The sequence below is a fragment of the Pituophis catenifer genome, unplaced genomic scaffold (genome assembly GCF_029215685.1).
Source record: "Pituophis catenifer annectens isolate HBS135680 unplaced genomic scaffold, rPitCat1.0.hap2 SCAF_2, whole genome shotgun sequence".
Lineage (NCBI taxonomy): Eukaryota > Metazoa > Chordata > Lepidosauria > Squamata > Colubridae > Pituophis > Pituophis catenifer.
In genome coordinates, this window is record NW_027256882.1 from 68,228,246 (window position 1) to 68,296,962 (window position 68,717).

At 39.5% G+C, this 68,717-nt stretch overlaps 1 protein-coding gene across 4 annotated transcripts; it reads left to right on the top strand.

The window, feature by feature from the left end:
• Window positions 1–17,178: 17,178 nt before the first annotated feature.
• SLC41A3 (solute carrier family 41 member 3) lies at window positions 17,179–53,831 on the top strand. 4 transcript variants are annotated; one of them, XM_070936897.1, is made up of 11 exons: window positions 17,179–17,252; window positions 23,612–23,926; window positions 34,173–34,280; window positions 36,296–36,367; window positions 37,807–37,951; window positions 40,308–40,454; window positions 46,036–46,180; window positions 47,034–47,113; window positions 49,692–49,826; window positions 51,663–51,811; window positions 53,051–53,831. In XM_070936897.1, exons 2-11 carry the CDS (start codon window positions 23,636–23,638, stop codon window positions 53,234–53,236), a joined length of 1,458 nt encoding a protein of 485 aa, XP_070792998.1. In that variant the 5' UTR covers window positions 17,179–17,252; window positions 23,612–23,635; the 3' UTR covers window positions 53,237–53,831. The 4 variants fall into 4 exon arrangements, with proteins under 4 accessions (XP_070792998.1, XP_070792997.1, XP_070792999.1 ...); XM_070936896.1 differs by lacking the exon at window positions 17,179–17,252 and adding an exon at window positions 21,035–21,082; XM_070936898.1 differs by lacking the exons at window positions 17,179–17,252; window positions 23,612–23,926 and adding an exon at window positions 31,140–31,712.
• The last annotated feature ends 14,886 nt before the right edge of the window (window positions 53,832–68,717 follow it).

Sequence of the window (68,717 nt, forward strand, 5' to 3'; positions counted from 1 at the left end):
TTCATGTTTCTTATAGTTTTTCTAAAATCAGATTTTTCCCACCTTAAAAATCACTTCTCTTAATACCAGTAATGAAAAGTAAAAAAGGAAAGAGAAAGGGAAAAAGGAATAATAATAATAATAATAATAATAATAATAATAATAATAATAATAATAATAATAATAATAATAATAATAATAATAAAAAAAAGATAAAGGTATGGCAAAAAGGATAAAAAAAAAAGAATTCCACAAAGGAACAGAAAAAAGGAAGAGAAGAATAAAATGAAAGAATGATAAAATAAATAAAATAAAGAAAATTTTATTTTCTAAAATTCATCTTGGTACTCACATCTATTATACATACCGTGTTTCCCCGAAAATAAGACCCTGTCCTTTTTTTTTTTTTTTTGGCACCCTGAAATAAGTGCTTAGCCTTATTTTCGGGGAGGTTTTATTATTTTGGGGCACATGGCGCATGGCACATGGTGTAAGATGGGGCACATGGCACATGGTGCAAGATGGGGCTCCTCTTGCCCTCTTACCTGATTTCCAGTTCTGTCTCCCTAACCCTAACCAGAGGAAATGGCGGGGACCTGCTGCGCATGCGTTTAAATATTTTTGGGAGGGCTTATTTTCAGGGGGGCTTATTTTAGCACATGCGTTCAAAAGTCCAATTGTGCTTATTATCAGGGGATGTCTTATTTTCAGGGGGAAAGGGTAGTAATCATATTTTGTTGCCAGGGGTTGATGGGTTATTGGTTGGGTTTTTTTTTTTTGTTTGTTTATTATTGCTATTTTAATTATTTTTTCTATATTGTGTGGCTACTCGCTCACAACAGCTTTAGGCAGTTTACAAACAATAAAAGTATAGTATAGAAAATAAATTTAAAAACAAAACAAAAAAACAGCAATAACCCCCACCTGCTCTGGCGACAACACACAGTTAATATGTACAGTAGATGTGAGCACCAAAATGAATGGACTTTACTCTTTCATTTATTCTTGGTCAGACAAAGGGGCAGAATGATATTTCCGTTTCTATATTCTAATCCAGCAAGCCAAACATGTAGGAAAGGGCTGAAACTAGAGAGGGCTAACTATGTATGCATGACATCCTAATCCTTAGATGGGGAAAACAAAATTGTATTATACCCACTGGATTTCGATGGTTCACCTTGGTCTTGCACGTGTGCAGAAATTCATCTTTTTTTCCAAACAAATATTAACCATTATACCAATCTGGGTCTAAGTACAATTAGAGCAGTGGTGGCTAATTAATTTTCCCAAGAAGCCACATAAGAAACTGTTGTAGAGGGCCTCTGCTGCCCCCCCCCACACACACACACACTGCTGTCCTACCTCCTGCCACTGCTGTCTCAACCTCATCATCAATTTTCCACTCTCTGTGCCATGTCAAGGCCATTGGACAAGGACGGTTGAAGGACTCGATGTGAGTCCAGATATCCATATGTCCAGTAATTCAGATATCTGAATTAAAGCTAAGCACCCCGCGGGGTGCTTAGATCTGGTCTGTGGGGCTGCCCTGGAAACAGCGATGATCCTCCTGAACTCCATTTTTGCTGGCAGAGGGTTGCAGGAAGCCATAGCAGCCGAAAATGGGGCTTGGAGTCGGGAGCCTGTTTTTGCTGGCAGAGTGCTTGGGCCACCACAGGTGCCCCCGACATGAGTGACGTTGAACTGGCCATGCCCACCCTGGCCACACCCACCCTGGCCACACCCACCCTGGCCACACCCACCCTGGCCACACTCACCCTGGCCCCCCAAGGTCAAACACAACCCTAATGCGGCTCTCAATGAAATTGAGTTTGACACCCCTGGGTTAGAGACGGGAAATTGTGAAGTTTAGTCCTGCTTAGACACAAAGCCAACTGGTGACCTTGGAAGAAGGCAAAGCAAGCCCCTTATAAAAAACATTGCCAAGAAAACTGCATGGATGTGTGCTTGAAGCAGTGGTGAAATTCAAATTTTTTTACTACCGGTTCTGTGGGCATGGCTTGGTGGGCGTGGCCTGGTGGGCATGGCAGGGGAGGGATCCCCATTCCCTCCCCACTCCTCGGGGAAGGATATTGCAAAATCTCCATTCTCACCCCACTCTGGGGCCAGTTATTGGGTATTTGCCGGTTCTCCGAACTACTCAAAATTTCCACTATCGGTTCTCCAGAACCTTTTTTTTTTTTGTCTATTTTATTTTTATTTTTTATTTATTTATTTTATTTTGTCGAGTACATATTAGATAATATATATAAGTATAAGCATGAATTGAATACATAAAAAAGATACAAATAGAGGAAACATTAGGATAGGGACAGTAGGCACCCTGGTGCTCTTATGCATGCCCCTTACAGACCTCTTAGGAATGGGGTGAGGTCAACAGTAATAAAGTTAAAATTTGGGGGGTTTTGGGATGAAACCACAGAGTCAGGTAGTGCATTCCAAGCATTGACCACTCTGTTGCTGAAGTCGTATTTTCTTCAATAGAGTTTGGAGTGGTTCCCTTTAAGTTTGTATCTATTGTGTGCTTGTGTATTGTTGTGGTTGAAGCTGAATTAGTCATTGACAGGTAGGATATTGTAGTAGATGATTTTATGAGCTATGCTTAGGTCATACCGAAGGCAGCATAGTTCTAAATTTTCTAAACCCAGAATTTCAAGTCTGGTGGCATAAGGTATTTTGTTACAAGCAGAGGAATGGAGGACTCTTCTTGTGAAATATTTCTGGACATGCTCAATTGTATTAATGTCCGATATCTAGTGCGGGTTCCAGACAGATGAGCTGTCAGAACCTGCTGGATTTCACCCCTGGCTTGAAGGCCCCCCACCCCCAAATGCTATGTTCTGCTCTGCTATGCGGTGCTATTACACTATATTCTAATATTCATTGAAGGCAATAAAGAGATTTTTTTTTTTATTAGCTATTTGTAGGCTTGCATTTTGTCACCAGCTGGTGTGGGCCACCATGCTATTGGAGCAGAACTCAGTATCCCAGGTCCCCACTTAGCAGAAGCATCAGACCCTCCAAATTTCAGCACAGTATTTCCCACCAGACCATTAAATCCTTGCGCAACTGTAGTAATGAGAATTCCAGACAAAAACTTCATTGTTTTACTAACTAAGTTCTCCTATCAATCTAGACCGGGGCGGGGGGGGGGAAGCAAGTACATTTGTACGTGTTAGTTAAAATGTTGGCGCCATCAAATGTCAGCTCAGTCTCAAAATGAAAATGTTCTCATGTTCTTTGGGTCAGTTTCCTGGAAGTTTCTTGCAAAGGCAGGCTTCCTTGCGCACATGTGCCTCCCTTGGTAAATATGAGTGAAAGCAAAGGGAGACCATCTAAAACAGGGATCATTGTTATGCATGGAAAGCACCCTGTTCCTTAAAGCACTTAGTTTCCAAGTAAACAAGCTGGGGAGGCAATTTTTGCAAAAGGGGCTGATTCATGAGCAGCAAGGCTGACCCGTAGGCTGGAGGACTGCCCAGCCACTTGGAGGGGGGCATGCAGAGCTCTTTTAACACCATGTTTCCCCACTTCCTTAACAGAGAAAGCTATGTGACAAACACACTCTTGACCACACCACAATCACATGCTTTCCGGGCACACTGCTTATCTTACGAGTCTATCGCTGAACGGGCTTGATGCTCATTTTTCTTCTTGCTGTTATCATTGGCCGACAACCTTAAATTTTCAGTGTTACAAGATCCTTCCCAGGAAAAGCAAATGTCAATAGACCCATTTGTAAGAGCATTTTCTTTGCTGCAATGTGGAATTGTTGTTCTTAGAATATTTTAAAGTACACATACTTGTAGACATACAGAAGAAAGGGGAAAATAGATCTGACACAGACCGCATGATCTCAAAGCAATGTTCCTTATTTATTTATTTTTTGTACCATTTGCATGGCTATTACCAGATCAGATTACATGGAGCTGTCGTTAAAGTCCACGGGCTAGAAAACCCAAAATACTAACAAGGAGGCTAATTTTAAAATCACATGGATGAACAAACTTCTTCCATGAGGTTATATGCAGGGTGGTTGGGTCTGCTATGGGACACTCTGCTGGTGTTGTTGGAAGTGGACAAAGCAGCATCTTCTCTCATAGTAAAATAGTAAATTCTCTCAGCACTAAAGGAAGGACCTTCTCAATTCAGTTGCAAAGAAGGCTTCCTCAACCCATTTTTTTTCTTCTATACATTTACTTAATCAATTAAGAAGCTGCCTCATTTAAATGACTCTAGGTAACAAATAGTACATTAAAAGATTGAAACAATTAAAAAAGAATTGAAACAAGATGATAATAATAATATACCCAAAACAAAAATTATTTCACCTCTAAATCAGGGGGAAGAAATGATGCCAGACAGAGAGTGTGGATCGCAGTTCCCATTACCTGATTATTATAGTCATAGAGCCTTGGTGGCGCAGCAGACTAAAGCACTGTTAAATAACATCAGCTACCTGCAATTACTGCAAGTTCAAATCTCACCAGGCTCAAGGTTGACTCAGCCTTCCATCCTTTCGAAGTAGGTAAAATGAGGACCCTGATTGTGGGGGCAATAAGATAACTTTGTATAAAAAAGAACACCACTTAGGGGGGAGCCGAAAGCCCTACTAAGCAGGTATATACAAAAGTATGAAGGCTATTGCTTAATGCATTATAAGCCGCCCTGAGTCTCCGGAAAAGGGCGGCATATAAATTGAACCAATAAATAAATAAATAAATAAATAAATAAATAAATAAATAAATAAATAAATAAATAAATAAATAAATAAATAAATAGTTGTAGTACTATCATAGTTGTAGCCCAATACCAACTGAGGAATGCAATATATTTGAATTCCTCAGTTGGTAATTATATTTCAACACCTTCATAGGCATTCTGCACAGATGTATAAAAGCTATATATCTGTTTATTTTTTCTAGTGCCATCTATTTTTTTTTTTATTAAAGATCATATCATATATTCATTCTTACAATGACATTTGCTTCATGTTTTCTTCATTAATTTTTCACATTCCCCTTGCTTGGTCTGTCGGTCTATCTGTCCATCCACCAATCCCTTCCTCCCTCCACCCTGCTCAAATCAATCAACCACAGGATTTTAACTCATTCAGTCATTTTAAAACAAAAGGTACAATTAGTCCTCGACTTACGACTACATTTGAGCCCAAAATTTATGTTGCTAAGTGAGACATTTGTTAAGTGAGTTTGCCCCATTTAAAATCTTTCTTGCCACAGTGAGCAAGTGAATCACTGCAGTTCTTAAATTAGTGATTGGATTGTTAAGGGAATCAGGTTTTTCCATTGACTTTGCTTGCCAGAAGGTCACACAAGGTGATCATAGGATCTCAGGACAGTGCAACCGTCATAAATACGAGCCTTGATGGTACAGTGGTTAATGAACCCTGTTATTAACACAGCTGCCTGCAATTTCTGCTGGTTCGAATCTCTCCAAGGCTCAAGGTTGACTCAGCCTTCCATCCTTTCTAAGGTAGGTGAAATGAGGACCCAGTTTGTGGGGGCAATAAGCTGACTTTGTATAAATATACAAAAGGATGAAGGCTATTGCTGAGCACATTGTAAGCCGCCCTGAGTCTCCGGAGAAGGGCGGCATATAAATCAAATTAAAAAAAAAAAAAAAAAAAAAAAAAAAAAAAAAAAGCGTCTGAATTTTGATCACGTGACCATGGGATGCTGCAATGGTCATAAGTGTGAAAAATGTTCATAAGTCACTTTTTTTCAGTGCCGTAACTTCAAAAGGACACCAAATGAACTGTTGTACTATCTGTACTTCTCTGTTCCAAGATGGGTTTCAATATATAACTAGCATTCGGGGAATGTTGAACATTTCAGTGCTATCAGTCTGCGAGACTGAACTCACATAGCTATTACCAACTATTACTTGCTGCACTACGCATTGGAGATGCTCTAGTCAGCCTAGCCTTTGATTCCAGAGAGCTTAGCGATATTTGGAGGAACACTGATCTAGGAGGATAGAAACACAATTGAAATTGATTGAAAATAAACAGACACAGGGGGAAATAGTGCAATGCTGCAATGTAACACAGCATCATGTAAGTCTCTGATCATTCCAGTAACCAAGGGTGTGGCAGCTTTTTGAAACCATGGGACCCAGATATACTGAGCCAGTGAGCAATAAAACAGAAAATCTGTCTGTCATATGAATGTCAGGTGCCTGAATCCTATTCTACCAGGCTGTGGAAACAAGTCACATCACAATCTATGCAGGCACTATGGGACAACTGTAGTGTAGTTAAGTAGATACTGTAGTAAACCCGAAAGCTCCGAATTCCCCTTAGTTCTCTGTATTTTCTTTCTGTTGGAGGATTAGCACTGGGTTTCATATTCTAATGCTGCCACCTACAGGCAACTGAAGATTCATGCAACTCTTGAAAAGTTGATGTTTGAATATACATAGAGTCATACAGTACATGACCTGGTAAGCAACGTTATGCAAAGTACAGAAAAAGAGTGACAGCAGCTGGAAAATGGCAGGAGGTAAGAGAAAAAGAAGTGAAATCTAGATAACTCTAGTTTGCTTAAATGTTATTTATTATACCTATGTATCCTTGCAAATCAGCCTTGTTCCCATCATGTCTATATTGCCTTTTGTTCTTTAAAATTCTCATCTTTCTCTTTTTCAGGATCTCGTCAACTTAATCAAACCACAAAGAGTTTCTCCAGCTCTCCATGTCTCTTGGCTCATTTCACATTTACCTCATCCTTATTCATTTTCTTCAAATGACCTCTATGTTCTTCTTTCCTACTGATTATTCACTTTTGAACCTGGCCGACATGCATCAATCACCTATTCCTTCTTAATGCTATCTCTTCTTATCTCACCACAAGTATTTTATAAAAGTTTGTCTCCCATCATATTTAATATACTTTATTGATTTTCCTGGTATATCCAACTCAAATTTCCATATAAGAAACTGGGCAACGAAACTGGGTAGAAGCTGGAAGGGACCACCAAGGAGCCTCAGTGGTGCAGCAGATTAAAGTGCTGTTAAGTGCTAGCACTTAGCTGCCAGCTGTCTGCAATTAGTGCAAGTTCGAATCTCACCAGGCTCACCAGGTTGAGTCAGCCTTCCATCCTTTCGAGGTAGGTAAATTGAGGACCCGGATTGTGGGGGCAATAAGCCAACTTTGTATAGAACAACACCGCTTGGGGTAGGGCAAAAGCCCTAATAAGCAGGTATATACAAAAAAGTATGCAGGCTATTGCTATAATGCATTGTAAGCCGCCCTGAGTCTACGGAGAAGGGCAGCATATAAATTGGATTAATAAATAAATAATAAATAAATAAATTTGTATTTCTTCATATTCGTTCCTTGCAACAGACTACATACAATGTGCTATTTTGCTATCATCACTGGCACACTTTAAAATTTCTCCATACAATTTCTCTTCTATGATGGTATCTGAATTACTCTAGTTTTCCAATTTGCTTTTATTGTTCACTCCATTTCCATATAGTTTCAAATAGAACTATATTGGCCATCAGTAAATTAATGCTCAAATCTATATATTTTTTGTTTCATCATTAAGTTAATTGAGATTCACTGTATTCCATTTTGGCTCTTCACCAACAATACACCATTATCTCTATGTAAAAGTACAGGTAGTCCACAACTTACAACAGTTCATTTAGTGACCATTCAAATTTATATATAAATCACAGGAAAAAAGTGAGTTATGACCATTTTTTACACTTAACAATCATTGTGGCCTCTCTATTGCCTATTCCATGATCAAAATTCAGATGCTTTGCAACTGGCATGTACTTATGATGGTTGCAATGTCCCAGGGTCATGATATTACCTTTTTCAACCTTCTGAAAAGCAAAGTCAATGGGGAAGCAAAGTTCACTTAACAACAGTATTACTAATGCAATGATTCACTTAACAAATGTCTTATTTAGCAACAGAAATTTTGGGCTGAATTGTGGTAGTAAGGACTACCTGTACACAAACATCCATATACCCAATCAACATTCATCTAATGTCCCCCAGAAGTATTCCTGAAACATTTGTCCATAAATACATTAAATAACCATGGAGACTTTACATATCCCTGAATTATTCCCTGACCAACATTGACATACAATAGCACTCTTTTCCATACAAATGTTCACAATGTACCTTCCACTGTTCCCCTTCCTCTGGTTTCAAGGGAAAAAAATTACCAAGTTTAAACGCAGTATAATGCAAACAAAATATGAGCCATAAGGATGTATTTGCTTTATTATAGCATTTAAACTGTTTATTAACTTGTTCTTTATTAAAGAAGTATTCTTCCTCTAAATTTCATGCGCTCCTCTCAGAGATTCATAATTTTAGGAGGTGCTCATGCTATATGGAAATTGTCCTGTTTTTGTTCTATGTATGCACCAGCTTTTGACATCTTTAAGCCTATGGCCCATTAGGGGCAAAATATGTGTAAGCGGTGTTGCATTGTTACCTCCTTTTTCTAGGAGAATGAAGGAAATACCATGAGGTTTAAATAGTACAAATCAGGGGTTGTTTCTATCATAATGTTGCTTTCTAAATTAATTTGGCCTTTCTCATGCAGCACTGGCCTGCATAGCTTGTTATTCTTTGAAATTTAGGCTTTCTTTTTACTTACAGTTTAATCATCTTTCTTCTCCCTACTTTCCTTAGCTTGAATGCATTGAAATTAATAAAATGAAAAATCTCAGAGGTTCACTTACTTTTGAAATGAAAAAAACATTAATTCCCTAGCCAATTTCCTCTATTCTATGGGAGCTTTGAGAGGAGATGATAAAAGATAAACTTGAGTTCAAACAAACTTTATAGATAAATTATAGCCATTTAAAATCTAGTTTCCTCAAACTGATATAGCTATAGTTCTCATCTAGGAAAGCTGTATTGGCTGGGAGTTATAGGACATGTAAGCAATGCATCTCGGTGAAGCAGATAGGGAAACGTTACTCTAGTGTACAGTGCAAATAACAAATGCTAAAGAAAGTTATACATATGTTACTGTCCATGTGTGAAATTAGGCATTTTATACAATGTCTAGGAAATGTATAGAATGCCAAAAATGGGATCTCAAAGTATGAAATGCTTAATTTTTCACACATTTCCTAGGCATTATATGCAATGTCAAAAGGGAATGTCAAAAGCAAAATATAAAATATTCCCACTAAAATGCCATTCTAGCCTTCTGTTAGTTTGGCTAATGGACAGTGGTCTATTGTTAAAGGGGAAGATAAAGTCTATGTACCTGATATAGGAGAAACATTAGACAATGTCTTATATGTACCTGGCCTAGATCATAATCTGTTGAGTATTTCCAGGTTAGATAGTCAAGGTTATGAAATGGTGTTTGCAGGAGGACAATACTCCATAAGAAAAGGTGGAAGAATTTGTGCACAAGGTGTTAAGCAGGATAATCTATACATATTAGGAAAGCAAGAGAATGGTTGTGCATGAACACTTATGAACACTCATACACATGACAACTGTGTACATTTATGGCACAGGAGGTTGGGGCACGTGAGCTGCAGAGTACTGCAGAAGATACCAGACCTAGCTGAGAGGCATAAACCAAAGCCAAAACCAAAGCAGTGCAAGATGTACGTAGATTGCTGTTTGTAAGGATGCATAATCCAGGGTGTATCCTGTAAGCAAGAAAAGCTCAAAGCAAATAAACAGAGTTATACCTAGGAAACCTGAAAGGTATAATACCTCCTGAACAGTTCATTGCAAATGAGGTTAGAATATGTGGTGTTCGGTATGAACCCAGTAAGTACCAAGAGATATGGTCATGGTCATTGCCTAAGGAAAAACAAGATAAATGGAGGAAGCCAAAGTTAAAGAGAATGTCAGGCAGACAGAGAAACCAAACTGAGAAAACTGAGCTGGTGAAAAGAAAAAGTGAAGAAATTCAGCCAAGACATGGTGAGCATGATGTAATAGAGTCATTAAAAAATGAAATTAGAAGCAGTTCCACCAGTAGTAGTAGTAATGGTACTAGTAATGTTTGTAGAAGTGAGAGTAGAACCCGAAGCAGGAGGTGTGTACATAATAGTGATAGAAAGCATTCAGCTGTTCAGCTTTAAATGGGAGGCATATCAGGGTAATGATGATTTAATAGCTGAACAGCTGCTGTAATGTTGTAATGCTGTAATACTGAAATGATGATGCAATGAGAATGAGTCAGCAGGGTTATTTAACTGTTATCACTTTAAGAGGCTGTTTTACAAGAGAGGCCTTGTGCGGGCGTCTCTCTCTCCGTGTGTGGTTCCATGCTATAGTTGATGATTGATTGCCTGACTTTGTCTAGTATGTGTATGTATATAGTCTTTGTAGATAAACCACTATTTGAAAGACAAACCTCTGTTACTGTATTTTGCTCCTGGTTGTCTCAAAATAGTCACACTGTGCGCACTCTGATACCTTCCTTGTTGCAACCAATACATCAATACTGGTCTTTTTCTCTTGTTTATTTCAATAAGAAAGTCCTGTACTTTATTTTGCATTTCTTCTTTCATTTTTATATAGGTCTTTTCAACAGAAGGTTAGAGTTATGGTTACGGTTAACCCTAACTCTAATCCTTTTCATGATTCTCTTTTCATACTTCGCCTAAATAGTTTTTATCATTCTACATAATACCTAGGTATCACAAACAATGCCTGGGGAAAGTACTATATAGCCTATTAAAATAACACAGACATTTCAATCTTTGCCTTAAAATGTCGCACATTCTATAGCTTTCCTAGGCATTCTACACAATGGCAGCTTTTCACACATTGCCAGTAACATATGCTCTTTTTTTAGATCCTGTTTCTTTTCAAGATCTCACAATCTTTGAAATACCCCAATCCTGGAGGTCTTATTTAAGTTTTTACAGATGACAACTGAAGAGATGAGCACTCCAAACAAAACAATCTGAATTTCCTGCTACTAATTTTGTGGAAATGTTTTATTTATACTTTTTTCCAAGAATTAAGTCTGGGTGATCTCAAATCGTTTCCATATGTGGCAGCTTTCTTGTGTTGTAATGGATACATATTTGAACAGTAAGAACAAAAACAACAAATGGAATCTGATTTGATTGATGTAGCCAATAAAATATAACTCTGTTGAACACAATCCATTTACAAAGTTTGCTTCCATAGTTCTTTTTTTATTAAATCCTTGATAATTTACTTTGTGAGAAGGCATGGGAAATCACATTATATAATTATTGTTCTGAACTTGATCCAGGTAAAATAGCCATCTCTGGCTCTAAACAACTGATGGGAAAATGTTATCTGAAATAGGTATATTTTATAGGACATCACCTCCTTGTGAAACAAACAGGATTTTGATAAAATCAAAACTGCAAAAAAACAAGTGCTGAGCCTAACAAGTCACACTGAAGCAGGATTCCAATGAAGCCTTAAAATCACAGTAATTTTTGTGGACCTGACCATGGCCTAAGATACAGTCTGGGAGGAAGGTTTACTATACAAATTTCAACTGAGAATTCCATGCTGTGCTGCCCCACTCGCTCACATACACAAATAAGTGTGTTTTAGAGAGTTTATTAATGTTCCCCAGCAGTTTCCTTCAGCCAGCCTCAGAACTGTCCCAAATAAAGCCAGCCAGAAGCAGGCCAAGATTAGTCCACAAGGCAATGACCAATAGTCCATAAAACAATAGAGAGTTGCTCCAACAAGTAAGTCCACCAAACAAACTTAAATCCACCAGGCAAAACCGAAAATACATCCATGAGAGCTCACTTGACAAGAGACATTCAGAGTCTCCAAGGCACCAAGTCAAGCAGGAAGCATGAACAAACACACAGCCATAAATCAAACACGTTGTTCCCAACACCTCCTCCCTCTGCCGCCAAATAGCTTTCCAGTGCAGCCCATCAAGATGGGCAGGGCATTCTCCCGAGTAATCTGGCAGATCTCCTTTGCTCTCGCCTTTTCTCTGCCCTGAGTGCTCTCGGATCCAACACAGAAGGCTTCTCTTCCTCCTCTTCACTGACCTGCAAACTGTCCCCACATGAAGCCTCCCGTAAATCTCTTTCAGCCAGCAGTTCAGAGTCATTAATTAGCCCAGTTCCTGATGTACCAGGAATAAACTCATCCTCTCTGGAGCCAACCTCCGAGGAAAAATCAGAGGGGTTGTCCAAGGGAGACATCACACATTCCCAGAGACATAAAGACAAAATATCTCATGGTGTAGAGGACAGAACTAAAATTCAAAGAAGTTTTGATAAATCAAATAAATGAGCTGAAAATAACAAAATGAAATATAACAGACAACTGCAAATTTCTTCATCTAGGAAGCAAAGATAGATAGATAGATAGATAGATAGATAGATAAAAACAAACAAAGGAATGAAATCCCCTAAATCAGCAAAAATGAGAAACAACAGAATATACATTATATAGAGGAAATTACTCAGCCCAATTTTTAATAGAATTCTTTATTGGCCAAGTGTGATTGGACACACAAGGAATTTGTCTTGGTGCATATACTCTTGGCATACATAAAAGAAAAGATACATTCGTCAAGAATCATAAGGTACAACACTTAATGATAGTCATAGGGAAACAGTCAATATAAATCTTAAGGATTTAAGGACTTAAACCCGTTATTAAACCTTAACCACACAAGACAATAATGATCAGTCTTTTCTTTATATAAACAGAGAGTCACTACATAGATATAATATACTCCCATATTGTTGTGGTAGTATATCATGCATTGCTTAGAAAGTCAGAGGAGGTGGATAAGGTCTTTCAGTTCACTTGACTAAAAATTCCAGAAAGGCCTGCAACAATGACAATGGGAGATTACAATTCACTCTTTTTTCTGAGTGCCTCTGCATAACATTACTTTACTCTGAAAGGAACAGAGTGATGCATCTGTTTTAAGCAGCTGAAAGTTCATCCCAGCATAGAAACTGTAGACTGTTTGTATTGCTTAGTGACAAGCATCACTGACTTCATAATTTGGGGAAAATAAAAACAGTTCTTCCCTCTACCATCAAAGAGAAAGCCATTTGTCTCTTTAACTTCTCTTGTTCATGGGAAGTTACTCTTGGTCTGGCAGAAAGCAGAAATAAAGAAGCATTACAATCTTCATATTAGCAAAGCTGGAAAGTCATTTTGATCATTTTGCTAGGTAGAAAGAAAATTAAGCCTAATTATGTGAAAATGCATCCAAGGGATCTGCAGTTTAAGCTTACGTGGTTTAAAAAGCTAAACAATTTTCAAAACAAATAAGGACATTCCAGAGAGGACAGACTACAGATTGAATTGACTACAAAGATGACAATTTATTACATATCCTGCTGTTTTTTAATGTATTCATTTATGTTTATTTATTTGTATCCCACGTTTATAATTTTTACAAATAACTCAAGGTGGTAAACATATCCAACACACTTTCCTCCTCCTATTTTCCCACTGTGATATGAGTTAGGTTGACTTCCATATGTAAGGCAGGACTAGAACTCATGATTTCCAAATTTCTAGCCTGGTGCCTTAACCACTGGACCAAATTGGCTCAGTATTTCAACAGAATTAATAGAATTGGAAAGGGCCTTGGAGGTCTTTTAGCTCAACCCCTTGCTTAGGCAGGAAACCCTATACCATTTCAGACAAATGGTTGTCTGATCTTTTTTTAAACCTCCAATGTTGCAACACTCACTTTTTTAAAAAACAAAAGTTTTTTATTTTTTAAGACAAACAAACATTTAATACATCAATCATCCCTCCCGTGACATCTCAGTGTTAATTTCTTCAGTTCTTTTTATTCTTCTTGTTCCAACAGTTTCTTCTATCTTAATCGTCTTCCAAACCACTATAATAACTTCTGAAGGCAAGTTATTCCATTGATTAATTGTTCTGTCACGAAATTTCTTAGTTCTAGGTTGCTTCTCTCGATTAATTTCCATCCATTGCTTCTTGTTCTGCCTTCAAGTACTTTGGAGAAGAGCTTGACTCCCTCTTCTTTGTGGCAGCCTCCGAGATATTGGAACACTGCTATCATGTCACCCCTAGTCCTTCTTTTCACTAGACTAGACATACCCTATTCCTGCAACCATTCATGTTTTAGTCTCCAGTCCCCTGATCATCTTTATTGCTCCTCTGCACTTTTTCTAAAATTTCAACATCTTTTTTATATCAACCAAAATTGGATGCAATATTCTAAGTGTGATCTTACCAAGGTATTATAAAGTGCTACCAACCTCACACCATCTTGATTCTATCCCTCTGTTAATGCAATCTAACCTTGGCTTTTTTTTTGGCAGCTGCAGCACACTGCTGTCTCTTATTTAAGTGATTGTCCACTAGGACTCCAAAATCCCTCTTGCAGTTATTACTATTGAGCCAGGTACCACCTATACTGTACCTGTGCATTTGGTTTTTCTTGCCAAAATGTAAAGCCTTACTTTTTTCACCATTAAATTTCATTTGGTTAGATAGGGCCCAGTGTTCAAGTCTGTCAAGATCCTTCTGTATATTAAGCCTATCTTCTGGAGTGGTTGGCTATTCCTGCCAGTTTGATGTTGTCTGCAAATTTGATGAGTTCCCCTTCTGTCCCCTCATCTAAATCATTGAAGAGTATTGGGTCTAAGACAGGGGTGAAATGCTCCTGGTTCGGACCGGATCGCCTGATCCGGTAGCGATGGAGGCGGGTGGTTTGGAGAACCGGTGGCAAAAATCCCTGCCCCCTCCCCCATGCCCAGCTGAGCCGCGCAATCATCAGAGGCTTTTTTTTAATTTTTAAAAGCATTTTTTCTACAACCTTTTTGGCTGAAAAAATGCTTTTAAAAGTAAAAAAAAACCCTGATGATTGCGCGGCTCAGCTGGGATCATCAGAGGCTTTTAAAAGCATTTTTTCTACAACCTCTTCGGCCGAAGAGGTTATAGAAAAAATGTTTTTGAAAGGAAAAAAGCCTCTGCCGATCAGGCAAGTCAGCTGGAATCGTCAGAGGCTTAAAAAAAAAAAGCTTCTGCCCATCAGGCAAGTCGGTGCCTGGAAGCTGTACGCATGTAGATGGGGAGGAACAAGCTTAGACTTAACCCCTCCAAGTCCGAGTGGCTGTGGTTTCCGGCGTCCCGTCATAGTCAGTTGACTCCATCACTGACTATTGGGGGTGAGATCTTGTCCCCCTCAGAGAGGGCTTGCAACTTGGGCGTCCTCCTGGACTCGCAGCTGTCTTTAGAAGACCATCTGATGGCTGTAGCCAGGGGGGCTTTTTATCAGGTTCACTTGATTTACGAGTTGCGTCCCTTTCTGGACCGGGACTCCTTACGCAGTCACTCACGCCCTCGTCACTTCCCGTCTGGACTATGGTAACACTCTCTACATGGGGCTCCCCTTGAAGAGCACCCGGAGGCTCCAACTGGTCCAGAATGCGGCCGCGTGGGTAATTATGTGAGCGACTCGATGCTCCCATGTAACACCGCTTCTGCGCGAGCTGCACTGGCTCCCGGTGGTCTTCCGGGTGCAATTCAAGGTGTTGGTTGCCACCTTTAAAGCGCTCCATGGCTTGGGACCTGGGTATCTACGAGACCGCCTTCTGCCACCGATAGCCTCCCATCGACCGGTACACTCCCACAGTGAGGAGCTCCTCCGGGTGCCGTCGGCTAGGCAATGTCGGCTGACGACCCCCAGGGGGAGAGCATTCTCTGTGGGGGCCCCTACCCTCTGGAATGAGCTGCCCCTGGAGATTCGTAGGCTTCCCGACCTGCATACCTTTCGTCGTGCCCTAAAAACATTATTATTCCAACAAGCAGGGCTGGCCTAAATAATAACAATATTTTACTATTTTAATGGGCTATTTTATTAGAGTTTTCGGCCAATTTATTTAATTGTTTTAAATTGCTTTTAATTTTTATATTGTCATGGTTTTATTTCTGGCTGTATACCGCCCTGAGTCCTTTGGGAGAAGGGCGGTATAGAAATTTAATAAAATAAAATAAAATAAAAAAATAAGTCAGCTGGGATCATCAGAGGCTTAAAAAAAAAAAAAGAAAGAAAGCCTCTACCGATCAGGCAAGTCAGCTGGGATCATCAGAGGCTTTTAAAAGCATTTTTTTACAACCTCTTCAGCCGAAGAGGTTGTAGAAAAAATGGTTTTAAAAGTTTTTTTTTTAAAGTTGGCCACGCCCACTCAATATTACCCCACCACCAAGCCACGCCCACAGAACCGGTAGTAACAAATTTTACATTTCACCACTGGTCTAAGACAAAGCCTTGAGTACTTGGGTCCAAGACAAAGCCCCACTCCATGTAGATGCCATTCCATTAAGGACTATGCATTGAATGTGATTAGTCAGCCAGTTGAGAATCCATCTAATGGTGATTCCCTGTTTTGGTTTTATAGTTTTAAAATATGGTCAGATGAGTAATCCATAAAGCTTCTTCGTGTTCTTCAAAATGATTGATATCAAAAGTATTACAAGTGCCGAAGTATTTGTGCACAGAACAAAGCAGGTCTCTCACTTTCTGCCTCTTCTGCATTGCTAAATTTTAGGGAATGTCAAATTTTTCAACTTTCAATTTCCAAACGTCAGGGGTGCTCAAAGGTTGTGACATGCCTTGGGGATGGTAAAGATATTTTGGTTACTTTAATATAATGTAGATGTGCTTGGTAAGCAACTACATAAATATCGAAACTTTTTAACATTTTGTTTCATTTGCTCATGGCATTTCCCATTTGATTTCTTGGAGCTCAGCTAGATGAAAACTGATAGCAGAAGAGCTTTAAAAACTGCCTTGGTGAGGCAACCCTATTTTTAACAAGGATAGCTCCCCACACCGTCTCAATCCTACCTCATCCAAGCTCGCTTTCCTTACAGCCCATATGAGTGAGTGTGCAACTTTGGGTGCCTTCGTTTCTTCTTATGGGGAGGGAGAGACCTGTCCTGCCCCAGATCATACAAAGAGACATTTTCCCCTTGAAAAGATGTAGAAGTACGTCAAGTGGATTGAAACTGAAGCCTGCCTGATTTACAAGTGACATCATGAAAAAACAGTCCAGAGCTAGAACACAGCAGCTGCAGTTTTCAGTTACCATCACCTCCAAAATGCTGTGTCTTGGAGAGAGGGTGGGTGGGAGAAATTGGCTTTCAAGCGATAATCTGACGGGATCTCATGAAACATCATTTAAAAATCTTTTCATCTATTCACTTCACTTTCTGAACTGGCTGTCTTTTAGCACAGGCTGTCATTGTAGCTGAGGATTGGAGGTAAAATTTCTTCAGTCTGAAATGTGATAGCATGATTCCTATTCATGTTGCATGAGTATGGCTGATCTAGTGTATCTTGTGCTTTAGCGTTGCAATTATATTACATGCAAAAACACAAATATGTTTGCGCTGGCTTGTACAACAGATACTGACACACCCAACCCACGACCAATAGGTAATAATAGAGCAAGCATGTCCTGTTAATATATAAAGATGGTGTAACTAGTTTAGGTTGTCATTTTGTGGTAGAAATTATGTTCCTCTTTACTGGTAATTTGCATTATACTCCAATTCACTCATTGGTGAAGAATTTCTTTCTCTGTAAATTGTGGCAGAATTTTGAATGTTGAGTTTTTATCCATTCATTCTCTTTCAATATAATTTTATTAGAAGATGCAATATCCCAACATCCTTCAAACACAGTGTGCCCTGGAAGCAGTGGTGGGTTGCTCCCGGTTCGGCCCGGTTCGGCCGAGCCAGTAGTGGTGACGCTATTACGTCACAGAATTGGTTCTCTTTCTTTGGGAGCTGGGTCCTCCCACCCGCCCCCGCGTTATTCCGACCTTATACTTCTTCTTTTTTCACCCAGCTGAGAAGTGCGGCAGAGCGGATTGCTGTACCTCAGCTGGGCAGATTCGCAATGCACTTGCGCAAAGCGCAAGTTTGGCAAAGCGCGCGACCGAAGAGGTGATCGCGCGCGAAGCCCACGCACAAAGAGAACTGGTAGTAAAGCCGGTTAGAACCCACCCCTGCCTGGAAGGGAAGGAAAAATATTAGTATAGGTATTAAACAATATATCTTCATCAGAAGGGTTTTTCGCCAGACAGATCAGTTCCCTCTAAATGACTCCCTTTGAGGTTACAAGCATTGTTTGTTTGATTGGAGCATATTTATAACAACAAACAAAGCTATATTGTGAGACATTGGCTTAGCGGCAGCTGTTGTGTGAAGTAACACAATTCATCAGAATTTCAAATTCATATCCATCAAAATTTTCCTTCCTTCCTTCCTTCCTTCCTTCCTTCCTTCCTTCCTTTCCTTCCTTCCTTCTTCTTTCTTTCTTTCTTTCTTTCTCTTTTCTTTCTCTTTTCTTTCTTTCTTTCTTTTCTTTCTTTCTTTCTCTCTCTCTCTCTCCCTCCCTTTTTTAAAAAAGTGGGGGGTTGGGTTTAAGAAATTACCATTTCTGTTTCAAGGTTTCAAACTATATTCAAATTATATTACTACAATCTTTGTGGATATTTTAGACAAGGTAAAGCCATCCTTACAAATTATGGTTATTTAGCCAAGGTAGATTCTGAATTAGAGAGCCAGTGAGGTATAGTGATTAAGGCACCAGACTAGAAACCAGGAGACTGTGAGTTATAGTCCCATCTTGGGCAAATAGTTGATTTGAGATTCTGTGTTGTTCAGTGGATACATATGGCCTGGCCTAAAATAATAGACATGAACTTTCTAAATAGGATGTCAGTCTCTGCTCAGCACTAGCTCTGGAAAAAGACTTCAGGGATTGCGTGTCAACTGCAGATGGTGCCTTTTCCCTTGACCCAAAAAAAATCATCCTGCACCATTTTTCTTCTAGTGCTCTCTCACACTTTCCATTCACACATTAAGCCAGTTCTCAACTTGCAACCATTCATTTAGCGACCATTTTGAAGTTACAACGGCACTGAAAAAAGTGACTTTCAACCAGTCCTTGCCCTTATGACCATTGCAGCATCCCCGTGATCAAAATTCAGGTGTTTGGTAACCAGCATGTATTGACCTTCCCAGCTAGCTTCCAACAAGCAAAATCAATGGGGGAAAGACAGATTTGCTCAATTTACATAATTACTTAGCGATTGCAGTGATTCGTTTAACAATTGTGGTAAAAAAAAATTGGTTGTAAAATCATGTGAGGCAACCACCTTTTTTAGCAATGGAAATTCTGGTCCCATTGTGGATGTAAATCAAGGACTACTTGCAACAGGTGCGCTTAATCTCAGTGCAGCCACTTCCATGCACTCATTCTCTTCCCCAAGGGCAAGTATGCTAAGCCTTTGAAGGAATCTCCAAGCAGCTCCCAAAGGAATCCTAACCTTTGGGGTAACTGTACAGTAGAGATAAAATAATTACAGGGCCATCTATAAAATTGTTTTATTTTTCTAGAAACAATTTCCGATTACTACTAACTGTGGTTGCTTGATACTTGAGACAAAAAAAAAAACCCCAGTAACTCAGCAATGAGTTATTTTAGCTTTCATTCATTACAGCTTCCTTCTTTGGCATGAACTGCATGCTTTTTCTACATAATAATGTACAACTGAAAGAATGCAATTCTGTTTGTGAGAATGGTCTCCAATAGATATGCATGGGGCGAAGAAGGAACATGGCTACAGTTTTTAGCATTGTCTGTGTCATGAGTGATAAATCATAAAGAAGTTGCCCATTCTGTTAGCGTCCTACAGGTAGTCCTCAACTTATGACAACTGAGCCCAAAATTTATTTTGCTAAGTGAGACATTTATTAAGTGAGTTTTGCCCCATTTTACCACCTTTCTTGCCACAGTTGTTAAGTGAATCACTGCATTTCTTAAATTAGTCACACGGCTGTTAAGTGAATCTGGCTTCCCCATTGACTTTGCTTGTGATAAGGTCGCAAAAGGGGATCACATGACCCCAGGATACTGCAACCATCATAAATATGAGTCAATTGTCAAGCATCTCAATGTAAATCACATGACCATGGGGGCTGCTGCAATGGTCATAAGTGTGAAGTCACTTTTTTCAGTGCCGTTGTAACTTCAAACGGTCACTAAATGAACTGTTGTAAGCCAAGGACTACCTGTATCTCCATCTCATCTCACTTGAAAAGAAAAATCCAAATGACATTTTGAATCATTCTATCTTTCATCAATATACCATGCAGGAAACTTTCTTTTCTTTTATCTAATATTTGTTCCCTGCTTTGGAGACAGAAAGTTCTCAGAGCAAGGTTATTTAAAAAAAAAAAAAAGTTTTTAAAAAACGTAATTCATATTTGTACTGGAAAGGCTTCATCCTCAGAAATTCTGCCTCTAAACCAAGTCTCTTATAGCGCTTTAAAGACCAATGATTTTCACATCAATTCTTAGTGGGATTTCCTGCAAAACACCAATACTGTATTCTATAAATAGCTTCCATGGGGGGAGGAGAGGACTTGGGGGCAACCTTCCCAACTCCACCACATCCTGAAAGGTTTAAGTCAAAAGACGGAGTAGCAAACCTTCGAGCGGCCAGCCAAGAATTTCCAGCCCAGATGTGGCACCCTGCTCAAATGCAGCTGGAGAGCACCAGATTGGGGAAGCCTAATGTGAACCTATCGGCGTGGGCGGAGTCTTCTCCTCCCCTGTAACCACCGATTATCTCCGCTTCCCGGATAGGCCAGCAAATCAAACCGATTGCATTGCAAGCGGAGCGGTAATGGTAGCGTTGCCGGAAGGAGGCCGCGGCGGCTGTGCAAATCTCGGCCGCCTCCCTAGCAGGCCTCGGACCGGCTGCTGGCTGTGAGGGTCGCCTCAAAGCGGTTCCCTTTCCACCCCGCCGCCCCTGCCCACCAGCTTTCATCTCTTGCGTGCGTCCTCCCTCCTTCCCCTTCTGGCGCGGCGCTTTCCTTTTCCACTCGCCTCGGCCGCAGGGTTGACAGCGCGAGATCCAGGGAGGCACCGGAGAACATGCCGTTCCAGATGTGGGCAAAGCCACACCTGGCCATTTGTGCGCTGTCTGCCCTCATTTGGTTGAGCTCCAGATGTGTGCCATCCCACCTTTGGGCCGCAGGGGGCGGTAGACTCTGGCGAAAAAAGACAAATGCGCCGGGTAAGTGGGCCAGGGATCGCGAGAGGTGCTTCCTTACTCCCGGGCTTTGTGGAAAGGTCCCTTGAAGAGCAGTAGATACTTCCCTAAACTTGATGGCTACGTTTGGAGTCCTCCTCTTGGCCTTTGCATTCATCTCTGGCCCCATTGCGTTTTTCTAGTATGACGAAATTGCAAGATGAGAATGAACTCTTTTTCTTGCGGTCGTTATTCATATAGTGCTTTTTATGTTTTTTTAGTATCATGAGGAACCAGACTCTGACTCTGTGGTTTCTTCCCCAAATCCCCAAAACTTTAACCTTAGACCGTCTACTGTAGACCTCACCCCATTCCTAAGAGGTCTGTAAGGGGCGTGCATAAGCGCACCAGCTGTCCCTGTCCTAATGTTTTCTTTCATTCGTATCCTTTTCATGTTTTTATAATTATGTTTACACTTGGATCTGTCATAAAATACATGCTTGACTAAATAAATAAAATAAAATAATTAAATTAAATTAAATTTAAATAAATAAACAAACAACTAAACTAAACTAAACTAAACTAAACTAAACCCTAAAAGTAGGAGATAATGGAAAGGGAACAGGTAGTCCTATCGCCTCTACATCATCCTGTTCAATTCCTTGCACTGGTTGCTGTCATTCACTGTAATGGATGATCTGGAGTTGGAGAAACAATCTCATCCTTTCTGACACCCAAGAGATGAATCAGTCTTACAACTCTGATGTTCTTATACTAAATCAGAAGTCTAGTGAAGCATTCCTCTTAAGCTATGCGATTTGATTACTAATGTTACTTAGTTTGATGTATTTTCTGATTTAATCGGCAATCTGGAAGATTTGAAGCAAAATTCTTTCATCAAATATTTCACTGCTTGGGGATGTCTCGCATTAAGTTAGTATCAGTTCACACTGGCAAACTTGCTGGTTTTCCACAACTTTAAAGCGGCTCGGAAAAGAAAGTATTTCCTGCATTCAGAAGGTCTCAGCTGTGTTTGCACATACAAATATATTATTCAGAAAACCGCAATGAAAAATGTGGCAATGGAATGCTATTGGCTATCAGCAACTAGAATGAGAAACCTAAGAAATGGTGCAGTAGGACCTATGTAAATTTCATTTCATTTCATTTCATTTTATTAGATTTATATACAGCCCTACTCCCGAAGGACTCAGGGCGGTGAACAGCCAGAAAGATAAAACACACAAATTACAAAATTTAAAAGACAATATAAAAACCCATTAAATAATTTGGCTCAAAACAATTTAAAACACCCCTAATGTTTTAAAACCAATTTTAAAAGTTACAATTAAAAGGGAAGTTAGGCCAGGCCAGCCTGTTGAAATAAATAGGTCTTGAGGGCATGGCGGAAGGTGCGTAAATCCGGGATTCTCCGTATCTCCGGGGGGAGCTCATTCCAGATAGCAGGTGCCCCCACAGAGAAGGCTCTCTCCCTGGGGGCCACCAGTCGACACTGTTTGGCCGACGGCACCTTGAGGAGTCCCTCTATGTGAGCGTACTGGCCGGTGAGAGGCTACTGGTGGCAGAAGGCGGTCCCGTAAGTACCCTGGTCCTAAGCCATGGAGCGCTCTAAAGGTGGTAACCAAAACCTTGAAGCCCACCTGGAAGACCACCGGGAGCACGTCGCTCCCATAACCACTCGTGCGGCCGCACTCTGAACCAGCTGGAGCCTCCGGGTGCTCCTCAAGGAGAGCCCCATGTGGAGAGCATTACAGTAGTAAATGAGCATCCAGTTATTGAGAAAGATAGTTTTAAGCTGAAGCTGCATTTTATTGGGGGGAAGAGTGGGGGACAGGCTCTTAGAGGTGAATAGATGCAGATTTTCCAGTATATTGCCCTCTAAGTGGGTTAACATAAAGAGAAATTTCCTAACAGTGAGAACAATTCAGCGGAATGGCTTACCTCTAGAATTTGTGGGTGTTTCTTCATTGGAGGTTTTCAAAAAGAGATTGGACAACTGTTTTGTGGAATGTTATAGGTTGGATTAGAAAGCCTCCAAGGTCCTTTCCAACTCTGTTATTCTGTATTCTGAATACAAATTTTAATTATCTCCAGAGAGTATGGGAATTCTGATCCAACAAGCTTTGATTTTCACAGATGCATTCATTTCATTGAAATCCATCTGCCCCACATAAATAGCTTTAGAAATTCAGATTTCTGAATTTGGGTAGGCTGCGTATTTTATGCAATACATGCATTGCTTTTATTAAATAGCAGAGGAATAGGCCAAAGTTTCTTTGAGAAGCTCAGAGGCTCTTGGAAGGAAGCATTCAGTTGCCATTGCATCAATAAGTGGGCAGATGGTGTAGGCCTTTGTTGAAACGTGTATCCATGGGAAATGCTTCAGGAGCTGGCATAGTTTGGAAAAGAAATGGTGGTTTTCAAAAGAAAAAATACCAGGAATTTTAAATATTATGGTAGGATGTTTGTCTTATCCTTTTCTTCCTCTTGTTTATTGTCTGATTGATTGATTGATTGATTGTCCTGGGCTTTATTATATCCATTCCTCAAAAGACTCCTGAATTGGGAAAAACCAATATGAAAGGCGAAGAAACTCGGCAGCGTAGAAAGGAAGGCCGAACCAGGAATGGAGAACGATCCAGGCATAAAGCAAAGAGCAAAAGTAAACACAAAGAAAGCAAACTTGGCAGCCAGGGCACAGAGGATGGCCCTTTGCTCCTGCCTCAGAAGCAGCCTCCCGAGGCAAAAGTGGCCATGGTAAAACTACAGGAGGAATCAACCTTGGCAATTGGTCTCCAGGTGCTCCTGCCTTACCTGCTGGCAGGCATGGGCATGGTCCTGGCGGGAATGGTTTTGGATTATATTCAGGTAAGATGATCAGGAATTTTGGGCATCTGTTTTGCTGCATTTGGTTGCCTAGGAAGAAGTTTGACCATGTGCAGGGTTGGGTTTTTTTTTTCTTTTTTGCATACACATAGCCCAGTGGCAAGTAAACAATAACATCTTATTTGATTTTGAGGCAGCGGTGAAATGCACTTACCTTCGCTGCCGGTTTGGGAATGTGAGCGCATGCACAGAGGGTCAAAAACGGGATGTAATGATGTCCCAGCGGGTGGGCGGAGCCTCCCGCCGCCAGCCCTACCAGTTTGCGCAAGCCAGATAGATCTGGCCGGATTTTACCGCTGTTTTGAGGTCTCCTTGCTTAGAGTTGCATTTGGTTGGATGCTGTGGGTTTGCACCAGGGAGTAAGCCTCCATAGTCAATTCATATTTAAATCTAAGTGATTATACAAGTGCTCAGTTTTTAAGAGTATGTTCTATCTGCATTTGGATATAGGGTTGGTAGACTTTAGTACAGTAACACTGCATGCATTTGGGTGGTGCAAAAACGTTTCCAGTTGCTGCCTTTTATATCCTCCAGATGGGTTGCACTAAATTTTCCATAACAGTTCAGCCAATATATCAATGAGCATTATGAAAGTAGCAGTCCAATGCATTTGAAAGGCTCCAGGTGTGTGTGTAGGGGGGGGGGGGGGTGTTCTGGAACCACTTCCAGCTAAGAAGGTTTATAACATTCAGTCTAATGTCATGTTCAATTACATATGATCCAAATCAAACTTCTATCATTTCTTAGATTTTTTTTTAATGCTGATCCTATGTTTTTCCATATTTTTCTTTGCTAATTCCCATTGATTTCTTTGTTTTTATATGTATTTTTTAAAACCTTATATTGCAAACTGTCTTCTGTGCAATAACTTTAAGATGAAACCGCAAGCTCCTGAAGCAAGCATATTTTTAAAACAAATCATCAGAGAGGTTAATCTTGCTGCAACAAATACCGCTTTAAATATTTAATTGAAGGAACTCGGCATGAATTGAGAGACAAGTAAACTTTATTTAAATATTGTTATTTTATTAACCATACACTGTTATGCTTATTTTTTACTGTTGTACACCACATGGAGCCTCACTGGAATGAAATGTAGATAAACTGTATGAAATAAATAAAAGCAGGCTCTTGTTTTTAAATTCAAACAAGCAATTTGATTAAGTTCGTTCTAATAGGTTACTTTTTCACCACTGAAATCCTTGCTTGCGCTATCTAATTTATTTAACTAGTGAAGTAAGAGGTCATGTTGCCCCTTGTCTTTCTGATAGGATGACATTAAAATGCCTTCTGCCTGTTTTCTCTGGTCCAGAGTTCATATTTCTTGCTTGCATTAATTTCATGTTACTATTTAGCATGAAGGAAAATCAATTGGGTTTCATAAGATTTTTACCTATTTCAGAATGTTTTATATGGAGCTGAGCTAATGTGAGTTTAGTTCCCTCCTGAATACGTGGAGGCTGGTGTGGGATTCTGTGTGCATTTTGTTCTCTTCACACTTGGAGGTACCTGCAATAGATTTTAGTAGTATCCCAAGTTAAAATGATTTAGCCAATTACTGTACCTAGAGGAGGGTTATGTTTGATGTTCCAGAAGTGTATTGATTTTGTTGGCAAAACCAGTTTATTTCCCAATTGGTTTTTCCACTTTATCAAGCTGGTGATATTACCATTTATTTACATAGTACCATCATGGTGCATGGCATTCTATAGAGTATAGGAAGAGAAGACTTAGCCTTAAAGAATGTTCTGCCTAAAGAGCATAGGCATCTAAATAAGTAATCAGATTTCACTTAGAGCAGAGATCAGTAACCTTTATGGGCCTGAATTCACCCTTCTCGTTTTGCTTGAGGGCTGGAGAAGATATGGCAAGTAATGTTATAAAGGTACCGTATAAAAAGTCACCTCATGAGTTGGCCTAAATGTGAAAGTAGAGGAAAGACTGTTCTCAAGATGCTGAGCTATTAATGAAACAAAAAAAGAAAAAAGAAAAACACTGAAAATGCATCATTAAATAATCAATAGGGCTGTGGTCGGTTTCCAAACAAAAGTTTAAGACAGGAGTATGTGGGTTACCCAACAGTTTTAAATTGGAAAATATTCCTTTGTCTTGAATGGATAAATGTCTGAAGCAGCAATTTTCTATGTCATATATTTCTAGTTCAGTCCTAGGTAGAGGCGGTTGTTTCTCTCTCAGAGCGCAAAGAGAAAATATCTGCTATGAAATCTATGTAGGTATCAGGCAGGGCATCTGGCCAGTAAACATTCACCCAGTGGTCCTGACTATACCCTGAATTAAGGGTTTAAGTTAAAAGAAAAAAAACAGGATGAAAATTATCCAATAGGGTGGAATCTAATGATGGCTCCTTAAGAAGAGGGCAGACCACAAACACTTCAAATGCCTGCGGCATCAACCCCTCCCACAGGGCATTAACACCAGAACCCACCCACATGTCACCTCACATGCCAGGAGGGGCGCGAAAAATTGCTTAAAAGAGAATATTGTGATAGACATGTGTATACAGTATGTATGTATGTATGCATGTATGTATTTGATTTTTATCCCACTTTTATTATTCTATAAGTAACTCAAGGGGGTGAAAATACATAATACTCCCTTTTCCTATTCTCCCCACAAAACAACCCTGTGAAATGGGCTGGGCTGAGAGTGACTGGCCCAAAGTCACCTAGCTGGCTTTCATGCCTATGGCTGGATTAGAACTCATAGTCTCCTATTTCTAAGCCAGCACCTTAACCACTATACGAAATTGCTAGTTCCCTCTCTATCGGTATTGGGCACTGTTCAGCGTTGTTAGAGTGAAAATAAAGCTCCTATTCTAGTGTATTAATAAATAATGTTACTATTTCTTTGGTAACAGAGAGCTTTTTATTCAGGATACCTTATTTCATGATAGTGATGATCAGACAGTTGGAAGAAACACAGAGATCATTTAGTCTAAACCCTTCTAAAAGCATTTCAGATGGATGGCTCTCTTGGGATGGTAGTGATGATGGTGATGACACAAAATGAATAGTCATTAACTGCTGCTATCTGAATGCTGATTGCTAAAACATAAAGGCTTTACAGGTAATCCTCATTTACCAACCATTCATTCAGCAACCATTTGAAATTACAATGGTACTGAAAAAGTAATTTTATGACTCATTTATAACCTTTGCAATGTCCCTCAGTCAGGAGATCATCACTGCAGGCAGTATGTGTTGTCCTATGCCAGATCTATGGATTTCCCCCCCCCCTTGCAGAACAGAAAGATTGGAGAGAAAGGGATTGTAAAATAAGTCCAAGCTATTTGCTCTTCTACACATCAAAAGCAATGCAATTAAACCAGCAGCCTGGGGTTGGGAGCCAAACATTTTACGGTACTCTCTTGAAATGTCTTCCTTCCTAGTCTCTCCACTCTGTGGGGCAGGGGGTGGGGAGGCCTAGCCCTTTCCTTTTCCCCCCAGCAGAGAGATTGGAGAGAGATTTCAAGAGAATAAGCTGTTTGATCTTCTACACATTAAAAGCAATGTGATCATTCCACTAGCAGAAAGGATCAGGCATAGCAGAGATTGCCTACAGCAATAGCTTGTTTTGTTTCTCCTCCTCCTCCTCCTTGCAGAGTGGAGAGATTGGAGGAGAAGGGATTTCAAAATAATAAGCCATTAGAGCACACATCCAGATCTTCTAATCCTAGGCTTGCCCGTACAATTGCATTGCTTTTGATGCAATTGAGAAAAATCAGACATATAAAAGCAGGCACTCAAGCATTCCAAAGAGCAGGTGATGGTGGTTAGGAGGCAAACAAAAGCCTAAGATGTGAAACTAAGAACAATAGTCTTGTCTCTTTCCAGCTGAAAAGCACAGATACGGCTGCATGATTTCCCACTTAGTGACCACTTCACTTAGAAGCAGATATGCCAGTTCGAGTCAAGATCGCTAAGCGAGGACTGTCTCGCTGTAGTGATGCTTACATAGTGTTTGGAATATAGTATAGTAAGGAACAATAAATCCATTCACCCAAGATCTGGATGTTCATAAAAGCTGATGCTGCTTCCTTTTTTAACATCCAGCTTTAACAACTGCATATGGCTCAGTCTCTCTGATGAAGAAAAATAGCAGAGAGCAAAGCAACCAGACTGCTTCATGCTTGAACACTACGAAGTTCATTGGCACAGCTACAGTGATCAGGATGTAAATGGTTTAGGTGGTTAATAATAATGAGCCACGGTGGCGCAGTGGTTAGAGTGCAGTACTGCAGGCTATTTCTGCTTACTGCCGGCTGCCTGCAATTTGGCAGATCGAATCTCACGAGGCTCAAGGTTGACTCAGCCTTCCATCCTTCCGAGGTGGGTAAAATGAGGACCCAGATTGTTGGGGGCAATATGCTGACTCTGTAAATCGCTTAGAGAGGGCTGTAAAGCACTGTAAAGCAGTATATAAGTCTAAGTGCTATTGCTAATAAGAGGCATGAGGGATAGAAATTGGGAATTCTAGCTATAATCATGGTATTTTGGGACAATTCCTACAAAATGTCTTCCATTTAAATGTGCAGCTGAAGGCAAGCACTCTATGAGTTCAACCACTAATCAAAAGTAGAAGAGTACCGTCTCTTGTCCCCAAGGAAAGTGATGCAGCCTGGGAAGAGCAGCCCTGCTCCATCCATTGTGTCAGCCCTTCAAGGTAAACTAGACTCAAACACCAAATACTAAAATTGCAGTAACAAAACCTTGCAACTCTGAATATGTCTCCTCTATGTTTAGATTAGAGAACTAGGGAGGGTCGAGTCTAAGATGGTTTCTCCAATTACATTCCTGCTTTGGGCTCTTTTATCTGACCATTGCCTTGATTGCAGCTCTTTCTCTTCTTCAAAGGGTTATTCTAACCCCTCCTTCAAGAAAAGCAATGCAGCATGGGAAACAACGTAACAAGTTTCCATCCATTGTGTCAGCCATTCAATGTGGACCAGACTAAGAAACCAATGGCAGATAGCTCAGGATGTCCCAGGTGCAACAACCAGATACACTTATGAAAAGTCCAAGCCAGCAACTTTATTGTGTTCACAATAAATCACAATAACAACCAAATAAGATTTCATGGAACTTAAGGGAGTGTCTGGGTCAGACTCCTTGTGACTGCACAAGGACTCAAGGCTAATTCCCTTCTTAACCCCCCCTCCTGCCTGGCTGGGAGTTTCCCAACAGGAGCCCTTTTAATTAAAAGAGCTATAGTAACAAAATATTGCAAGTCTCAATGTACTCTCCCCCACCACTTTATCTTCATGTGAACTCGACAAGGGCTTTCTCTGAAACATTTTCTCAAATTAGTTTCTTGGCCTCAACTCAAGACCCTCTTAGCTGACCATTACCTTGGTAGAATAGAATAACAGAGTGGAAGGGACCTTGGAGGTCTTCTAGTCCAACCTTCTGCTTAGGCAGGAAGTCCTACACCACTTCAGACAAATGGTTATCCAACATCTTCTTTAAAACAGGGGCACTTCCTCCTGTCCTTCAAGTCCATTCTTCCTCCTTATACTCTCTGGCTCATAAAGGAATGAAGCTCATTGTCCTCTCCCCCCTCCCTTCCCCGAAAGAATCCTGAGCTCCAACTGCCAGTTCTCCTCCTGAGCTGACCGTCCACTGTGCCCCTATTTATGTGTTGGCTTTTCTGGCTATCTAAAGGAACAAAAAGATGATGATTGTTTTATTTTCTGTACCTGTGTAGAAAGCTAATGTCTGAAGGTGACTTTCCAAGCTTCTTCCTCAATTAATGCTGGTTACAGGACTTACAAAATATAAGCCCAGCTTTCTTCAACCTCCTCTGTACCTCCTTAGTGTGGGAAAGAAAGCAGCTAAGCAAACAGAGTTCTTGGATTAACCTCAATATATTATCAGAGAAAGCTTTTTTTAGACCTACCAGCATGCCTCAGGAAGATTGCTGGTTTTATTTGTAGTAACCAGACTACTATCGAATTGATTGATTGGTGTGGTGCAGACAATGTTGGGTTGGGGTTAAAGACTGACTCCAAAGACTGGGTTTAAATCCTTTTCAGTTCTGCAGCACCCAGAATGACTCTACATTCATCATGGACTTCCAGTTTAAATTGCCTCACCAAGTTATGAGGATGTATGTTATTCAATCTAAGGCATTTGGAAAAAGTTCACATGGGAAAAGATAGACAAAGAGACAGAGAGTAAGTTTTATCCTTTGAAACTTCTGCTTATCCGGATTCCACCAGATGTGAAACATCATTTAAAGGAAAAAAATGATTCTCTAATTCTGGAAATTCCTGGTTTATTTTAATTAACCAAGCATTTGGATTTTGTCATTTATTGCTGTATCCTTTTCATGAAAATATAGGGCTGCGAAGAAGATTTACTTACTGGCCCCGAGCAAGCAAAGAGCATCCAAAGAATTATTATATGATCTATGATAGCCTTCTTCCTTCTTTTTAGAGAATTGATCAAAGGAGGAAAATCCCAAATGTAAATTTTTACACAACTGAGTAAATGACAAGTTTTGTGAAGAGACAAAGCTGAAAGAGTTGCACTAGCCTTTTTTTTTTTAATGCTTGTGTGCTGAATGGTTAGTATTAATCTACCGTGGATTGTACTGTTTTCTCTTTTTAAAAAATAAAGTGCAGAATAGCCCATGGCAGATTTTTTAGGACAGGAAATAAAATGCAACAGGAAAAATACTGGAAGAGAATAGAATGACCGTAAATAAGTTCTGCAGAGACTGTTATCGGGGCTTTTGTATCTGAATTTGAAGTGATGACAGCAGAAAAGGGTGCTGGCTTTTGAACCTCATTGGTGTTCATTCAGGAGTTCTGAAAGTCAGTCATTGAGAGAGGCTACCTATTTTCTAAACTTGTGTACCCAAAGCAGAGCTAGGAAATCAGAAGAAGAAAAGAAGAAGGATGATGATAGTGCGTTTTAGCTAGTACAGCCTCATAGATTTTCTTCCTTTTCCCTCTGAGCTCTTCTGTAATCTTTGTATTTGTAGTTAGGAGTAAGCTCCTGTTCCTCATGACCTTTCTTCACCTTGAGGAAGCAAAAAAAAAAAAAAAGGGAAAAGGTAAACTGAAGTAAACTTTCTTCTTTGCCTTAGAACAGTAAGAAAATTCAGTGTCACACAGGGTGAGCTTGATGGCGCTGTGACTATTTCGGCCATGCAAGCTTATCTTTTCAATTACTGTCTTTGTAAGTGGAGGAGAAAGGACATAAGTGACTGAAGTATTTTAAGCAATTCCAGCACAACCTACCACTGTTTATGCTGGTAACTCTTCAGTGTCCCAGCTTCAGCCAGCCTTTCTGGTTTTCAGCCAGGTCGTGATAGCTGGAAACTGACTCAAAGCACAGTGAAAAACCAAGCTCAGCTAATCTGAATGCATTTTGGAAACTAACCTTGTTCTCCTGCGGAAGAAAAAAAGGACATCAGATTTCGAAACACGTGGTGGGGCAACTGTAATCTAAAGGTGCTTTGAAACTCCGACTGAAGATTGAAGAGGAGTCCAACTTCTGGATTTCCTTTTGTCCTCTGCTTCTTTAGTATGGCTTAATGGCATTCAGTAATGGTGGTCACTGAGCTGAAATTGAAGCTGTGCTTCCGGGGGAAGAAACTCAGAGGTTTTACCTGTAAGTTTTTCAGATCACCCAGTGGATTCCTTCCAGAAACATGCTTCTCCATTGCATCACAGATCTTCGGGCCATATATACTGGCAGGTTTAGGCCTGGTAGCTGCTGGTTTGGTGATGGATATTCTTCAAGTATGTATGTTCTTTCAACTTCCTTGGTAATGAGGGGTAGGCTGACAGCAAGCATCTATTTTTAATACGGCTAAGTGAGAGCTAGGTGCAGTATTTGTCCTACCTGCCGGGGGTGGGGAGATGTCTTCTGTGAGAATGTCAGGGCTCTTCAGAGAGTCTTGTGGACAGACTGAGTTGAATGAAAGGTTCTTATTCATTGCCCACCTGTTGTTCTTTTTAAGTGTCCTGGGGAAGTCTAGGATTGAACTGATCCAAAAATGTTCTCATCAGCCAAAGCCAGAATATGTTAGGAAAAATGCAAATGCCTGGGAAATATTAAATGAAGTTTCATGAATATTGTGTTCCCAGCATTGGGTGGATTTTTGTGACAAGGAAGCTGCTCATGTTGCCTAGAAACTAGGTGGAAAACCCCGGCAGAGATTACTGTGGAAAAGTTGGGTTAAGCAACTCCTGGTCCTCATTAAATTCTTCCTTGTAGGGTACTCTTAAGTTCTTTGGCCAATTCTATCTACTCTTTTCCTTTAAATTTTTGTTTTGTTTTGTTTTCAACTGACATCCTGCAAACTAGAGCTTTCTGTCATTCCTAAAAATATTATTTTCTTGTCTTCTTGGGGTTATTTGAAAGGAGTGTGTGTGTGTGTGTGTGTGTGTGTGTGTGTGTGTGTGTGTGTGTGTGTGTGTGAATTTATTATCAGCCTGAATCAGTCCACTGCAGGTTGAAACCCACCTCACTGAAGTTTAGTTTATGGATTGTAATCTACCACAGGTAGTCCTCAACTTACAACCACAATTGAGCCCAAAATTTATGTTACTAAGTGAGACATTTGTTAAGTGAGCTTTGCCCCATTTTACAACCTTCCTTGCCACAGTTGTTAAGTGATTCAGTGCACTTGTTAAATTAGTAACACAGTTGTTAAGTGAATATTGCTTCTCCATTGACTTTGCTTGTTAGAAGCTCACAAATGACCTTGGGACACGAATGAACCAGTTACCAATCAGAATATTGATCATGTAACCGTGGGGATGCTGCAATGGTTATAAGTGGGAACAACGGTCCTAAGTCACTTTTTTTCAGTGCCATTGTAACTTTGAACAGTCATTTAATAAATGGCTGTAAGTCTTAGGTCTGCCTGTATGCTAGTGCAGTGGGTTAGTGGATCTGTGCTTTGGAACTTCCTAATCTACAGCTGAATGGCTGTTAATGGCCCAAATAATTTTCTTCATATATCAAGTTCTCTAAATAAATAGAATTCTTGTTTATGATTACTTTGTTTCATAGGGCCTTTGAGTCTTATAACAATCCTCCAAGCGTGCATATACTCATACAAACGAGTGCAGGATTTGTGTGCAAAACATTAGACTCAGTTAAATCACAATTGGATAGTTTCTGTCTTAGCATGTTGTGTGAATCAAGTCAACATGTTAAAACAAAATATGATTTATTTGACCAGACTTAAGGATCTTGTGTTTTGCTAAGCTATGCTATGTTTTGTTAAACTATACTAGTTTTTAGCATCATGTGTGAACTCAGCCAATGAATGATTACGCAGTCACAGAACACTCTATGCCTAAATATGTAGTTAGGGAGAAGCCTCACTGATATCAGTGGATTGGACTGTGCCCATTATATTATTATTAGAAACATTTTTTCCCTGCTTCATTAATAATAAGCAAAACAGGTTGAAAAGTGAAGTGGCAGTTCTGTGATTTCAGGTTTATTTGTAATTCAAAATGTATAGGCAACGTAGTCAATAATATGTTTATTGTGTTTGTTTTTTGAAATACTGTAATAATTGTAATCCTGTAGAAATTCTCTGCCGCTTGAATGGTGTCTCTGGTTTAGAGGCGTAAAACAGAAAAGGAAACAGTCCATCAATGCCTTACATATAAGGAATGGAAAAAGACTTACCCAAATGTCTTATCACAACAAACTGCACTTTCTACTATGTTTTTCCTCTTTACTTTCAAGTCATTTATAATCATAAGCAACACACTCTTGAACTTTATGTTCTTCAATCTAAAATAACTTTGTTGTGCAGGATTGGCCACCAAGTAGATCATAAAATTAAAGAACTGGCTTATCGTTTTCATGCTTTTGAAATTGTTTCAAATAATTTGCGAGTGCAAAGAAAGGTTGAATGATATAATTGGAACTATCTAATTAGTTTCCATGATGTATGTTTGGTCCAATAAAAATAGTTTGCCTTTAGTTTTGTGATAAATTTTTATAGGACTGTGACAAGAATGCTGATTTATTTCAATTTTCTTTATTAATTATTGATTAGGTATTTAGCAGCCACTTTCAAAATTATATTGATGGAGGATCTATCCACACTGAAAAACAGCATACAATTCAAAGCTGCTGGGAAATCTATGTAGTATAGTAGTTCAAAGCTTGTATGAATGTGCATGTTACAACTCATATCACAATGGAATAATGCTTTCTTCTCTCCCTTTCAGCACTGGAAAGTATTCATTAAAATCAGAGAAATGTTTATTCTGATTCCAGCCCTGATTGGTTTGAAAGGCAACCTTGAAATGACCTTGGCATCTAGACTTTCTACAGCTGTAAGTATCCTCTTTATGTTTTTTAATATACAGAAAAGGATTTAGAGTTCTTGTTTGGCAAGAAAAGTATTGACGTGTTATCACCTATCCCAGTGATGGCTAACTGTTTTACCATCACATGCCAGGAGGGGGGGCGGGGGGGTCGCATATGTGCCCAAACCCATAATTCTATGCGCCCCACCCCCATGCATGCATGCATGACACACACCCCCGCTCCCCCGCTCCTGGCACGCAATGGCCCGGTAGACCCGTTTTTCTTTCTCACCTGGCTCCAGGGCCTCTCTAGGAGTCTGGGAAGGGTGAAAATGGCCTTCCCCACCCCCCCGGAGGTCCTCTGGAGGCCAGAAACGGCCCATTTGACAACTTCCGCTGAGCTCACATGCCCACTGATATGGCTATGCATGCCACCTGTGGCATGCATGCCACAAGTTCACCATCATGGACCTATCCAGTAGTGAAAAATGCATAGATGGCTCAGTAGTTCTTATCGTACCTATATAGGTTGGACCTGTATATTTTACTTTCCATGGTGGTCACAAACAACATTTCTGTTACAAGTGGGTTTATGGTTTCCCCACTGTACCACATATTTGGAAAGAATTATATTTTAGGTATCCAATAATATATTTAAGCAAAGGTTGGAAGGAGCCATTTTAGAGATGAAGCCACAAGCCCTCCAGCCCAGATCTACAGAAAGACAGGAGTAAAGTTCCTCACTATTATTAATGAGATCTTGGCAATAAAGTTTTTATCTGCCCTGTGTAATATAACAACATGCTAGATGTACTATTTGCCATCCATGATTATGAAAAGGGAGGGGCTTGTTTGTTTGTTTGTTTGTTTAATTAATTAATTTATATGCCACCCATTTCGCTATCCACTACCCTCACTCAAGATGGTTTACAGTACAGTAAAATCATAACGATAAGGACATTAAAATTAACTTGAATCAGGTTAAAAGCTACCAACCAAGAGGACAATATCCCAAGATAACCTATCCCGAGATAACCTGTACTGTGTTGGTTTAGGACAGTTGAGCTAGTATTGCATGTGCATGCCTCTGAATTAAGCCTGGCATCTTGAATTAATGACGCGCTTATTAACCAATCATTTAGGTTGACCTGAAGAGTTAAAAATATTCCTCTTGCTAGTAGATCGGTTGCTAGAAGCATTTAGGAGGCTTGCATATTTTGTCTGACTATAATTCCCTTATTTATTCATTCATTCAATTTACATAGTTGCGCATCTCATATTCTTGAGCCCGGGTGGTTTACAATTAAAATATAAACAGTACCAAAAAGATTAAAAATAAAAATAAAACAACCATACAAACATTAAAAACAATTAAACCATTAAAGGTATAGAGTACATTCCCCGAGAGAGCACAGCAATTCAAGGACAGTCCACCATTTTAAGGTCTCCATACTTCTCTCTGATCCTTAGGCCAAATGTCAAAGCCAGTTATTTGAGCCCTTCTGGAAGGCCAGCAAGGTCGGGGCCAGCCTAGTGTACTATCAGCCTGGCTTATTCACCTAAACAAATGGCTTTATTGTGTTCAGAATTCCCAAACCTTTCAAATGTTCTTCCCTTTTTTTCAGAGATTTGAAACATTTTTAGATTTGGGTAGAATGTTGTTGTAGCTTAGTACGAGCATCAGGTTACTCCTTCTAAGAGCTGGTGCAATAAAATCCAAAGGTGCAGACCTTGGAGATGAGTATGAAGTTCAGACACTTTGCAGTTGTGCCTCCTGATTTTATGCACCCAAATGTACTCCAAACTGGGCTACGGCCCTTGTAAATCTATTTTTAAACTGGTCACATTGCCAGTTGGAAGGAAAAATAAATCCATTCGCTGCAGGCGTATCTCTAGTGGTTTTTCATAAAGATGAAAATGAATGAGATTGATAGTTGTGCCCTGGCACAATCCTGCCAAAGCATAGGGACAAACTTATTGCAGCAGGTGCTATCCTTCCCTTCCCTGCATAAGAAATAAATGTTGTCTCCTGTGCATTCCAGGCTAATACCGGCCGGATGGATAATACACAGGAAAAATGGAAAATGGCTATTTGCAATATGGCCTTGATTCAGGTAAGCAAGTCTACATTTTTTACGGAGACTTTTGGATAATACTAGTCAATTAGAACCCCTGCATAATTGAGCTGATACTCATTTATTACAACTATTTATTAATTGTGTCATTTCAGAAATGGAAGTCCTGTTTTTTTCTTATACAAAGTCTTGATGTTTGTTTGTTATTCTAATGAGGTGATTATTTATTCACCTGTTGCGGGGAAAGGTCCAGGCATCACAGCTTTTATAACATTGTTTCCAACTACTTTTTTTCTATTTTTTTTTTTTTTTTTTTGTACAGAAATTAGGATGAGAGGGAAAGACGGAGAAACTACATATTACTTTTTGATTTGTGGCAGTAGGAACTTTCAGTGTAGATTATAGGCCTGTCAAACTGGTGGCCTGTGGGCTGGATGCGTCACACGCAGGCCACACCCATTCCGGATACACAAAGGAAAAAACTCTCATGATGCATCATGGTATCTCATGTGACGCGATTGAGTTTGACACCCATGGTCTAGAAGCACCCAATTCCTACAGCCACAAGTTTGTTAGGTATTATAAGACATTGGAAAGATGTACACAGAAGGTTCCCTTCATTAGTTAAGACAATGATAATTCCTATCACTTTTCAACTTACTTCCTGTCACTCAGAACTACAATTAAGTTTAATTCATCTAGCAATTTAGTAACATTTTGATTACCCAGAGTTAGATTTTCAGGTTTCATTTCTCTCAAATCAGTGCCCATTTAACCAAAAATTCACACACACAGTGTCATGAAGTATAAAATACTGACAATGTCTAAAAACATTTCTTGATTTATATAAATATCTAATTACTTCATTAAATACAGGATTTAATTGATTAGATGGAAAGGGAAATATGTGCTCTCCCACCAAGTATTGTAGAAGTACAGCTCTCAGTATCCCGAAAGTGAATTGTTACAACTTACAGTTCAGCATCACCTGAATTTTAAGAGTTTAAAGTTCCAATCAAATTTTTCGCAAATACTCTTTATTGCATTCCAGACATTTAATTCTTGGATGAAGTTTCAATCTTTTTGTTGCTTAAGAAAACATTTGTCAGCTGACTAAAAATAATTGCCTAAGTTATCTGTTCAAGAGAAGCCTGTGAAGGGTGAAATTCATTTCATGTGTTACAGATTGGCTATTTCACACATGAACTTACTTTCATAAGTCTGCTTGAAAAGTAGCTTTGTACTATGAAATGGGTAACTGGCAAAGATAAAGTGAAGGACAAAAACACATACTGCTTTTCTCTGCTTGAAAAGCTTAATCATCCTTGGCTGATGCTGTTGGGTAGACTCGACACATTAAGAAGTCACCCACTCTTCATGCCTGCCATCTAGAAAAGAGACCTGCAGAAATGCTTCTGAGCTGATCTCACACTACAGGCTCTTGAGATGTTCTGTTCTTCATTGTTTCTGCTTGACAGGTACAGGCCACTGTGATAGGCCTTCTGGCAGCTGTAGCAGCAATCCTTCTAGGTGCACTCTCGAATGGATATTTGGAGCTGAACCATGCGGTTGTGTTGTGTGCCAGCAGCCTGACAACAGCATTTGTAGCTGCCTTTTTCCTTGGTGAGTTGTTATTGTTGTTTTTAACTCTCCTGATTCCTGGAATATCAGTTGGTCCTTCTTTTGAAATTTTAATTCTGCTCCTCATACAAATAGTTTGCACTTCGTTCCTAGTCATTATTTCATAACTATTTGTAGACCATTTGGATTCTTTTCTTGGGAAATCCCATGGGCTGTATCAGTAATAAATAGGAGTATGGAAACACATTACCATATACATTAAAGAGTAACCTGTTCCAGGCATCTGTCCTAATGGGCCAGACCAGACCGATACTCCATTTGATTTACAGTAATTGCTTGAGATGCAGCCCCTCAAAGACATGGGTGTAGATCCAGAAGACTTCAGTTGTGAGATTCCATGGGACAGCAGGGAAATTAAATAGTTGAATGAAGAATAACTGTATTAATGCTACTTAATTAAGTGTAAACAAATGTTAGTTTTGTCCTATCCCTCTCTATAGTATTAAAAAGTGTGGGCTCCATAAGCCACTCAAAGGCCAAGTGCTATCTGTGGCTCAGAAAATCTGCACACTCCTGGTCTGATTTCTCAGGCTATAATTCTTCAGGGCTTCAGAGAATAGTCTTTTTGTGCTCAATTGCCAATGAGTCCTGTGTATGAAGCATGAGCTAGAGCCCATCCTGTTTGTATGAGTTAATTTTCAACCTACCTTATGTCACTCAGAAATACAATTAAGCAGCATTAAGCAGCAGAGCTTGCTTAATCATAGGGCCTAAATAATCAGGATAACAACAGGGTCTAAATGTCTTACAAAAGACTAACAGGGTTAGAGCTGTTCCCTAGAGAGATATTGCTCCATAGGAAAGTGCTGCTGTTTAAGCAAAGTAATTTTCAACTGAGAGGACACTCACTTTTGAGATACGTTTTTGTTTGTGCAGAAGCGGTAGCAACACCATCTATAACAGGTATACATTCTGAATCAGTTCCATAGAGGTAGGAACTACCCTGTTTTCACCAAAATAAGACATCCCCTGATAATAAGCTCAATCAGACTTTTGAGCGCATGGCAATAAGGCCAAGCACTTATTTCAGGATTCAAAAAAAATATAAGACAGGGTCTTATTTTTGGGGAAACATGGTACTATTTTCCATTCTTCTATATTTCCTAAAAATACTACTATCATTCAAAATTAATCATTTTCTCATAGTATCCCTTGCAAGCATCCCTTGGGCACTTGCATGCAGCTTCAGCTAAATGGCTTAATCCAGGGATTTTTAGGAAAACAGCCTCACATTCAGTTTATTTACTCTTTACATAAATCTTATTTACCACCTTGTGTTGTTTCTCCTGAGATTACTTCTTCTGCTTAGACAAAACTCTGCCCTCGTCTTAGGCAATTCTTGTCACTGATAGGTTTTTTTTTCACCTTTAAGACTTTTTTTCTATCCTGTCAGGATTATGAGGCCCTTTTCCTGAAATATGGCTTAATAATAAAAGTATTTTGCTCCAAGAAGTGTGCAGGTCTTCCACAAGAGAGCAGCATATGACTTTTTAAGAAGAGGAAGGAACAATATGTTTCACATGAGAAATGCTGGTGTATAAATGCAAAATATGAATGGAGCAGCAGTGTTTTAAGATGACGCCCCACTTCTTTCTGTGATATCTAGACAAAAAGGTGACAGAACAAATTTTCGAGAGTGTAGTACAGTTTCATGCCAGATGGGACGTGTGCAGATAAGATTGTTGCTCTTCAAGAGGTCATTGAGAAATTTTGAATGAGATAAAGTTTATTGCGTATTGTCGATTTAGAGAACGCTTGTGATAAAGGGAGTAGGCTTCAATTATGGAATTTTTGAGTAAGCATGAAGTTGAAAGATGGTTGTTGAATGCAGTAAGAGCACCAATAAAGGAAGTAAAGAGATGAATAAGATTAAACAGAATACATAATTCAGCAAAGGATCTTCTTTCCTTGACATAGCTATGCAGTTGTACAGACTGTCTTCTCTGCACCCCAACTCCATAGTTAATATACTCATTTTGTTTGACTTTTAAGCCTTACAATGTGAAAAATGGGCGTGAATATTTTAAAAACTATACAGAATTATTTATAGTCCCTGCTGATACTTTCAAATTGTAATAATGGTCTTTTGGTGCTGTATTTGGTCTGTCTTTTTTCCAGTACCATTTGATTCTCTTTACTACATCCCAGATGCTAATAAATCTGATATTATTCTCTTATCTCTCCATTCTAGTCACATTTATAAGGCCTTGGCAAATCAGCCTGCTGCTTCTCGTTCTGTGGGTTCTGGAAGAGAAGAAGTCCCAAGGATGTTCTGAACTTTTGTTGTTCTGCAGATTTATTGGAAACTTTCTAAGTCTGTGGTTTCTCTCTTTCCTAGGATTGTTGATGATTGGTGTGATCATTGGAGCAAGAAAGATTGGGATAAATCCGGATAATGTTGCTACTCCGATAGCTGCAAGTCTTGGAGATTTGATTACTCTTAGTCTGCTGGCTGGAATTAGCAGTGTTCTCTTCAGATATATAGGTATGTTAATGAGAAAATCTTAGGAACTCAGCAGCAAGTTCAATACCTTACAAAAAATTATTTTGGAATAGTTTTCTCTATCGATGGGAGATGCCTTGGAAGACTGAGTAGGGAATGCAGTAATGGACAACTTCTGTCTATGGAAAACTCACCTTTACTGAGTTTTAATGACCTTCATTCGTTTATTAATAGGCATTAAAAGGCAAATAACCAATGCAGAAAAATTAAGGTTCTTTGACTGGTAGAAGTAACAAATAACAAGCATCAACATTCTTGGATGCCAAATATCCTGAAAATTATCTAATCCTGCCTTAGTAATATTAGATTTCTGGGCCAATATAAGCTATATAAAAATAATATTTTGGCAGATTTAAACTGGCAGAGAAAAAACGTAAAGCATGTCCAAATTCCCTCTTCCCTTCAGTCTTTGTGGCAGGACACTTTATATATAAAACAGCCCATTCTTTCTTTATATGAAGCATGAATGTTTCATATTATGATCCAGTACAGGCACAATATTTTTGAATGACCTAGAAAGTATTTTGAAGGCTGGCTGAATTGTAGGCTTTGTACTTTATTTTCAATCTTTATTTTTTTTCTTTGGAAAAATATTAACAACAACAGGGGAAGTTATCATTTTAAATATGAGAGCAGGTCACATAACTACTTATGGCTAACTCTGGATGGATTCTGTTCTTTCTTTCAAAGGCAGCAAACATGCCATACCTTAGTAAAAGGAAGGGACATGGTATTGCACCACTGGTGCCACATTCATGAACTCAGCTGATGTGTAATGAGATGTGACCCAGTAAACACATCCATAAAAACTTCCATAAAACTCACTGGATAACACGGGCATGCTTATTTTGTGAGTTGTTCTAAAAATTGATTTTGGAGACAATCGTGTCCCCTACTTCAAGCTGCTCTCGGAATACCTATTCTGCAAAATATTAAAATGCTGAAAGGTACAAAGAGTTATGGTGTTCTGTATCTGTATATCTGTATATTTATATATATACATTATATAAGCAAAAACCACTCATGCCGTAATCACGAAATCTCCAGAACCATAAAGCCTACAAACTTGAAATTTGTCACATATGTTTCTCTTGGCTTCTAGATGCTCACTAAGAAAGGATTTTTCGAAATGACCTTCAGAGCATTAATATTTCCTATATTATTATAGCATGCTCTGATGCTAATTAGTTAGACTTCTACTCGCCCTTCCAACTTGAAAATAACTCTGGAGAGAATGGGATCGCATAGGACAGGCTTCTCTGGGGCAAGCCTGAAGGAGAGAAGCCTAAGGGAGAAACCCTGAGGGAGAGAAGGGGATAGGATAGGGAAGGAGTCAAGCTGTAAGTGTCAATTTATCGAGCCCGATCACATAGTTTCATCGTGAAGCATGAGGATCCAGCTAGTCTCTAATAATAGAAGAGAGATTTGAAAAATATGTAAATAATCTTGCTACCGAAAGCAGAGAGTTTGTTTGGGTTTCTCAAGGATTTTGCCACTTCCCCTCCCCTCATAAACCAGGTAGAGATACAGCATTTCCATCTGTTTCCTAAGCTTCTATCACCTAATATTGTATTACATAAAATTATACCTTGCTTCCCCAGAATTATACCCACCCCCCAGAGGAGGCTGAATTTCTTTTCTTTGAAATTGCCTGCTTTGCGATTAATGCAGTTTTGTGATTTCATCCTACTGGCTTTAGGCTTTCACAATATCTTTTGCAGGAAAATGAAAAGCACATTTCAAGAATTCTTCTACCACATTGACTGGAGATTGGGTTGCTACTAGCCCAGCTTTGGGCCAATTACAAAGAGCAGATGGAGAATCTTATGAGAAAGATTATTAGGGTATCAAAAGTTTGACACTCTTCTTTTAGTTTCAAGGTGTTTTTGAAGCTTCCTTCTTTCTGCTTCTGACTCACGTTTGTTTTCTGCTAGCCCAGCATTCTTCTCTGTCTCCTTTACAAAGTCTCCTGCCCTTTTAAAGGTCATTGCAATGCTATATTATTTGATCATTTGAAAATGATCAAAAGGATACTAGCTAAAGGGAACTGATAAATTAATTTCTTGCAGGTCATTTATGGGGAAGCAGGTTAAGATAGTAATAATTATTCTATTTATAGCACAGATTCACTGACTATCTCTAGAAGAGAGGGCAGACTAGAGCAGTTTAAGAAAATTGGGGGATAGTTTCTTGCAGATGAGGACTATTCAACTATGGAATGTTCCATTGCAAGTGATGGAGGGAATCTTTGTTTGAAGTAATTTAGGGCAGTCCTTGTGTGAGAATAGAGGTTGTCTTAAACACAGACTGAAATACATTTTATTCTAGGCCGAATAGTCGGGTAATTTCAATACTACTCTGGGATTTTTATAGGGGAAAGAATGAAGTTGAGCTAGATGGAATGAACTCGCTTCAAAGAAAAGAAAAGAAGAACATGATTAACTTAAATCTCAACTGATACAATTCAGTCTGTAACCAGAAAAAAATCTAAAAGAAATGGATTTCAGCTGCCATAATGATGTGTCACATGAGCTTTCTTCCCCAAAGCTCTTATAGTTCAGCTCTCATAATTCTTATGGCAGTTGAAATCCAAAACAGTTGAAGGCACTATGGCATGAAGGTCTAATTCCATGACAATATCTATAAATCCATCATGAAATCTTTATTAAAATAGAAGTTGACTTCTCTGGCTTCTATTACCATTTGAGTGGGATAACCTACTAAGAGAAAAATCTTAATATTTTTTTTACAATTTTCCCTTCCTCCTGATAATTATCTCAATGTTATACTGGTGTAAACTTTCACGATGAGCATCAATCAAGCCATGATGAACTTGAGATATTGAATGGTTGTGGTCTAATGTTCTAACATTTCACTGGCAGTGAAGTTTACTTAGACAAGGAACCACTTAGGAACCAGCTTTCTTGGACTCTTGTAAAATGAACTAATCAGATTTTGTCAGTCATTAATACAAAAGTCCAGCCAATTCTTGGGGAGTTTTTTGTCTGTAAGCTGCTGAGAAGTCAGTTACAAAGAAGCTCACTCTGCTTTTGAAGAACAGCTGCAAGCAAAATGTTAGGATGCCATGAAACTAGTAATATTACTTCAATAAAATTAGTTTTGTTTAAAAGTTTGTACATATACAGATCTGTTTGTAAAAAAGCGTATGTATTATATTAAATATAATATTTTAAATGGTTGGCTGATTTTCAGGTCTTTTCTTTGGACTATTTTTGACTCCAGTTCAAATAGTATGATGAATTAATCCATAATTAACTAAGCCATAGCAAATAGGAATAGCACAGTTTTTGATGTGCAAACAAGTATCTGCTGTCTTTCAGGGTTTCTGAATTTTTATGTGTCTTTCCCATTGAGTATTATTAGAACTTGATGTAATCCAGGGGTGAAATCCTCCCGGTTCGGACCAGATCAGGTGATCCTTTGGCGATTGTGGCAGGTGGTTTGGAGAACCAGTAGCGATGGCGGTGTGAGGCTCTGCCCACCCGCCCGCGTGTCATTACTTCCTGGTTTTAACAAGGAAATAATGTGTTTTTTACCCTCTGCGCACGCACAGAAGGTTTTGTGCATGCGCAGAGGATCTGCGTGCGCATGTGATGCGCAGCACGTGCACTTCTGAACCGGTAAGGAAGGTAAGTAGATTTCACCCCTGAAGTAATCCTATTAACATATAAAGAAAGTCTAAGTGAATAAATAACCCCAATGTTTGATGCATGTTTTACTTGTTTGATAAGCAAAATCTTTCAACGTGTAATGTGCTTGTGTGAAAAAAAAAATTCCTCCTCTAGTTCAGTCAATTCAATTAAAGTGTAAGATCAGTTTTATGAATATTTAATTAAAGAATCATGGGTGATTTTAACAGTGATTTTCTCAGGAGCTCATAATTCTCAGATGAATAGAAATGTTAAAAGATCTATGTTAAAAAAAATCAATCCCTATCCTCATTGGAAAAGACTGAAAAACTCTGGAGTCCCACAGGTCAACAGTGATATACATATATGCTTGAAATAGAATTGGGGACAAAATTTACTTTGCAAGAGTGGCCATCCTGTCACAATCATTCCCAAAAGCAGAGCATAATATTGTCTGGGGAGTAAAAAAAAAAAAAAAACCTCTGAACACCACATCTGAAAATCTGTAAGCTTCTCTGGTTTTACCTAAAATCAATATCCGTGAATCCACCATCAGAAAAGCATTGGCTAAAAATGGGAATCCAAGAAAAGCAGCAATGGTCCCTAAGGAGTCCCAGGTTTGCTCAAAAGCAAAGAGAGACATAGCTATGGATAGATGGACCACTAGTGGAAATTTTCAGGCTCTGAGGATATTATGTGTGGCAGAAACTGCATTTCACAGTAAGAGCCTCAGACTAGATAACCTGAGTTTGATAGTTTCTGCTTCAATTTGTATCATTGAAGATAACCTGAATTCTGCTGAATTCTACAGGAGAGTATGAGACCATTTGCTAACCTAATTCATAAAATAAGTTGTTGGAGCAACAAGACAGTTATCCTAAAACCAAGTCTATGAAAGAATGAAGAACAAATTCAATGCTTTGAAAGATTAAGGTTGAAGTCCAAATCTAAGTTCCATGGAATATTGTGGCAGTATCTGTTTGTTGTCAATACTTTGATCTCTATGTCTCTACCTCAATTTTATGAGGTTTATGTGGGGTGGTAATTATATTTTTTCTTTACAAAGTAAAGACAAAACGTCACATAATTAAGAGTCTTAAGAGGCTAGGTCCTTTATCATGACAAATTTTCTGCTTAGATACAATAAAGAGCTTGCTAAATTACCCTACAAAAACATATTTCATTAGGATTTTCTAATTTCCCACATTTAGGTAATTAAATTCACTGTTTGCAAACTCAATTTTTCCTGTTCCAACTGAAAGATGAATGACATCTTAATATATTTTAGGAGTATACTTTAGGATGACATTTACATAAACACGTAGCATCTTTACTTTAATCCAATAAACATATTCATGCTAAACTCCCAGTGAAGTAGACCTGAGGAACTACCATATCTCCCACATAAACCTGTGGATTTTGAATTACTGTTGATGAATTATTGCCATAATGACCTTGCTTGATGTCATTGTTTATTAAGCTGGTGCAGCAAAACAATTACAGTATATTACATCTATGGTATCTTTTATATTATTGAACTTCAGTCCATCTTGCAGATTCTTTGGATGAAAAATTAAAACATACATATTTGGATTATTATATTTTTCAGGCACTTCTCTCTTGGTGGATGGTCATTCTTATTACTGATGTTTAACATTTTTCCTTCTTATGTCCAATGTATTTTCTAGTTCTCTCTCACATTAGCTAGTCCTGTTGGTTTATTATAGCAGGTGACTGAAAAAGGATACCCATCAAACATATTTCTGAGAGCAATAGGACTTGGGTGTCTGTCACTGCAACTGTGCTTTTAGTTGAAAACCATTGAATCGTTTTACCAAAATGAAAATGTGATTTAATCCCTCAGAATTGAAAATTCAGATGTAAAACTGGGATCTTCTTTTTTTCCCCGGCAGATGTAACATACCTGTCCCCTGTGGTCTGTACTATTTTCATTGTTTTGATTCCTTTGTGGATTGCTATTGCTCGGCAGAGTCCTCCCATTGCCGAAGTCTTGAAGAGTGGATGGCAGCCAATTATAATTGCAATGATCATCAGCAGGTAATCATCACTGGAGATAGAGCTTTGCTCCATTGCTATGTGTTTACCATGGAAAAATCAGTATAATAATAATAATAATCAGTTTTGTTAAATTCTGGATTTTTGTTGGGGATTGTCTCTTTCTGTGTATCTGGAATATGTTAGTGAAATCTTTATTAATAAGCATCTGGATTTGAATTTTTAAGAAGCCAAAATAGGTGGGGGTTTTTTACGGTATTTGAAATAAATAAAAGGAGAATCACTGAGGGTTGCAGTTCTTTCTAGCTTGAAATCGGGGTAGTAAAAATGTTCAAGCTTTTAATTTCCCACAGTTTGTCTAATCATTTAACATATTATTTAAAAGCATCAACTTCATAACATGGGTTTAGCTTCTAGAAAATAATGTTGAAGCTTTGAGTGGCAATGTTTCCCCCCAAATAAGTAAAACATATGAATAGTCAGCTGGGTAACTTTGGTCATTCACTCTTAACCTAAAACTGGAAAATAAAATAAATATAAAATATAAAATAAAATAAAAGTCTTGTCTATTAATCCATATTGGGCCAGCATGGTAGATTATAATCCATCATCTTCAATAAAGATATACTTAATATACTGACATTAAATCTTTTCATATGGGGATCCTTTTTCTTTTAGTGCTCTCTTTCTTGAAGGCAAGATTAAAATACTTGTTCTATTAGTAAAATTTTCTTAACTTCCTGACTTCAGTAAGGTTTGAATTTTTATTTGAGAATATGTTATTAGTTTATGCTAATGATATATAGTTGCATATATGCTTGAATAGATGATAGTAGTTTGCATTTAAACTATTGGTAAATTAGACTAATGGATGGATGTGTTTGTTTTGAAACAGCTTTGGTGGAGTAATTTTGGACAAAACTGTAGCAAAACCAAATTTTGAAGGCATTGCTGTTTTCGTTCCAGTGATTAATGGTAAGATGATTTTTTTTAAAAAAAAAAATTGCAAATGAAATGAAATGAAAATGCAATTTCTGCTTTATTGTTTTAAGATTGGGGTTCCAAGATTTGATAGGAAAGATAAATAAACCCTGATTCTCTCACAAAAGCACATTATATTATTTAGCCTTTTTCACTCTGGGGATGTATTAGGACACTCAGTAATTAAAATTCTTCTCAATTGAATTATTTAATGTATCTGCTTAAAAGGTGAGGGTTGTAATTCTGCAGCAGAACATCTCCATTTCATTCAAATAATTCTAAATTCAAAACTCAGATGATAAAATATTACTGGGCAGGAGAATTGCATTGCTCTAAACCATGCATGCTGGCTGGTGAATTCTAGGAGTGATATCCATACATCTTAGACTTGCCAATATGAAGAAACACTGCTCTATGAACAGACCATTGACCTATGCCACAAATACATTGATTTTTACTGGAATGTTAAATTCAATCAAATGCGATGTGTATTCATAACACTTTTGTAGGGGTCCAGGAAATCAATTTATTCACATAATGAGGCATGGAGTTTGTAAAGGATAAATTGAGCCACATTGCATGCTGAGATTTAGACACCAGTTTAAACTGCTTTGCAATCGCCAAAATTGTTTAACAATTTGAAGAAAATAAAAGAATGAAACAAGGAGCTTTATCAGTCTAAACTCAGAGCAGGATCTATGTCAAGAAAGTTCCACCAATACACAGTGGATATTGCACAATCATTTTGAGTCGTAAAAATGAATGTATAAATGTAAGGTTCCATGGCATCAATTGAATGAAAGATGTGACTTCTCCAATTTGCCAACCTGAATTACTTTGGAAATACAGTAACAGATTTGTCTTCTAAATTTGCCTGGCATGGGGTGGAGTCCATTTTCTCAGGGCCTTCAGAGGAACAAAATGATTATGGTGACCTAAATTTATTTTTTAAAGTGGATTAAAAATGCAAAAGCCTTTTGGCTGTGTTGATTTCTGGGAAATGGAATGAAAAGCAGGTGCCAGAGCTGCAGCAAACAGGCTGTGCCAGATAGGTCTAGAGGAGAGGGTTATTATTGCCAAAGTTGTATGACAGCTTCTCACATCACCACGGGAAGGAAACCCTGGGATCCTCTAAAATGCTGAGGATCATGCTGGGGAGGGGAGGGACTTCCTTGGGTAAATCATGTTGTGAACAGTGCCTTTGCATTTGAATTATGATTTTGGATTGGGTCTATGTATATACAGTATACATAGTGTGGGGAAAAAGGAGATATGAAACCTGCTCTACTAGTTGAGAAAAAAGTGGGGAAAACCCTTTTCTTCTGTTTCTACATAAAGGAGTGAAAGCATGGACAGATAATAGGGATATTCGTTCACACAAGGATTAGTTCTTGTTCTTGAAAACTTTTCACAAGCTCAATTGCTGCAGAATGCTGATGTAAAAATATTAGCGCTGGGCCAATATTTGCTTCAAAGTTTAAGTGTTTGTGAAGGCCGGGATGTTAATGACTGAATGAAGGAAGAGTAGAAGCCTATATGGAATTTGGGGTGGGGATGAGATGTTTCTCTCTGGGAAACAATGAAAGGTAGAGGACAGGCCCCTGGTGTCGGTATTTTAAGTGGTACAGATCTCAAACTTACCTCATTTATATTTGTCAACAGAAGTAGAAAAAAAAAAGTGGCATCTCCTCCCCAAATTCTTTGCAAAGTTGTTTTAATCTCTTGGAAAGAAGCAGGAGTTACCCTGGGGTAAAATGAGAGGCCAATAAATTTGATAATAAATAAAAAATTTTAAAAGCCCTGCCCATTTCTAAAAGAGGGGGGGAAAACCCCCTCTGAGTCTGGTGAATTCGCAATTTTGTCTTACATTGAAAATATATTGATTAAGGCCAAATATTGACTGCCACCAACACTAGATCAATGCATCTCTTCCATGTCAACTAAGTTGCACGTTACTTCCAGGTAAGGCTTTTATTATACAATCCCTCTACCTTATTTATTGAATTTTAAAGTGGGACTCAGATGACCTCGCTTTCTACTTTCTCTATATGTACGTGTGTGTATTCTTATCATAAAATCAATCAGAGAAAAAGACAGTATAAACAGTATGATGGTATTTAAATGGTTTCACTAGGAGCTTCCTTCCAAAACAGGAATGAGTGAACTAAGTGGCCTCAGAACTATTTCTACTGTTAGTTACAAAATGTTAATTAGTAACTCCATTTCCTGCCATAGTGTGGTAGGAATTGCCTCCAAAAAATACAGGGTAACCTTCTAAAACAAGATCAGCCCAGGAATCCTGCAAAAACCCGAGGTGAAAAAAAAAGAAAATTGTATTTCTTCTATTGGTAATTTTATTGATAATTCTATCTGTCAGATTTATATCGTCAGCAAATCCCCACAAGGCCAGTCCTTGGCTACAAAATGTTAAATGTGGGCTATAGAGATCCAAATGTTGCCCGCCCTTGTAGTAGAACCCCCCACATGACTTGTGCCCATGTTTCCATGGGTTTGGGCAAGGCTTTTGGGTTTCTCCTACAGAGGGTTAACACTTGTGTTCTGTCCTCTGCAGGTGTTGGTGGCAATTTGGTGGCCATCCAGGCCAGTCGCATCTCCACATTTCTCCATTTCTGGAGCATGCCTGGAGTCCTGCCACAGAAAATGAGGCAGCATTGGCCTAATCCATGTACCACCTTCTTCGCTTCAGGTAGGAGGTCATTGGCCCCTTGCTATTTGTATACCTGGACCCCAAAATTATCCTAATACTGTACTGGGAATCTGTACCTATTAACCACATGAAATGCTTGAGCCTCCATTCAGTGATACAGAAAACTACTAGTTTTTCACAGCCAGAAGCCAATGAGAAAGGTGGTCTCCATATAAACCACAATGAATTGCTTTGCCTATATTCCTGTGACTTGCATAATCATCTATAGAGATTCTCAATCACTCAGATAGATCATGGTTGTCCCAAAGGTGCTTTTTCCAAAAGGCAAAAGGACTTTCTTGGGTTTTTTTTTTCTCTGAAAGTATTTTTTTTCACAGCCAAGAAGCATCTTCACTTCTAATTGATTGGTGGGGAATTCCCACCATTCAGTTAGAATTGAAGACGCTTCTTGGATGAGAAGTAAAACATTTTCAAAGAAAAATCAAGAAAGTCCGGTTGCCTTTAAAAGAGAACACTTTTGGGATGTCTTTCATAACCCCTCACAAGGTTTTGTTAGGCTGCCAATTTAGGTCTATTCCACTATGCAGAAGCCTCACTTCAGTTTGAGAAACACATCTATGAAAACCAACCCAATCCAATCAAATCCAATTCTTACCTGTATCAGTCCCCTTACCATTGGAATGGAATTTGCAGATTGACTTTCCCACAACATTGTTTAGATGGGGAATAAGAATAGCAGTAAAACTAGTGGAAAAGTGACAATGAGAGATCTATATGATAATATGTAATATGTTGCCAGTTAGGGAAAATATTTTTTTTAGAAAAAAAGGAAGAAAACTTAATCATCTCTTTGAATAGTGCTACAACCGTAGTCAGATTTAAGGGGTTTTAAAATGTATAAAATCTATCTGTCATTTCTAGATTTGTTCAGTATTATGTAATGGTCACTTGCTAAATATATCCAAAAGATATATTATCAAACTTGAATTTTGCAATAATCTTCACTTGGACCTGCAATCAAAAACTGTACATTATAATGTGTGTATGAATATGTTTCTATAGATATATATTTACATATTTATACAATATGTAAAGAAGAGGGGAAAGTATATATCTAATGTTAAAAAGGTTGTACAAAAGGCATATTAGCAAATATTAATTGAAAACACATACAGAGAGTTCTCTGTCTTAAAGAATATTCAATTTGATACTGAAACAGAATGAGTTGAATGTAAGATGATATATGTAGCATCACAATTAGGATTTTTTGAAAGTAAATCTCCCTTCCTTATGAGGCTGGGAATTATAAGAACACATAACACATGCCCTAACACATCTATTTGTCTGTCTGTCTGTCTGTCTGTCTGTCCGTCCGTCCGTCCGTCCGTCCGTCCGTCCGTCCATCCATCCATCCATCCATCCATCCATCCATCCATCCATCCATCCATCTATCTATCTATCTATCTATCTATCTATCTATCTATCTAATATCTCCCTCCCTCTCTCTCTCTCTCCCCGTCTTTTAACCATCACCCTTTCTCCCATCCTCTTACTGTTGCCTGCTATTCTCTCTTGATTCTGCTTTCTCCATTTGTTCCCTTTTCAGATAGATTTTTCCCCTTCACAGTTTCTCATTCCACTCCATTCAATGACAGGTTCTGTTTGTTGGTTTGTTATTAATCATGTTATTATTATGGTTGACTTGTAGCACTGTTTTTTATATTTATATAATAAATGCACATGATGGTGACGATGATTTTAGAACTTTTTGACTCCAATTAAATATATTGGGTACTAGTACCTACTTCGTTTTTCAAAGAACTCAGCTCTTATTTACTGTGTGATCATAATTATAATCTTTATTCTTTCCTGCAGGTATCAATTCTAAATCAGCTCGAGTCCTGATCATGCTAGTGATCCCAGGACACCTGGTGTTCCTCTATGCTATACATCTCTTTGAGGGGGGCCACACAGCAATCACTTTAACTTTTGTGGCATTTTATCTGACAGCTGCTCTTTTGCAGGTAACCAGAAACTGACCTTTAGAATTTGGGATCTGACTTTGGATAACTTATTTTTACTCATTAACATCACCCCAAAGTCTCTCTTTTCCATGTGAAACACTTTGTCTACATTTCACCCCCAGCTTTACCAAATAGATTAGACTGGAAACATAACCAGATAAGCTACTTCTGCTTTACTGTAAAGCTACATTAACATGATTTTGCAAGCCTAAAGAGGAATTCTTCTATTTCTTTTAGAGACCAAGAAACTAGGGAGTGTCCTTTGTGAGCCTCTTGCACCCACTATCCAGCTGCAGACTATGCTATCTCTTACCTGACCATTCCCTAAGCAGCATTTCTTCACCCCAGTTTCTCAACAGCTTTCCACATACTATTACAGCAGAACCTTCCTGGCTTTGCAGACCGGCCGGGGAGAGACCATGGTTTGTGCAAGTGGTGGGCAAGCACACGCACACACAGCTCCGTTTGTGCGAGCAGTAGGCATGCACGCTCACCTACCACTTTCGCAGCCCAGTTCTGAAGGGCTCAAGGTCCATTAATGGGCCATGGCCTGGGAGTTGGGGGGATAACTTCTGCATTACAGTATCCCAACTGACCAAGTTACATAGATACATACTCTATTCCTTGTAAATGAGGAGAAAATGAAAAGGAGGCGATTTTGTCTCAGCTGCAGAACATATGCACTTTCAGCTATCACAGCTGATAGAATAGATGACAGTATTATCATATAAATAATAATTTAATAATAATAATTTTATTTCTATACCGCCCTTCTCCCGAAGGACTCAGGGCGGTGTACAGCCTATTTAAAAACACAAGACAAAACAGTGATTAAAATTTAAAATAATTAAATAGATTTGGCTCAATTTAAAACCCCAGAAATTTAAATACCCCAATTTAAAACTATTATGTTGATAGCCCGGTCTGGCGGAACAACAGGGTCTTCAGTGCGCAGCGAAACACCCGGAGGTCGGAGAGCTTACGTATTTCTGGGGGCAGTTCGTTCCACAGGGCTGGGGCTCCCACAGAGAAGGCCCTCCCCCTGGGTGTCGTCAGCCGACATAACTTGGCTGATGGCACCCTGAGGAGACCCTCTCTGTGGGAGCGGACTGGTCGGTGGGAGGCTATTGGTGGCAGAAGACAGTCTCGAAGGTACCTGGGTCCTGTGCCATGGAGCGCTTTAAAGGTGCCACGTTGCGTGCTGGTGACTGCTGCCCTTGTTTTGTTTCTCACTTGCAGGTGGGAATTCTGCTCTACATGGCTGACATCATTGTGCGACTAACATGGAGAAAGGGTCTGGATCCTGACAATTATTCCATCCCCTACCTCACTGCCCTGGGAGATCTCCTGGGCACTGGCTTTCTGGCGGTTTGCTTCTACTTGCTTTGGTTGCTCAGTGGGTTGGAGCAAAAACTAGGGAACTAAAGTTATTTAAACCGTAGTGTCAACCTGCCCGCAAGTCTCTCACAATCTACAACAACAGGGTAATGGAAAGAGGGCATCCAGGTTCCTAAACTGGAATAGGTTGTCTGTCTCTCCTCCCTTTGGATCTCAACACTGCATAGCTGAAAGTTGAAAAGAGCTACAAGTGACGTAGCATAATCATGTATCGCAGCTTTTGAAGTGTCAGCTATGAAAGGATTGGGAAGCACTCTGAACAGTTTTTCAACCAGTCAAGGAATCTTACTACAATGGCTTGGTTTGAACAGTCTATTGATACTACCAGGAAGCTAACCCCTGTTCTCGGTGGGGTGGAGCTTGTGTCCTTGATGAGACCGCCACATTGTCTCCACGGCCCTTCAACAAAGGCATTTTGCTTTCCGTCTGCTATATGTTCCCACAGAGAAAGAGATAAAATTATGTCCAGGACTGTTTTCACTGAATCTCTAAACACAAAGAGAAACAAAGCATTACCGTACAATAGTTCAAAATCTGCTTCATGACACCTCATGCATTATGGCAACCTGCTCAGCGAAAATTACTTTGCATTAAAATTTTTTAGTCTGTCCACTAATATTCAACTTGGGGAATGGGATATGTGTCTCTGTGTATATGTGTGTGTATTTTCTTGAACTTAGACAGGGAAACATAATTGGGGGGAAGGACCTAAATATTGAAACTTCAAGACCTGATTGTATGGCGAACCCGTGATGGCGAACCTATGGCAGGCGAGCCACAGGTGGCACGCAGAGCCCTCTCTGTGGGCACGCGCGCCGTCGCCACATGCGTGCCAGCCAGCTGGTCTTCATTAAGAGATGGAAAAGAGTAGATGGCCAGCGCGCATGCGTGTGACGGAGCCCGAAAGAGCAGCTGTGTCGAGTCCTGCCGGAGCTCGCCATCGATGGGGGAACGAACGACAAGCCGAGAAGCTGGCTGTCGCTTTCATGCGCACCGGCCAGCTGCTCTCTTCCAGGTTCCAGCACTCTGGAACTCAGTGCCAAAAAGGTTAACCATCACTGGTATATAAGAATGAAAATAAAAAATGTGTTTTGGACAGAAAATTTTTAGAAGAAAGCAACAGTCAGTGATGGAAAGGCAATCAGCATCTGATCTTTCCCATCTCACTATGCTACTTTCCTGGCCAAAGATTCTTGCTGAGCATACCCGCTAGTGCTGGGAAATCTTAAAATAAGAACCAGCTTAAATTTAAAAGCCAAATTCTGAAAGCGCCCCTACAGGTAGTCAGAGGAACAAGTTTGATGGATAAAGTTTGGTGTCCACAGTAGCTTTTTTGTTGGGAAGAACAAGCCTTCATGAGTTCTGGGTCAGGGACAAACCTTTTTGTGACTTCTTAGCTATTCCAAAGGCAGGGAAATGAACTCATTTATTTCTGGCCCAGAGACGAGTGTCAGCTGAGTTTTTATTCAAAGGATTTTTTATAATAGAAAAATGGAGGTTGAATTTCCCTATGCCTCCAGTCTCGGCTTCCCCCGGTCTGTGTTCACGAAAGCACAAGCAACGCACTCGAAGACTTGATGCAACTTGGTTTATTGTGACAAACAGCTCGTACGGAAGTCGGACTGCAATGCAATTCAAAGACGCGGCTACCCCACGCCCCACACAGAGTCTTTTTATAGGGGTTTCTCTAATGACAAGCAGCTGCGCGGAGGTTTTCAACTTCCCGCCTCTCTTCACGCGCGCACATCAATGCCGTCATTCATTCCGACCTGCTCCAATCACACTGCTTGTCTCCGTGCGCGTGTTACACCCCCGCGAGCCCCTATAAACGCCCGTGCATTATAACGCCTAATCGCCAGCCTGTCCCCATCACCAACACCCGTGCAGCCCGTCCCATCCCTCCGCCTAGCAGGTAGGACGAACGTCCATGGGTCAGCGGTCTCGTGCATGGTGTCGAGTGCTTCTTGATGCTCGACATCCAGGACAAGTGTAAGCCTTAATCAAATTTCCATCTTTTTTTTTTTTTTGGCACTCCTCTTTTTTGTTTTGTTTTACATGTTCAAGTCAGATTATTGTTTTTACGGGGTCACAGAAATGTACACATACAAAATAAAATATAAATAATGGTTAGAACTTGGATGGTTAGTTATTAAGCTAATAATTTCTAAGATCCAGCAGGTAAGATGTGGGACAATGAATCAGCTTTGTCAGTTATAAGAATTATAAGAATCAGTCTGGTGTAGGCAACTGTATTGAACACAGCTGAGAGCAGTTCCTTTTTTAGAAAAGGTCTGTACTCCCAGCAGTTTGAGCCCTAGCATCGTGTGACTGAGTTCCCGTCATTTGCCTCAGCTTCTACCAACCTAGCAGTTCCAAAGCAGGTTGTATGTGAGTAGATAAATAGGTACCCACTTAGTGAGAAAAATAACAGCAGTAGAGTGAATCCAGCCGGTTCCAGACCTTCCCCAATATGACACCTGAGCGTGAGGTGACTGGGGAGAGAGAAGTCCTGGATGTTACTGCTGAATGCTGTTGAACCTTTCTGAATGTAGAGCTAGCCAACACCCCACCACCACCACCACCGTGCACTCTGAATGGAAAGGACTAGAACTCTTTGGCAGCCAAACTACTACTTTGTACTCACACTGTAGCTAATGTAACAGCACCATAAATAACTAATAGGACAAATAACTAATAGGATCTGACTGAACATACATTAGGAAGGGGGGAAATGGAATGGTCAAACAATCTGTAAATGATTACATTTCAAGTGTACATTGACTTTATTTTGGTTTAAGTAACATTGTTTCTCTTCCCAACAAGAGTCCTCGTTGTTGTAGTCTGAACCAATTTATTGTAGTCTGAACCAGCTTATGTGGCTGCATAAACTCCCTGTAAAATCAAAAAAGAAAGTGACAGAAAATAGGGAATATACTTAAAATAGGGCTGTAGCTGTAGGAGGAGGAGCAACAAAACAATAGAAAGACATCTAACTTGTACTGCTCATCCTTGAGTGCCTTTCCTACCTGGAGCTTTCTGGAGGCTTTGGGACTATAGTTCTAGAATCCTGAACCATGCACACAAAGTCCTTGGTGGCACTTGGTTCTGAATTTATGTCAACAGATGGAGAAAAGAAATCTACAAAACTCCAGAATCCTTAATTGAGACATTTGTGTCTACCATAATTTCTTTTGTCAACATTTAAACTTCTCCAAATTGCCTCCATAACAAAATATAAGAATTAATGAATGAATCCCAAATAACTTGGGAGATATAATGGAAGAGATAGATGATAGATAGAGATAGATAGATAGATAGATACCGTGTTTCCCCGAAAATAAGACCTTGTCTTATATTTTTTTGAACCCTGAAATAAACACTTGGCTTTATTGCCATGTGCTCAAAAGCCCGATTGGGCTTATTAGGGGATGTCTTACTTTGGGGAAAACAGGATAGATAGGTAGGTAGGTAGGTAGGTAGATAGATACAGTAGTGGCCAAAATTATGGAAACCTTTTGGGGAAGGTATATTTTCTAAAACTAATATCACCATTTTTTTTGGAGTAGTACCATAAAATTATATATCAATGGAAAGATAATTTAATCAATAATGTGATGCAATAACTTTTATGAAGGATTTGCTATTAGAATAACAGTTACAGTATAAAGAAGAAAAGTGAAACACGTAGAAAAAATGAGATATACAAAAATTATCACCATAGAAAAAACGAGATGTGCAATAATTATCACATCAGTTAATACTTAGTTGGGCAACCTTTAGCATGAATTACGGCCTTACACTGTCTTCTCATGGCATGAACCAAGTCTTTTAGTTCTGCAGCTGTTATAATGTGAAACCAAGATTGAATAATTGTTTCTATTAACTGGGTTAGCTGGGTCACAACTGACTAACAAGTTTCTTTAGTCGGCTCCATAGATTTTCAATTGGGTTAAGGTCTAGGCCCATGATGGCGAACCTATGGCACAGGTGGCATGCAGAGCCATATCTGTGGGCACGGGAGCGTTGCCCTACTGAGTTCCAGTTAATTTTCGGGCCTTTCAGGCCCACCTGTAGTCAGGAAATGGGCTGTTTCCGGCCTCCGGAGGGCCTCCCGGGTGGGGGACGGAAGGCTGTTTTTGCCCTCCCCAGGCTCTAAGAAAGCCTCTGGAGCCTGGGGAGGGCGGAAAAAGGACCTACCGGGCCCACCGTGCCATCACATGCCAAAAGTGGGGGTAGCTCAGGGGGGGTCACGCGTGCATGTGCGGGGGGTGGGACGCATTGAATTATGCATATGGTAACATGCATGCGCGACCACCTCGCATGATCCCCACTTTTGGCACGTGACAGCAAAAAGGTTAGCCATCACTGGTCTAGGCTATTCCCAGGCCATTCCAGCAGTGGAATATGATTATCTTGAAACTCCCCCCCGCAAAAAAAAGGTGTTATTAACCATCAAACACTTTTCTCAAAAGGTTTCCACAATTTTGGCCACTACTGTAGGGAGGGGGAGAGAGAGAGAGAGATGGGGAAAAGTCTGCCTGTTTTTTTATTGTAAAACCAGAATGATTTGGTTACAATTTGCATTTAACTATAAAGGTAAATAAGCTGCAAGTGCTATGGTCCACCCAGAAGATCGCAGCTACAACTTATGTGATCTAGTTGCTTGGCAATTGGAGAGAGGTGCTTTCCTAATTCAAAGAATGCAGCTTGGAAATGTCCAAGGAATCATTGTGTGTCTAGATAATAAACATTCCTATTTCCTTCACAATGACTATCTGAGTGGAAAGTTATTGCAGGGAGGAAAGTAGCCACTCAATGGTGCTCAACACATTTGTTCATCACCGCTATTCAAAGTCATTGATTCTACTTGGATTTTAAGTAGAAACTATCTATGTAAAGAAAGTGAACGTTAAAACGAATGCTACCTTTTTAAAGGGCTGATTTTTGCTACTACTTTTAAAGGTCGGTGTTTATTATAAGGATTTATACACTGCTCATTCCTTTCCTGAATTCAAACTCTTCCCCGTTTCAGTTAAAAAAAAAAAAAAACCAAAATCTTTCTATCAGAAAATACTGTGTTTATTTCTACTTTGGGTGGACTCCCTAGAGAACATCTGGTCATGTTTTAATTTTGCTCTTAGGTAATTCCAACTCATTTATATCAGGCAGGAAAAACAAGTGGTGTAAATAATAGTTGGAACATGTTTTTCCACAAAAATCAGTTAATGTTCTGTCTAAACCACAAATGGGCATTGCTTTGAAAGTTCTTACTAAGAACTCACTAAAGATCCTTAAATCTTTCCATTCCATAGTGGTTGGCATTATACCCAGTTGTCTGTCTCAAAAACTAATATTCTCAAGGTGATTGGATGGCTACCATAAGGATGAATAAAACACACATTGAAAAAAAGGGTAATTTTTTTCCCCACAGATGAACATTTAATTGACTCTGGGTAAGCAAATATATTCCCAAGCATTCTGTCTTCCAATAGCATAAATGTTCTAATTTTTAGGTTGCCAAGTTTGGTTTTGTTTTAGAAAGTTTCAAAAATCTGGAAGGGGGCATTTAGACTGAGCCCCACTTTCCGCTGAACATTAGAATCCACTTCTGGTTAGACTCACCCAGTGAAAGAAGTGCTCAGAGATGGGCTGCTGCCGGTTCAGACCGGTTTGGGAAAACCGGTAGTTGTGACCCACCCATCCTGGCACTATTCTGTCCTATACCACCGTGTTTTTGAAGCCACGCTCACGCATGGAAGGTGCACTCTCACATTTTTGGTGTTGGGTGAACCAGTTATTACAACCAGCAGCAGCCCACCACTGGAAGTGCTCCATATCTATAGGTGGCTGGTTTAACTGTTAAATTGCTCTTATATCAGGGGTGAAATCCAGCAGGTTCTGACAGGTTCTGGAGAACTGGTAGCAGAAATTTTGAGCAGTTAGGAGAACCAGCAAATACCACCTCTGGCTGGCTCCAGAGTGGGGTGGGAATGTGGATTTTGCAGTATCCTTCCCTTGTAGTGGGGTGTAAATGGGGATTTTGCAGTATCCCCTGTCACGCCCACCAAGCCACGCCCACAGAACTGGTAGTAAAAAAATTTGGATTTCACCCGTCAGGAATTGCCTTCTAGTATTATGTTGTAATCTATCTTCTGTTAGGAATGGCAACCTTCTTTAAATGCCTCTTACCATTAGCTTCCCATCATGGAATCCTATACACAATGTTTCTGAGTTTATAAAAAACCTGTTGCTTTGTTATTTTTTTTCAGAAAACATTGGCCACATTGTGTCCTGGGGTGAGGATGCAATATTAGTCACCAACAATGTACTGCTGTTTGTTTCACGGCACATGTTAGATCTGGCGCTCTCTAGAATATCATCAAGCTCATTTCCTTAGATTGCTGGCAACTCCTTTTCTTTTGCTTCTGTTCTTCTGTTTGATTCTTTTGCTTCTGTTCCATTTTAGCAAATTGCATCCTTGAATTCATAATCATAATTGTAAGTTTATTTGTCAAGCTTATAAGATATAAGATATCTTATATAAGATATAAGATATATAAGATAACAGGTAAAAGTATAAACATAATTTGAATACATGAAAAGAGTAAGTAAAAAGGAATATTAGGACAGGGACGGTAGGCATGCTGGTGCACTTATGCACACCCCTTACAGACCTCTTAGGAATGGGGTGAGTCAACAGTAGACAGTTTAAGAGGTTTGGGGAAGAAACCACAGTGTCAGGTAGTGCATTCCAGGCATTGACCACTCTGTTACTGAAGTCATATTTTCTGCAATCGAGTTTAGAACGGTTTACCTTGAGTTTGTATCTATTATTTGCTCGTGTATTGTTGTGGTTGAAGATGAAGTAGTCATTGACAGAAAGGACATTGTGGCAGATAATTTTATGTACTATGCTTAGGTCAGACTGAAGTTGGCGTAATTCTAAGTTGTCTAAGGCCAAAATTTGGAGTCTGGTGGCATAAGGTATTTTATTGCGGTTAGAGGAATGGAGAACTCTTCTCGTAAAATATCTCTGGACTCTCTTGATTGTATTTATGTCCGATATGCAGTGCGGGTTCCAGACAGATGAGCTATATTCAAGAATTGCTATAGTCCAATCATGAAACACATCTCACCTCTTAGAGACAGGGTGGAATTGACCCATGCACTACAGTCTTCCAAAATGGGGGATTTTGGGTGCCCTACAATTGTATTTTGAAGAGCACAGAGAATTCTAAGATAGTGTTTTTCTATAATGCCTGGACGATGAGTATCTATAGTCACCTTCTCATGACACACTATGCCTTCAACCAGAGTCACTACTGCTAATTGCAATTGGCCTATGCTTCTTTTTACGAGGAGTGTGCTATCAGAGGCATCCAAAATGAGCTGCCAATATGAAAGAAATCTTAATTGGAAGCATTTTTAAAAACCTGAGACTAAAGACTGAGAGACCATGTCACAGAGAATCTTAGACATACATAGGAACATAATAGCATTTTAGGAAAAGAAATAGTACCAATTTTAGCAACTAAAAGAGGTCACCAAAATGTAGTAATGTATTTTCTAAACCTGGATTTAGTTGGAATAAATTCATGCTCATAACATCCTAAATTGAACCTGATAAATGTACAGGGCTCTATCCAAAAATCTTCATGATTTTAAAAATATGTATACAATTTACTAAAAAAAATATTAACAAGGCACAGAAAGAGCTCTGGAATTGCTTCAAACAGGTTTCTAGATTAAACAACTTCCTGGCACATAGTTATGGGGAAATGAGAAATAATTCAACCAGGATCTGCTCCTGCCTGGAAAAAGTGGGAGGTGACCCAGTAATTCCCCATTGTGTTCCTTCTCTTGTCAAACATCCATTTGCTGGTGAATATGATACCAGATTTGACCTGATTTCTGTAAGAGGTGCAGTTGGATGAACTGGCCAGGGTTATCTTGGCCCAGATTTGTCCTGTTTTAGGGAAGAAAGGGCCTGGGAAGGAAAGGTCTTGCCATTACACCTGCTGCTGCTTGGGAACTTTAGCATCTGTGCTGATATCAGTTATGTTCAATTATGGAGTTCATCACTGCCATGTCGTCCATAGGCCTGTCACAATAGAAATCTGCCCTCGTTCACAATTGAGGCAGCATGCCCCTGCTCAGGGTTCAGAATCTCTAGGAGGGTAACACTGTTCATGGGTGTTCTCCTTGACCACTGTGGGATTGAAAGCCTAGCTTTGTCATCATTCTGTTCATACTTCAAGGGCAGAATCTAAAGATTAATACTGGGGGATTACTGTTCTTCTATACCAGGGGTGTCAACTCAAAGGCTGGGGGCTGGATCTGGCCCACAGGGTGCTTAGATCTGGCCTGCAGGGCCAGCCTAGAAACAGCGAAGGACTGGCCTGCAGTGCATCTGCCAGTGAAAACGGATCTCGGGAGGGCTCCTCTCGAGCTCCATTTTTGCTGGCAGAGGATTGCAGAAGGCCGTCGCAGCTGGAAACAGAGCTTGGGAACCCGTTTTCGCTGGCAGAGGGCTTGGTCCACCACCTGCGCCTTGGACATGAGTGACATCAAGCTGGCCATGCCCATCTGGTCATACCCATCCTGGCATCCCAAGGTCAAACACAACCCTGATGTGGCCCTCAATGAAATCGAGTTTGACACCCCTGTTCTACACAGTCATTAAACTACAGAGTGCTGCAGGACTTGTTCTGATTCTCCTGCTCTTCAATATCTATACAGGTAGGTGGTCCTCACTTAATGTCCACTTCTTCAGAAAACTATCAGTGTTACAATAGCATTAAATGGGGGGAACATATGATGGGTCCTCATAGTTGTAGCCATCACAGTTCTCTATAGTCATGTGATTGCAATTCAGAAGCTTGGCAACTGGCTTGCAATTATAATGTGGCAGCTTCCCATGGCCATGTGATTGCCATTTGTGACCTTCACTGATGATTTCCAACAAGCAAGGTCAATGGGGAAGCCAGCAGGAGATTGCAAATGGTGATCATGTGACCATGGGATACTATGATCATATGAGATTTCCCTAACAGCAGCAACTGGAACTGCTGGAATTGCCATTGTAAGTCAATGCTGTTACCTGATAACATGCTTTATGACTCTGTTCCTTAGTGATGGAGATCCTACTCCCAATATTGTTGGTTAACAAGGTCTATCTGTATGAAACTCTGGGAGCAATTCTTAGGGACGATGGGGCTGGTTACCATTTTTATGCAAAAGACACTTGGGTCTATTTCTCCTTTCCATCTCCCCTAATTGTTTGCGCTCTGTGATTGGCTGCTGGTTTTTTTTTTTTTGTTTTTTTTTTAATTTGATTTATATGCCGCCCTTCTCTGAAGACTGGGCGGCTTACAATGTGCTCAGCAATAGCCTTCATCCTTTTTGTATATATTTATACAAAGTCAGCTTATTGCCCCCACAACTGGGTCCTCATTTCACCTACCTTAGAAAGGATGGAAGGCTGAGTCAACCTTGAGCCTTGGCGAGATTCGAACCCTGCAGTAATTGCAGGCAGCTGGTCTTAATAAGCTTAATAACAGGGTGCCTTAAACCCCTGTACTACCAAGGTTAAGTTAGACTGAAGTCTGGAAGTTTAAGAACCAGCCAATGCCTAGGAAAGAGTAACTAGTTTGGAAAATGGATTAAACTTTCCCTCCAAGACACACGGACACGTGTCCCAGGGTGTCTACAGAGGTTTTAAAAAAGTAAAGATGGTAGTCACAATTGTAAGATCAAAACCTGCCCCTTTTTATCTGTGCCATGGCTGCACAGATGGGTGGGGCTTCAATTAAAACAGCTATAACTTTAATGTTTTTCATGTTTTTAATTCTTAAATGGTTTTTATAATGACTTTAAATGCATTGTGAGCCGCCCTGAGTCTTTGGAGAGGGGCGGCATACAAATTGAATTAATAAATAACAATAAATTAATAATATAACCATCTTGTCTTTTTTAAGTACACCCCTCCCTTTTCATGAAGGGCTTGTACACATCTATCTTTGGTGCAGATGATACCATCATAGGCATTTCACTTGTGAAAATAACAGGCTTGATTGAAAAAGACAGAGAAATGTGAATTTGTCTATCTGCCAGAACTGTTGAATCTTAACGAATACCACCTTAAAAATGCAGGATCAGTCGACATTGGCTCTCTTTCAGGATTTTCAGCTGAATGCCAGAACCTTCAGGATATTTGTAAACAAACACATGCTTTGTAAATGCCAAATTGCCTCCCACAACTAAATTCCAAGGAAACCAGCCCCAGGTAAGAGTTCTAGAAATCGCTTCAGCTTGTCCTTAGAAACAAGAGTGCAAGTAAAAACACATACTGCTTTAGAGAAGTTGGGTTATTCCTTCAGGGTTTTTATTTCTTGTTGAGGGTTTGTTTTGTTTTTTGTTTTGTTTTGCATCTTGCAGCAATTAAAAACTTTTCTTTTTTCTTTAAAAAAAACCCTTTGTGAGAGAAACAAAGATTTATTACTAAGTCAAATCTTTTGGTGTTAGGTTGAAGCAATTATAGTCCATTCAGAAAGCCACTAGAGAGTAGGCCTGAGTTTTTAGTGAAAGAACTGTGTGATTATTTGATGACAGATTATTTATTAATAGTCTGAGGGAAGACAGATTAATTCCACTGTACACAGTAAACTCTATTTAAATGACCAAAGGTTGAAGCCAGATGAAATTCTTCAGACTTTTTAACAAAAAAGATGATATATAATTTTATGGACCACACAACAAAAGATGGTCACTATTCTATATTTGGGGGGGGGGAAGGAAACAAGGATTCAGCACTTTAGAAAGATAAGAAAAGAAGGCAAGCAAATCTCAGAAGAGGATACATTTAAAAATGGGCCTTAATTAACTCCAGAGATTGACTGCTGGATTCAGGTCAAAGCTGTTCAACTGTTCCCCAAAAAAAAGTTATTTTAGTAGTTTGCAAGAGACATAAGAGAGCCAGCTGGCTTGGCTTGTCCAGCTGAATACAATCTAAAGTCCCTATCCAACAGTCCTACAGATACTTCTCTGGAACTGCAGCTAGAGACCAGCCATCTGCTTGGGGAAAACTGTATTTATTGGACTGTTGCCTGTCACACCTGCTGTTAAATTCAGGGGAACCTGATCAGGGTAACTTCTACACTAGTTCCTGGCCCAAGAGTGATACTTTCCAAAACAATCATAATCCCAAAATTGTGAATACTATGAAGATTTGTGTGCTTGGTAGAGTGGCTGGATTTATGGAAAATGGAGACATTATTTCATATTAAGTCTTGATGCAGCATTTTGTAAGTCATAAAGTCAATGAGTTGGAAAGAATTGAATAATCTACAGTAGTCCATCCTTTATATCCATGAAATCTAGATCAGGGGTCTCCAATCTTGGCAACTTTAAGTCTTGTGGACTTCAACTCCCAGAACTCTGGGAGATGAAGTCCACAAGACTTAAAGTTGCCAAGGTTGGAGACCCCTGATCTAGAGCAACATCAGGAATAAGTAACTCTTTATTTCTAGACATTGCTCAATGAGGAATCTTAACATTTCTTACCATTGAGCACTTAGGCTAGGAATTGTAGTTTAGCAACCTCTGATGGCCTAGGGTTGTCTAATCCAAGTTAGCCTATTCCCAGCAGGTGGTCCAAATTCTATTTGAAGTTCATTTGAGCTATTGTTAAACTGATGTCTAACAAAATCAGAATGTGTGCAAGTCAGGTATGCATGATGCTCCCAATTTCATCAACAAGCACATGAAATAAAAATAATAAATAAAAAATATGTTTTAATGCTTCAGTTTTAGACTTGTACTAAATAACATGACAGCTGCTATACTGCTATACTTAATGAGCAGAACAACAGAATATACAACCATGCACACAAAATAACAAAGACATCTAGAGAAGGATTTGGGGGGAGTGGTCAAATAAAATGTATATTAATCTAATCCATTTCAGTCATCCTGCTATAAACAGAGTATTTGACTTCTCCAACATCAAATTATCTTAGAATAAGTATTTACTAATTTTTTAAAACTATATTTCCAGAATCCACAATCTATTATAAGGTGTGACTGGCACCAGGAGTGGGTTCTACTTACCTTTACTATCGGTTCGCAACGAGTCCGCATGCGTGTGCATGCTTTGCTCATGCGCATGCTTCTGCACATGCACAGAAGCTTCCTGATGATGTCAGGTCAGTGAGCGGAGCCTCCTGCCAGTTTTACTACCGGTTCTACAGAACCAGTCCGAATCGGGGGCAACCCACCACTGATTGGCACGCATACCCTTAGAATAGGGGTTCTTACCCCAGGGTTGCAGACTGCTACCAGATCATAGCCTGTTGTGGCCCGCCAGCGGCCTGCGCAGCTTGTGGCTGATCCCGACGAGGAGGCTGGTGTGGTGTCGCGCCAGCAGCCTGTGCAGCTGGCGCTCGAGTCGGACAGCAAGGAGGCTGAAGAGGATGTGGTGCCAGAGGCAGAGACTCAGCCAGGGCCTTCAGAACCTCCAGAGGCTCCTTCAAGTGAAGAGAGTGAAGTGGAGGAGCCTCTTCTCAATGCTCGAGCATGCAGGGCTGCCAAAAGGCAGGTGGCTACTCAGGAGGAGGTCTCCTCAAGAGTAAGGCTTGAGGCTAATTGGTCACTCCCTTAGCCTATTTAAGTTCACTCCCCGATAGCACACACTGCTGGAAACAACGTTTAATTATTACGCAGAGCATTTTGGAGAGTGAGTTTCTTATCACATCTTGGTTTCTGGGCTGGTTGCCAACCTTTGTCGGACTTTGTTTATTCTTTGTACTTTATAGCAGACCGATAAGGCCATCTGCACTGAAAGCCTGCATTTTGAAAGGGTTCTGTTTGTAATAAAGGGAGTTTTTGGAGCTTGGTGTGTGTCACACACCTTGGGATCCGGAGTTGGGGCAGAACATAGCCCTTTAGGAACTGGGCTGCCAAAGTGGCAGGTGAGTGCACAAAGCTTCATTTGCACATGCATGGGATTTAGGTTGTGTGTGTGAAACCATTCCTCCTCCTCCTCCACCACCACCACCAAAGCGATACTGGTCCAGGGAAACCAAACCCCTGGCTTAGAGCATTAACTTACATATTGGTTTGGAATGCCAGTTCTGAACTGAGCTTGCAATTCTTTCCTATGTTTAAAGGTTCATTTTGTTGGTCCTTTTGTTAAACAAGTGTTAAAACAAGTCAGAAACAGAATGTTGATCCGTTTCAAAACTTTCAGAAATCTACTTATATTTGCATATCCTTTTTCTATGCTAAATTGCTTTAAATGCATTTTGTTCCATGATCAAAAAGCTGTGAAACTTTTGTCTATTAAACCTCAGTCCTCTAGAACAAAGCATGAGTAATCTTTTTGGTGCTCTTGGGACATTCTCAACATATCTGGAAGGGTGGTGGTGGTGATGGAAGGACGATCATGGGCAGTGGTGGGGAACCAGTAGTAAAACCGGCAGGAGCCTCCGCCCATTGACCCGGACACCATCATAGGTGATCTGCACATGCGCAGAAGCAGGCGTGATGCGAACCGGTAGTAAAGGTAAGTAGAACCCACCCCTGATCATGGGTATATTGCATTCATACATCATGGCCAGTGCTCATTGCATAAATAAATAGGGGTGCTACGTTTTTTTCTTTTCTGTTGTTATTGTGTCTTTAACAATTTAAACTTTCTTTAGGAAGTAGAATTTTCATTTGTTTTCAACTTCAGCATGGTGAGAACTGCACCATTGATGTTCATCAATCACACAGCATTCACATCGAAACAACTGGAAGGAATTCCAGAGTTAAGGGGCTGATTATCGATTAAATGTATTATAATATTTCTAGGCCACCCAACTCTTGTATATGCTCTGCCAACCCAACCTCTGGGTGGGTTCGCAGAGCATATACAAAATAATACAATTAACAATCAAGAATACAATTAACAATTACCAAACAAAATACAATCTCATCTAGAGAGAACAGCAACCAAATTCCCCCACCAGTGGCAAACAAAAACAGACAAAAAAGGAGTTATGGACCATCATCCCTGAAAACATGTAAGTTTTCCAAGGAGTTAACAGCAAATGCTATGTGTGAGCTCAGTCAGGATGGGACACATTTTTTGCTCTGAAATCAAAGTGCTGCACAGTTTTGTTGCATCTCTTTGTGCTAAATGAAGCATCTAAGATAGTCCTCCCTAATTTGATGCTCTCTAGATGTGATGAAATGACGGTAGTTCTTAATATTGCCAGCTAGCACAAACAGGGTTATCTGAAAATTCAATGAGGTGTAGTCTCATCACATCTGGAAGATATCATACTGGAAAAGACTGGTTTAAGCAACCAAACAGCAACATGAATTATTTCCCCTTTCAATAATAGTCCCTACATGTACATTGTTGGAAGTACTTGTTCAGCACGTTTGGTAATGCTAGACAAGATGGTGCCTATTTTTTCCCTGGTTTTTTTTCTTCTTTTCTATTCTGTTCAACTGCAAAGCAAGTAGGGTTATGCAGTGCTTTGAATTCAGTTTGGAAAAGGTGGTTTGAATGTATGAGCACATCAATGCAGCATCTCTTTGTGATGCATGAAATCAGATGCCTCAGTTTCTAGGATCCCATAGCTCCACACTTCTCAAAGCATTCCTCCTGAATGCATTCCACCCAATCCAAATAGCAAGGATCTCACATTTTTTTAAAAAATGTCTTGTTGAAGTGTGTTGTTATGATATGCTTGTCATCCAATGATTACTCTCATAGAAATGTTTGATAGCTTGTTAAGTGGAAATGGTGAGACTTCTCAGTTTCAATACTGGAAAGGAATCTAGCAGAGAACAAACCTGTAATTACAAAATAATAAATCACATTAAAAAAATAAAATAAACACATAACTGAAAAAGCAGTGTTGGTCAATTTAAGAAAGAAAAAAAGAACCCCAATCCATTATGGGTAAGATATTTATTAAGATTAAATAAAATTAACACAAATATTTTTGCAAGCTTTCACGTTCTCCAGAACTCTTCATCAGGCGATGTGCAAAAAGCAAAACATTTAAGAAAAAAAAAAAAGGCATATTGCAAAAAGAATCACTACATTCCTCTTTAAATAGCTGCAGTTCACCACTTTGACCTTAAGATGTCCTTATAGCTCTATATGGCTTCTAGATATTATAAGTACCAGAAACTTATATTTAACCATAGGAATATTGAACAAAAATCACCTGTAAAAACCATAACAGTAAAAGCATGTTTCCAGATGGACAAGTCAAAAGGCACCATATAATTACTCCATTCTTCCTTAACAAATTTGTGTGTGGTAAGAGAACAGCTAAAAGAAAGGGTAAAATTAAATTACAAGTGGAAAATGATGACATCTGGATGGCCTATAAAGTTCCATCATTGAGGGAAGGTTGCTGTGTGGTAACAGCCTTGCCTGGAAACACCAGAAGAGCTTTGGGAAGACTTTAAAGGCCAGCAAAGGACTCAAGATGTTACTCTGGGATAA

Coding starts and splice junctions, on each gene's coding strand:
- SLC41A3 (XM_070936896.1), top strand. Junction 23,927..34,172: donor TGGTTTTGGATTATATTCAG/GTAAGATGATCA, acceptor TCTCCCTTTCAG/CACTGGAAAGTATTCATTAA. Junction 37,952..40,307: donor TGTAGCTGCCTTTTTCCTTG/GTGAGTTGTTAT, acceptor TCTCTTTCCTAG/GATTGTTGATGATTGGTGTG.